The following is a 71,017-nucleotide window of genomic DNA, read 5'->3' as shown; positions in this document are numbered from 1 at the left end:
GTCCATACAGGGAACAGCTATTTTCTTTTAGCATTTTCTTACACAACTGGAACAAAATTAAATTGAATTCAGCTCAGTTCCTTTTATATAGATACTGTAACAAAATGGGGTGGATTTTGCACTGATTTAAATTCATCAGTTTGTCCAAGACATAAATCCCTGAAACCAACATGCAGACTTTGCTATTATGGCTATTAAAAAGAAGCCCATGGTGGCTCTGTACTCGCACTTTTGGGCCAGGGTAGGGACCAGCCTAACTTGGTACAGCTAACTTCTACACAAATTTTAGGTGTTCACATGGCCATTCTCTCATTTAAACAGCCTGAAAACCCTGGATAAGACAAGCTAGGCTTACCTGCCACATGGGACCGATACAAAATATTACCTTTGAGCCTCAATTCTCAGGCAAAATCTCCACTTCTGCTGTGTAATTCTATCTGCCTATTCCCTGGACTTTTTCAGCCAGGCCTGACTAAAAGGGGATCAGCTGACAAGAGGAATAAAATATTACCACAGACTGTGAGAGAACATTTGGTGATATGCACAACCATTATGTGCATTTACACACCCAGTGACATTCAGACTCAAGACACTCCCAACAGTCTGCTGATCACAACCCAGAGCTCTCTAGTCACTAAGAGAGGCTTTTCCAACATTTGTCCCCATGGCAACTTGTAAGATTCAGCCAAAAATCACTAAACTTGAAAAACAAACCATGAATGAAGCCTGTGGCTTTGTGGGTGCAGAGCCCTCACCTCCCAGCTGGTTCTAGGTGCCTGGCTCTGTGTCTGTCACATTGTAGAGATGGGAAAGTGTCATCTCACTAAACAAAGCACCTTTAAGTCAAATTTCAAGTTTTGCCCCTTGAAATGCTGCTGAACTGCTGCTCACGTGAGGGCATTCCAGGAACACCTCCCATTGGGCTCCAAAAAACAACTCCCAGACCATGGCTTGAAGTTCCATGGAAACGGCACTGCTGTCTTCTCTAGTTCTGAACCCAAATCCAGTGCTCTTCTCTGTGTGAGAGGGGAATAGACCCACTTAGGTTCACGTGCCTTTAGGGACAGGGGTATCCAGAAAGATCTCAGTGCTGTGAGGAACAGCAGTTCCTCCCTTGAGCACTCACAGTTGTTTACACTACAAATGTTACCACCCTTCCTCATCCCCTCCAGCTTGTCTTGTTCCCAATACACATCCTGCCCAGTTTGAGAACCAACATGATGAAATTCCACAGCTCCAGTCTTAAAGTGCTTTTTCTTCTATACTAAACTGTGTTGAAGAAACCAAAGAATTTTGTCCCTCAACTTTTCAGAGTCACATTTGATATCAATAAAATCCAACATTCCTATTTATGGAGTATCCTTCTAAGCACCAAATGTTTTAAGCACCTTACAGTTCCAGGCTGAAAACCCTTCTTAGCTTAAACGTAGTAAATAACTTGCCTATAAAGTCAAATACTCCATTTTAAATATTAGCAGCTGGTACGACCAGCATATGTTGACTTTATTATGGATTATTCTCATGTGACACAAATAGCAAGAATTGAAGAGTTTAAAAGTAAAAGCTCCAAATTAATCTTTAAATGCTTTAACCAAATATCAAGGCTTTTTCTGCAAAAGTCTAAATAAAATCTTTAGCTGTGCTTAGAAGCTCATGAAAATGTATTCAAAATGTACTCTCTGGATATCTTACCATGGCAGATTGGAAGCTGCTAAAACAAATACAAGATCATCAGATCTGGCCAAGCCATCCATCTGCACCAGTAATTCTGTTTTCATCCGCCGACTTCCTTCATGTTCACCACTACCAAGATTCAGAGAAATATTATTTGCTCAGTGCATTAATCATCTTTATTTATACACTGTCATTCACAGCAACTGAATCCTTGTCACAATTTTGCCCCATTTCAAAACATGATTAAGCTCCATTAGCTAACATCTAAGCATTAAAATCAAGCCTTCTAATGGTTACTTATATGGACCCTTTTCAGAGCATTAAAATGAGGAGAATTCACTGAATCCAAAGAAAATATTTATTTTTATTTTTTTCTTCATGTTAATCTCCATGCAAGACCAAGATTCACTGCAAAATACCTAGGGCTCCAATTGATTGACTGACTGATATATAGCAGGGAACTCTTAGTTGCCATTAAATAAGTGGTGCATCTACCTCTTCAGGGTAGCATTTTTCTGTGAGTGAATGTGAAGTGGTCACAAGAAGATAAACTACTACTAAGTGCAACATTTTGCAAAATGTTCTACCAAAAGGAAAAAGAAAAACATGCCATACTGATATGAATTTAGAAATGGGGCAGAGACCACACAGAAAGAATCCTTCTTCAAAAAAACGAGAACTTAAGCAAAGTGCTAATAATGCTGGCCCTGATACAGGTAATATGCTTTGCAGAAAACCAGCTGGAACTCTTGGTTCCAGATGTGAAGCTCTTGGAAACTCCTGGATCAAGCCCAGGGAAAACATCAGGACCTTAGATGGTAATGGCTGCAGTTCAGGTTTAATGACTTATTTCTGCAAAGGCATTCAAACATCAATGCCAAGTCAGTATTAAATAAGTACATGTAAAAATAAGTAGAACATCTAGGATAAAAGTCCTTATTAGAATATATGACCCAGTGATGTTAATGAGAGCTTTTAAAATGTACATATGAAGGACAAATTTGGCTCACAATTTGAAACTATTAAGTGAGAAACTACAAGTAGCATCTTTACAATAGGGAATATTCTATTTACAAATAGTAAGCATAGAATATAGACGTACAATATAATATAAATAAAGTGATCATGTAATTCACTGTACATAAAATCCCCTGTAATGGGTTCCTAATCATTGTAAAGTATTTTTATATTTCTCCAGGATCTTTCCCATCCCTAACCTTTTTAATGTGTTGTTGGCTGGAAACTGTCTACATCTTGGATTCAAGTAACAACATCCTCCTGCTCCCGCAACGGGAGGTGCTGACAATGCCACCAAAATCTGCCACTAATGAAAATGCCATTCCACTGTGTACACTCCCTACTATTCTGCTACGCCTGTGTTCAAAGTGTCACAAAATAAGCTGCTTCTTACTCGCCTCTAACAATTCACCTGCTGTTTCCCTCACCACTGCCCTTTATGCCCACTTCAAATCCCTTTATGGTACAGCACAACTGGTTACAAAACCCTGCACCTCCCTCCTTCCTGCTGTCCCTGTAGCCCCTTGCAAATCCTCACACAACTGGTCTAGCTTCTCTGCTGTGACTGACACAACCACTACACCTCTCTCCTTTAATCCCCAAAGTGGCCCCACCAGTTACCCAGGAGCAGTGCCTCTTTGACTCATAACTGACTCCAGCTCATCCAAGAAAATTGTGGAAGGAGCGTGGTACCGGGCGAGCTCGAACAACACCTGTCAGAAAGAAGAGTAAATGCAAAAGAGAAACTAACACAAAGAAGGCACTAAAGTGAACTGGCATGGAAGATACATTAACAGCACCCACACCCCAAGGGATATCTGCTGGGAAAAAGCTCTGGGTAGGCTGGGGGTCCCTGAATCCTCTCAAAATCTGAGAGGTTTGTAAAGGAGATAAAAAGAACACAGCCTTGTAATCCTGTCTTTATGTGTAAATCTTTCTGTCTAAATCCTATCAGAGTGCCCTGAGAATAATGGGATAGAAGAAAATGATCCATCAGAGGATTCTCTTGTTACTGAGATTAAACATGTGCCTTTTGTTGTTGCTCCATTTGTACTTTTTTTAAAAATAAGGATTTGAGGAAAAAAAAATTGGAAGTCAGCTGAAGCATAATGAAAGAAAATGCACTAATTCTTTTGATAAGAATCAAGCACTCCTTTTTTTTTCCTGATCAAAACAATCATAAATTGCTTGAACAATCGTGATTTAAAAAAACCAAACTATTAAGTTGAAACAAAAAAAAGTGGATCTGCTTTTTGTATTACAAATTTTTATCTAATTTTCTGTAAACATGGAGAGGTGTGTGTTAGGAATAAGAAAACACTCTCAATTCTTCTTCAGTAAAGTGTTTTTTTGAGGTTTTAAATAAGTATCACTAACAGTATATATTAGTCCAGCATTTTTAAATATGAACACTTTAAAAAATCAAATTTCAAAAGACATATTATTTTCATCACTTTGAGCATGAAACACAGGGTTTAAATTATTTGCCCAGAGTAACAAGTAGACTATGATCAGTATACAATTTTACTCAAAATATAATACATAAAATATACAAAATCACAGAAACATCCTGTAGAACTGTGAAAAACAGGATGGGAGGATATGCCTCCAAATGGCCACAAATCCCATATATACTTCCCCCTCACCAGCCTCATGTGATTTTAGGATATAAAGTCACACAATACTTTTCTCAGAGGTCTCCTGATCCACAGTCTTACTTGACTTTTTGATTCTTCCGTAAGTTTAATTAAGGTAAAATGCCACAAAATCAATATCAATGCATGTGCTGCACCATGTTCACAAAAGCCTTCTGGATGATGGTGGCAGAAACCAGATTGTCCCTACATACTCCTACCACAAAAGAAAATTCCAGGAAACTACTGAAACAGATGTCAAGAGAATCAGAGATAGAGAAAGGGAATGTCAGAAGAAAAAGATACCATTCTAAAGGTCAAAGGAGGCAGGATGAGTAAATGTGCTGCAGCCATTGCCTACATTTCAAGACAGAGTAATAATGCCATCTGCACAGAACAGTTTGTTATGGCTGTTTCCAAGAGCTCTGCATTTACCTGAAGTGCAGCCCAAGAGATGAGGGTAAGGTAGGTTAAGGGTTTGTGGATTTCCACTGAGATGGTTGATGCTATGGAGAGATTCAGATGGGCAAGGATGCTACACCTGAACCCCTGAATTTTTTTGTACCATGCTGAGCCATGCACACTCCTCACTAGTTTATACACAAAAATGCTCATTTGCCAGCAAACTACCTTCCTTGAAACAGCATTACATCTGCATTTGACTGGAAGATCTTCATGACAAGGGAGTTCTTTGCCCATTTCGTGCCATGAAGAACTTGAGAATCTAAACTGTATTTTGTAGGGTGCCTAGGAGCCAGTCCCTGCAAAATGGATGTGAAGTGCTCTGAAGAGGTCACTAAGCACACACTAGTTTGGAACTCTGATTGTCTGACTCCTAATCAGGCAGCCAAAAATCTTTGCTGCCTTCAGAACATCTGCCCCATCTCACTTTACAGAACTGAAGGCCCACAGCAAGAATCCATTATGAGACTTCTGCAGAAGAGATAATATTCCTGCTTTCAGAACTAGGTATAAACAAAGTCTTTGTTTTATCTAAATCAGGAAATAGTATGAGTATCAGAGGAACACTTGTTTCCAGTTCTGTGCTGAACCCCAGTTCTTCAAGGAGGAACATGATGTTTGTTAAAATATAATGAATGAGAGATAATTCTTACCCGGACAAGTTTTTCCGAATCACCCCTCCACTTGCTGACAATGGTGGATGCTGATATGTTGAAAAAGGTTGTATTGCATTCTGTAGCAACAGCCTTAGCAAGCAAAGTTTTTCCAGTACCTACAAAAAACAGTGTTTGAGAAATTTACTCTCCAAAGGAATAAAATGCAAATGTTTTAATAAATCCTCCTCATCCTACTACCAGTCAGCTAAAAACAGTAAAAAGACTCAGAGATTGGTTTGGGTTGAAAAGGACCTTTAAATGCCATTGAGTCCAACACCCCGCAATGACCAGAGACACCTTCCACTATCCCAGGTTGCTCCAAGCCCCAATGTCCAACCTGGCCTTGGACACTGCCAGGGATCCAGGGACAGCCACAGCTGCTCTGGGCACCCTGTGCCAGGCCCTGCCCACCCTCCCAGCCAGCAATTCCCAATTCCCAATATCCCATCCACCCCTGCCCTCTGCCAGTGGAAGCCATTGCCCGTGTCCTGTCCCTGCATGCCTTGTCCCCAGTCCCTGTCCAGCTCTCCTGGAGCCCCTTCAGGCCCTGCCAGGGGCTCTGAGCTCTCCCTGGAGCCTTCTCTTGTGCAGCTGAGCACCCCCAGCTCTGCCAGGCTGGCTCCAGAGCAGAGGGGCTACAGCCCTCTGAATATTTTGTCTCCCTTTCAGGATTGTTTGGAGAAACTCAGGTAACACAGAACTGCAAATCCTGAAGTAGTGCACGCAGAAATGGTCAGATGCCTTCTGTGCAGGAACATCTAAACATTTCACAGAACAAATGGAGTTCATTGCAGAGACAGGCTTAGCAACCTGGCTCAGGTGGTTCTTGTGCCCTCTGCCCCCTTCCACCCACATCCTTGTGTCAAAGAAGGGCAGAGGGAGCAGGGAAGCTGCATCAACAAGGAAAACTTCCAGCTGGAAGACGGCAAAGCTTCTATCCCATTGCCAAAACAACCCTTAGAAACAGAATAAAGGAAGGGTATTTTTCACTGTGGAAGTAAGTCTAAGCAGATTTATTGACATATCATAGGATCATGCCAAATTTGATTAAAATGGTCCAAGATGAGTAAAACCAGAGACCTGAGTTTTTGTTCTCCTGAATTGTTAGTTTAAGTACTGTCTCTGCAAGATTCAGGTATAAAATAACAAAGGCTCATAAGAAAGGCAAAGTTTGAGTGTCAAAGATGGACATAATCATCCAACATTCTCTTCCTTTAATTTATGTACAGAACATGTTCTTTTTTAACCGTCTGATCTAATTAACATTGATGATTTATCCACGGGACAAAACAAAAGGCATTGACAAACACAAAGATGTGGTAAAAAGCTCTCCATACCTGGTGGTCCATACAGCAATAATCCTTTCCAAGGGGACAGAATGCCAGTAAACAGCTCTGGATACTGTAGAAGCAGAAAAGCAATTCAGGGATTAAAAATGTATAATCTAAAACTAACTGCAAGGGATTGTAGTCCTTACCTTCACTGCTCCTGGCACATTCAAGAAATGTTAAGAAATTTTAAGAGAGGGATAAAACCATACCAAAACAGTGTGACATGTAAGACACGAGTACTGAGAAAAATACAGTAATTATTATTTGAAATCTGATTTCAGTGTTCTGTTTTTTGGGTTTTTTTGGTTTTTTTTTCCAAGTACAATTGATGTCACATTCTCTTCTGTAAGTAATTTTTCATGGAATTAATATAGTCTAAATCCAGCACTTCTTACAATGCCAAAGGTGCCAAAGAATTGGACCTAACTTTTACAATTTTAATACTGAAAAGCAATTTTTCTATAGAAGAATGCATTTTCCATTTCAGATGGAACAGGAACAGTTTTGGTATGAAACAGGAACACCAACAATTCTAACACAAATAGCCTACAAAACCACAGAAATAAGGAGAACTCTAAAACACCACTGTAATTGCAAGGAAACAAGCTAATAAGCCCAACCTTGGTTTTCTCAAAACTATTTGGCACTTACTTTTATGGGGTAAACAACTGCTTCCTTGACTAGCCTTTTAGCTGCATCCAATCCTATAATGTCATCCCACTTCACGTTTGGCTTATGGAGATAAATGTCCTGCAACACAGATCACATCTTGTTAGTAAAACTCCTTCTTCAGTGGGATAATGACCTCTGGCAAAGTAAAAGGATCAACTCAGTGATAAAATAATAGTGCTGTATTATTTAACTCTAGGTGCCAGGGACCTCCTAGGAGGGAAGCACACTCAGCAATCACTTCCCCTCCAGGCCTCAGTTTCCCTAATGTGTTCCCAACAAATGTAGATGCTGAGCAGATATTCCTCAGATCTGTTTTCTGTTAGTTTGATTTAGGAACCAAACAACCTATCAAGAGCTATTGTGATATGAAGGTTCACCAACCCTAATATTTTGTCTCTATTGCTGCAAGTATTGGATGTTTAATAAAAGAAGTAAAAGCAATCATAGTGACACAGTGGCTCAAGTTTGCACCCATCAGTGGACTTCAGCAATACAAATTACATCTGAACCTTTGAGCTGAAACACCTTTTGACATTCATTTTTCCGTGAATTTTTCTTCCCTCTTTTTAAAATGTGTTTATTTTGTAGTCATGAGTTCCACAGTTCACTCATGTGCAATGTGAAAATACTTTGGGTTTTTTTAAAACTTGATGCTCAGTAACTTTATGGCTGCACCTGTTACTTACGTTATTACCTATTATAATGTTAATAACTATTACTTACATTATTACTCATGTTGTAACAGTAAAAAATTTTTATTTACTCCATGCTATGGAAGATTTTATATGCTGCAAGAGAAGCTGTGAGAAACTCTGCAACAGGAAGAAATTTCTCCCCTAAGCATCTATCAAAAGGTAGACGGTAATTAGTCTATGCCCTGAAACACTCACTAGATTAATTTCATTTAATTCATCAAACTTTCAAATCTTCTACGAATCTTTCCATTTGCCTTCATAATATTTTTTGGCTTTGTGTTCCAGGGGCTAATTGTTCTGCAAAAAATATATCCTCAGTACAAATACTCAAGATGAATTCTGCTCTCCAACAAAAATAGTCCGCACAGACTGAAGAAAAATTATGTGGTTGTATCCAAGGGGAAAAGTTGATTTAATACAATTAGAAAAAATTTATTTATATAGAGTAGATTAAACTTTCCCTTTCTATTAACAGTGAATTAAGATGAATTAGATTTCTGCTATTAAGTAGAGACTTCCATAACTGTTTCCAAATTAAATTAGATTGTGATATGAAATAGATATAACATGCTATTTATTTTTATTGATTTATACATTGTTGATTACCATAGCAACTAGGAACATACCATGATGGAGCACAATTCAAAAAGCACACCATAACAAAGGGAAAGAAATTTTTTTATTGTTTTTTTTTGTAAATGTAGCGGCAAGAACAATATTATTTTAAGGTCTACCATAACTAAAAGACCAGACAGGAATTGAAAGAAATGAGTATTTTCTTAATTTAAGGTTGCAAATTTCCTAAGGTATTTCTTAAGTTCTACCAAAACATCAAATGCAAAACTTGCGGACCAAGAATTTGGGCCATACACAGGCATAAAAATCAGTCTGCAAAAGTATTCCAGGCTTTTTAGAAAGATAATTATAAGGTTTACTCAAGCTGATACTACTCATGATGTTTATATGCAGAAAATTACAACACTACTGAACACTGTGGAGTTACGAATCCTTTGGATGAGTGACTCAGGACAAGAGAGACACCGAGGGGCTGGAGCGTGTCCAGGGAAGGGAACGGAGCTGGGGAAGGGGCTGGAGCCCCAGGAGAGGCTGAGGGAGCTGGGAAAGGGGCTGAGCCTGGAGAAAAGGAGGATCAGGGGGGACCTTGTGGCTCTGCACAACTCCCTGACAGGAGGGGACAGCTGGGAGGGGATTTGGGATCTTATCCCAGGGACCAGGGACAGGAGGAGAGGGAACGGCCTCAGGCTGGGCCAGGGGAGGCTTAGGAGCAATTCCTTCATGGAAAGGTTTATCAAACCTTGGCATAGGCTGCCTAGGACAGGGCTGGAATCTTTATCTCTGGAGTTTAAAAGCCATGTTGATGTGGCATTTGGGGACATGGGTTAGTGGTGGCCTTGGCAGTGCTGGGAAATAACTTGACCTGATGGCCTTAGACGGCTTTTCCAATCTAAATTATCCTCTGGTTCTAAACCATGTAGGAATACCAGGGTTTAATAATAATTTTAATAGATGCTATCTAGTAGCTACATTCAGAATTCAGATATTGCTGCTAGTGGCACCCTATCAACACTGATTACAGCCCTACGCCTGGAATGGAAACTTCACTTGAAGGGTGGAATCAAGGTTTCTCCCACCATATGATCACATAGTTTGTTTTAGCTATTATATTTAAATCTCTCTTTCCAGTGAAGTATTGTACTTTTTTTTTTGTACCAAAGAGGAAAGACATGACAGTCTGCACAGCATGATTAAATTACCTGCTCCCCATTAGAAAGGAAGGATCTTAATAATTTCCTCCAACTGTGCATCAGAAAGAAACATCATTACATGTAAAAAAATTATCTGTTGGCGAACTATGTGGAGAGAAAAATAACTTGCACATTCAAGAATAAGTACCATCAGTGACGGCAAAAAGAAACAAACAGCATTCCTAGATAACAAAGATAACCAACATCTCTCTACAGCCAACATGGAGATGTGCTCTTACTTTGCTTACAACCATTGCAAGTTCCCTCATCTCACCAGTCATGCCAATACAAGCACTAAGAGGTTTCAATAATCGTTCCTAAAAGAGAAAAACATATGTTCTTGTCAGACTGCAAGTACTTTTAGACAAATTATTAAGTATTTTCTAAAAAACTGATACACAGTAGTAACATCCAGTTTTAAAGCCGCAGGAATATGTGTAGTAACAAATATTTTGAAGTAAATAATATTTGTAGTAAGTCATCTTTTCCTCTGACAGAATCTAACCCAAATCAACCTTAAAATGAGCAGCTTTCTTATTGTACTTATAGTCCTAAATATGCCCTACATAGAATAAGAGGAATGAAAAATGTAACTGTAGGTCACTGTTTTGTCACATTCTCTTTTGGAAAAGCTTCTTCAGTGTAGCAAGTTGCCAGGCAGACAAGCACCATGAGAGCTCTGGCTTGTGTCTGGAGCGTCTACAGAAAATTTATCTCAACCATCAAAATTCTGATGTTTTCTCATCTGAGGCAAGTGCTAGAGACACACTGAACTGAAAGGAACCACTATTTAACTCCCAGAAGTTCAGCAGGTGTCTGCAATTTTTTTTGTTCACCATAAGGTCTCATTTTTATTTGTTGCCTGTTTGCATGTTCAGAATAAACAACTGCCATCAAATTATGACTATCAAGTATGACTGTCTCTTCAAGGAGGAAATACACCTCTTAGAAATCCAAGGCCTTTTTTAGCACTTGGGAAAAAAAAACAAAAAAACAGGGTTGTTGCAGTATTTTATTTTGTTCCTGGTTGTGCAAAACTCAGGTTCATATTGATTGGATAGAAATATGAACAGAAACACTTACTGATGGATCTGGATCATAATTAAGGCTGTTCAAGGGAATTCCACCTGGTGACACTCTGACAGCATCCTGAATCATCTTGTGAAAGTCAATTATTTGGCCCTAAAGGAGGAAAAAATATTGCTGTAGGTTCTACCACGGTGGTAGCATTACTCTTAAAAATACACAGGACCAAATTTTGCTTACAATTACAGCAGTGTGTTTCCTTACTGCATATGCAGCCTAATTATGGCAAAAACTGACCCCAAAAACTGTGGTAGCAATGGGGACAGAACACACAACTCAGTCAATTCAATAATAATTGCAGAGCCTTTCATTATCTCATTTAGGAATCCAAAATTTATCTTCTATCATAATTATTTACCACTGGGTTTAAAAAAAAAAATTCTTCTCTGCATATGTTTGAAATAGTATTTAATCAAAAAGTGCCTCCTATGCAAAGAATTATAAAACTTTTTTATACTAAATTATAAAACTGACTCTTCAGCTGACTATACAGAAACATTTTATATAAAAATAGACAAAAAAACCCTGCCATTTGATATTTTTGAAAACCTCTGTTTTTTTCTCCACATACATACTTCTCTGATGAACCATATACTAGGTTTCCACCAACCTTTCTTAGGTGAGAGCTGTCTCCTCCAGTTTTGCTGATTCCTGAGATGCTCAAGCCAAAATCAGATTGATCCAGAGTATCTCCACCATCATTATTCTAAAGAAAAATGTCTTTTAAAAAACAAATGTGTTGCCAAGTAAATGGACTGAAGATATTACACTATAGGTATCATTCTGTCTCCTCACATGGGCCCAGTTGAAGCTTCAAGAGAAATAACCATCATTTAAACACCACTACTCATTTTTAATTAAACTTCACTTGACTGGAGACAGTAGTGAAATCCATGGCTCTGGAGCTCGGCAGTGAAGTTACTTCATGTACCGTGCAGAAAACTGCATTGTACATAAAGAAGCACTTCTTACTAACAGTGGAAATGACAGGCCAAGTAAAAGGCACAGCATGTCAACTCAGAAATGAGGAGATATTTTAAGATTATGTTTTCACTTCACAGCAGTTTCTGTTGTAAAATCCAAAAGGCAATGTTTTGGGGTATTTTAGGGGCAGCAACAGGCCAAAGAAGAGTTCCTCTTGATGCAGAAATATAGCCAGGCCCTTAAAAAAGGGCTGTAATAGACACAGAGCTTGCCCAGCAACCTGCTGTTCCTGCTCCACTCTCTGTAAAGGGATGATAATCAAGTAGATTGCCCAGCAATCTCACCAAAATGAGACTCTAAAACCTGAACATTAGAGAGCCAAATTATTCCCCCAGTCTCAAACAACTTATGCACTGTGAAGATGCTTACAACTTTCTTCTTTATTTGTTTGTTTTGCTTTCTGGAACTAAAGGATGAATTGGTATTGGCATTGATATTATTGGTATTAATAGAAAACCTCTGCTTTCAGTATTGGTTGGATTCTATGCCTCCCTTTCCTCTAATTTTTGCCTGTGACTGCCTCCAAACTCATGGCCAGAAATTCTCTTGAAGTCTTGTACCTATAATCCTTATAAGCAGTGAAACCCATTAGTTGCACAATTACTAATTGTGTACTTCACATCCTCTTGCTGCCTACAGACTCCCCAGACAAAATCACATTAATTTCAACTGTAGTGCTGCCAAGACAAAACACATTTAAACCTGTCTAGGGCTCTCCTTGGTGGAGGATTTAGGTTTTGCTGTACTCCCAGGTGAAGGTTTTGACACTGGTCGTTGCACTGTCTGTTGTTTGACCCTTGGTACATTCTGAGAAGAAGTTGCTGTCCTAGAATTAAGAAAAATAATGCAAGACTTCCATGACTTGTTTTTTTTTTTTTTTCTCAAAATGCCAAAGATTAAAATCCAAAGCTCTCAAATTAAGCATTTTTATGCTAACTTTGCTCCCATTGAAGTTATGGTGTTAATTTCAACCACAGCAGAGTTCAATGCATACATTTTTCAAACACGTCACCCCACTTTATCCACACTGCCAAAGCTCTGTAAATTGTGTGCCTCCCTATCTGGGAAATAAGTCTCTAGTTTCCTCTAACACATACAGAAAAAATGTACCACACAGTCAGGAGCATGGCTCTAGGCTTTGGTACTCCTCTGGTATCACAACATTATCTTAACCATTCTGCATATTTGCTTTTACTAGGAGAATTTTCTGCCCAGAAAAACACCCCACACATATCTCTCACCTTCTTGCTCTTCCTCCACTTCTCAGCTGTTGTTTATTTTCTGCTGTGGCAAAATTAATATTAAAATGGAAAATAATTAAGGATATAAAAGAGGGCAATTTGCACCTTCTCTTCCTTTTAAAACACATGTTTAAGCAACAATAATGACCTTGGAAATAATAATGCATAAACAGGAACAGCCTGAGTATAAGCACTGCAAACTTACAAAACTTATGGAAAACAAACTGGTATTGGAGAGAGCAGTTTTGATTCAAAGCTTTTAACATTTTACCTCATTCAGTCTTTGGTTTCTCTGCTTACAGTTTAAAACCAGTATCATGTGCACAGTAAAATGGACACTGCCAGAAATTAGATTAATTACAATAATTTAATTTACCACAGAGAAAGCTTATTTAATGCTAATAATTTTTTTCATTGCTGAATTGGGAAATATGAATTCGCCTTACTCCTCTGAGGAGGAATCAAGTTCAACATAAGGAGACAGAATAAATGTCACACTGCAACAGTGGTTATCAAACTATGTTATCCTTTGCATTAATATAATTTGAAACAATTTCTGTCAAAGGAGAGTGTTTTTTCCACAAGATGTCAAGCTTGCAAAGCCTAGATGTGAACTCATAAAGCCAAGTGTTTTTATGCTACCAACATGTCCCTGCTTGCTCCAAAATGTGTCTCCTTTCAGTGCTCTCTGGAAAATGCTCTCACACTCATCATTCTCACACATTTGCATAAAATAATCCTTCCCAAAGAGCTCTTGCCCTGAAGGAGCTTGGGAACACAGTGTGTTTAGGGGCAGAAGAGCCCATGGAGCAATCTGTAATTTTGTGGGTGTATCTATAACACTTCCAACTGGAATTCAGCATGGAAATGACCAGCTTGTTACTGTAGGACTTGCCAAGAGTGCTGCCAAGAATTCAGCAGGAAGCAGGAATCACACCAAGGATTTTGTTTAGATATCCAAGTCTGGCCATGGGCACAATTTAGGGCATGGTGCAAACTATGTACAGTGCAGGAGAAGAGGCTGCTTATGCTTTAGGGGGAAAGGATGATGCCCCCCTGCCAGCATGGTCACAAATCAGAGCTTAGGAAATAGCAGACTACTCCATGCCCAAGAAGCTTTACTGACAAAAAAATTCATCATGAGAATTTTTAAGTGTCCAAGAGTGGCCTTTTGGGAATTCTTTTTCACTTGGGTTCAGTCTTGACTATGGCTCAGTTTGACTATGATGTGAGAAGGTGCTTTGTATTACATTTTCATTCTTGACTCATAACAAATCCTTTTTGTTTTGTCCTGCGGGCTGCTCTTCCTCTTTGCATTAACACCAATCCATAGGTTCCAGATGTACACGTCTTTTTTAAGAAAATAATCGCTAAACCCTTTAAGCTGGAAAGCACCTCTAAAACCATCCAGTCCAATCATTCCCTGACCCTTACAGTGGCCACCACTGACCCGTGAGTGCCACACCTATGTGTTTTGAACACTTCCAGGGATGTTGCTCCACCACTTCCTTGAGCAGCCTGTGCCAGGGTTTGACAACGATTTCCATGAAGAAATTGTTCCTAATGTCGAATCCAAACCTATATCCTTCAAGCTCTTAATCACTTATTCTCATACAATTTTTCTTGAGGCTTCTCCAAGTTACATTTTGTGTTCAAGTGCAAAACCATTCAGGCTCTCAAGGTCATAACAGGTCCATAATAATAAGTCTCATATTCTGATTTGCCTTATTCTCTACTGTTCATTTACTGTTCTCTCCCCATGAGAAGAGAGTGGATAAACACATCTTTGCTTATAAGCTGCAATGCCATAATGCTTTGTGCTTAGTTGATATTTTCCAGTACCAAAGCAGCTTTCAAATGACAGAAAAAGTTCCTTTTTATAAAGAAAGAAGGACAAGCAGAAGGGCTCAAAGCCGCATCTCTCAATTTTGGTCCTTGTGTGCTAAAACTAATTGTAAGGGTTGGAACATTAAATGCTGACATACATGACAAGGGCTGTGAGCATAGCAGGAAAATACACATTTTAGACTTTGGAAACAAAAGCTTTCTTTTTGGAACAGAGCCACATACCAGTGTCCAGAACCCTTTTGGTAATTTTAGGATACTTCTGAAATTTTACAAAATAGTAGCTTTCATATTCCATCAAAATTGTCTCAAGATCAATGTTGTCACAAACTTCAAAGCCTCGTAAACCTAATTTCGTCTCTTGTTCCAAAGCATTTGCAGCATCAACATATCTGGTAATTTAAAAACAAAGCAAACAAAGATCAAAAAACTGAGAGTCATTATCTTACTCCGATTTCTGAGAGAAGAAGCAAACAATGGCACTAGTAAGCATATAGTATCTTTAACCTGTGCACAAACCTATTTTTATAGAAGTATAAACTTTATTTTAATAAGCTTAAGTATTTTAAAATTATATAGTGTTTTTTTGTTTCAGAAACTGAAACAATTTGGCAAAGCAAACTGCGAGGATATCTCATACTAGTTTACCACTTACATCAGCCCAAGGCCCACACTGTCTATTCAGCCAATACAGGACAGAAAGATGCAGTACAGCAGATCAGATACACACAACTCCACAAGAGTAGAGCACTATTATATAAAAAACATACCCTTCCTCGATTAAATAATGCAAAATTAGAATGAGGAGATTTTTCCGACGAGCTTCCTTTCGCATCTCCTCCTGTGAATTAAGACAGAACTCTAGATCAAATGTAATATTCTCTTTATTGCTGTAAACAGCATCTAAATGTAGCCTCTGGAAACAAACAAATTAACACAACAGCATGTAAGAACTGTAAAACAACTCGCTGTTAATAAACACAAGGAAAGTGGTTTTCAATCTAATTTTTCTTACATGTTATCAGGGCTACTGGATGGGTAGAAACTTTTTTCTAGAGAAGAGAAAATTACTTTAGGGTTGAACATATAACTTACTTTCCTTACTATGGTTATAGCTTGTTCAGACTGCTGTGAATTTCAGGGCAGGACTCTTGCAAACCTCAATGCTTCAGGGCCTGTGCAAAGAAACTTTGAGCTCCATCCTGTTTTTGTCCTTCCCTTGCAACCAGAAACCTGTTCTCTGAGTCCTTGGAGAAGGGGAGCTGGTGAACAGGTCTGGGATCTGCATGACTCTACTACAAAGACCAGCTGCAACACTTGCTGACACCTCCCATTTCATAGGCCTTAACATATAAACAAATGAAACACAGACAGTGGAAGAATTAGTGAATTGGGATAACAAAAAACTTGCACTATTTTAACATAGGACTGACCAAACTCAGGATTCAACACGAAGGAATTTCAATATGGAGTCAGTCCCATGGACGTCTTGGCACAGACTAAAGAACCCAAGGTCATTCACAAATGGTTCAGCAATAAAAACAAGGCAGCAAAAAACATCCCTCATTCAGTGAAGCTTCATTTGAGAGAGTATCAGATGCAATATCAAGTAGACCAAAAGTGGCAGTGGAAACAGAATCATGCAAGATGATGGAATAAACCCTTACTCTGATGAAACATGCCATATATGCTCAGTGCCTGCAGAAAATTGAGATTTTCAGGTCCTAACAGAAGTTGCTACAATTAAAATCTCTAGAAATCAGCACATGGCCTTTGGTCTGCCTCACTGGGTCTTGTAACTGTGACCACAGGGAAAGTAGGTATGGCCAAACGCGCATTTAGGCAAATTGATGACTTCTCTTTCAGCTGGGAGGTATTGGGAGTTGGACTCGATGATCCTCATGGGTCCCCTCCACCTTGAGGTATTCTGTCTTTCCTTTGATTCTGTGATTACTTGTGAGGACCCAATGTGAACATGAAGAAGTAGCACTTCATGGATGGGGAAAGAGCAGCAATTGCTGTTGCTTGCACAGTACACACACACCCCGGGTCACACTGCACACAGTAAAGCTACACAGGCTCCTGCTTCCACCCCCAGTTTACCTCCCTTCTAATCCCAACCAAGCAGCATCTGCATCCACCCCCAAGAAAAAGCCCAGCCCATGAGTGCTGCCTGGTGACAAACACAGATTTCTGTCCTCTTCATGCTGCAAACAGAGCCCCACCATCTGTATCAAGGCTTTGGGCTGCTCTCTGCCTGTGCCTGGTGCACAAAGATGCCAAGGAACTACTGACCAAGGCTGATGTTTTTAAACTGCAGAAGATGTGCAAAAGAAATGTACATAGATAAAGACCATTTCTCTATTCTTTCCTGTCTCTTGGAAGAGAGAGCAATTATAGCAAACTGCTGATAGCAGAGAATAATTTATTCCAAAAATCAAAGGTGATTTTTGGGTGTAGCAAAATCAATTTACCTCTTTATGCACCATTCCCTTGCTTGGTTAGACCTCCCCCTGCTCTTACACAGTGCTGGGTATCACAGGGCGTTCCACTGCTAATTTCAACACTTGGGATAGCACCATGAGCTGTTTCATTTTAAAATAAAATCTGCCAGCCTGTAAAAAGTACTGGGTAGAACTGGAAAAAGTATCCCAGTCCAGCAGGTGTTTCCTGGACTTTTACTTCAGTCGTGGGGCCATCTAGTGTCAAGACTAAGGAAGAGCTGGGGTTTGCCCTTAACGTTTCCTGCAGAGTCAAAGTGTACTGACATTTCACACATTGCAAAAAAGATTCATAGAATGTTCATTCTGATCTACTAGAATAAAGGCTAAAACTGGCTGGGGAAAAGGGAAGAAATCATAACCCCTTTCTACCTTTACTACCCTTGATACCTTCCTGAGAGTGTGTTTCCAAAAGGAAGTTACAATTCCACTTCAGTGGTGGTACAAATATAATTTTTCTGAACCATTTTGGGGAGAAAAAAGTGTAAATGTTTTGTAGATAGGTAACTCTTGAATGAAGCGGGCTGGGTCCTGGGAGGTGCTGCAACAAGAAATGAAACAATTCTGAGAATTGCAAGGAGAGAATACACATACTCTGAGATTGAAAGGGTCTGTTCCTTCTTAATCTTTTGATATGCTGGTACTTGGAAAACAGATTTTGAATTGTTGTCCTTTTACCATTTCTCCTGGATGACCAGAATCTTCCATCGGGAAGGTGCAAGAAGGCAGCTGGACTCATCACTTGCTGAGATTCCCACCTGTACATGCTTTGAAATGCAACTGCTCCTGAAGGTTTATGATGAGAAATATTAAGTGTTGTGTTTGCTAACATATGAAAGGGCAAGGTTACACATACTTCTGAGTATTTAAAACACAGTATGCAAACAGAGTGGCTGCCACAGAAGACAAACACATCCAGTGTTTCATGTAATAAACATGGATTTTCTGATAAGAGAGGAATTGCCTCTGCCTGATGGACTGACAGGGTTCATGATCCATGCTTGGAACTTTCTTTGAAAAGAGTTTGTGCTCTGGCATGTCATCTGCTGCTGTTCATCCCCTTTTATTACTTCTGCTATCCCTAAAGCATTTTCAGGTCTAGTGTAAAAAGTGATACAGTGAATGGCAGCATCTCAAATAACTTAAGAACAGACTTGCTTTGGGCGTAGGGTAACATTGTGTCTACATGTGATCCACCTACTTCATCCTTGACATAGAAACATTCTTCTGGCTGCGCTGACCAAACAAAAGGACAAATTAATCTTTACATAGCAAAAGAACCCCATCTAAAAATGAGAAGAGAGTTTAGACTGAGAGGTCAATTCTGTCTTTAACCTTTATTAAGAAGAATGCAAACAGCAATGGCTGGTTTTGAGAAGGCAGACATGTGTCCAAAGAAAATTAAGCTGTTAATGTCAGTTGATCAACTGACAGTGACTTGTATTAGGCTGGACCTGAATAACAAAACTGAGATATCTCTTGTAGCCCAGTTCTGTGAGTTTTCTATGAAACAAAGAAAATTCAAGCATCTTTAAATCTGCAACTGTTACAAGTCACAAATCTGGAGAACCAGAGGCACATGGATCATTGCCTGACCAGTCCCACCAATCCCTTTCCTGCATTTCACTATTATTTTAGCACAATATTTTTTCACCATTATTTTAGCACATGCTCTTTCCACGAGGCAGATGAGCCTCTCTCTGTGTCAGTGGCACCAGAAGCTTTATCTGTTTCCTTAAGAGTTCTCTGCCCACCCTGGTCTGCTGTCCTGAGCTCCAGTTTGTCCTCTAGGGACAGACCCACTGCACTTATGTCCACAAAAAAACCTGCCTGCCACAATCCAGGCAGATGCTAACAATGCCCAGGGCTTCTGCTCTGCTTAGAGAGGAAATGGCAAATCTTACATAGCAAGAAAAATTGAGGAGTACTTACTAGTGCAAAGTTACTTAAAATTCAGTTTAGCTTTATAGTGATCTAGCCTTCCTGTTTAATTAGTATTTAGAATTGTATGTTGTTTATAGCCACTGGTATTTTAATAGATGTTTAAATGTTTAAAGCTTAATAAGCTTCTGTTCTTAAAAGAACAGAAAAACATATGTAATTAAATTTTCAATTACTATAGGGGATTTTGGGGTCCATGAAATTAATAAAACCTTAAGGCACTTACATGTGATCTTGTTTTAAGAACTAAATAGTTGAGCAGTTAACTAATTAGCTTCAACACTTACAGAGTTATTTTCTTTATTTCTACCCTAACAAAAGATTGGCACATATTCTTTTTGTTTTTCATTTTAAATTAAACTCTAATAGTTGTGCATCTTTAGATGCAATTGTTTGTTTAGTAATTTCCACACCTTTCACTAAAATGCATTTACATTCTTAATCAACCAAGTCTCTTGAGTAATTTCCTGAAATTAATGGACCTACTAAAAGATTAATTTAACTCAGTAACGTTTCATTATCATTTGACCCTATATATTCTGCATGAATACGTTTGTTGGGATGAAAAATAAAGAGCTACAAGAGTAAGTCATCATCTGGAGATCTTGGGAATAAAAACTATTCTGCTTTAGTGTATGCACTCTAAGGACATCCAACAGGGGCAGTCAGGATGTGTTCACAAAGATCTGTGATTAGGAATTCAGACAAGAGGCAGCCAGGTGGCTGTGCAATCATGTGCAATCACACAGGGAAAGCACTAACCCTAACACACATACAGAGCCCCTTCCCTCTTTGTCTCTGGGATCCCAGGATGCTGACAAGTATGGAGTTCCTCAAAATCAAGCTGGTACCTTGGGCCAGGACAGAGAGGCTTGATGGGCTCACCTAGTTTCCCTCCTCCCTCCACCACCCTGTATTCCCACAGCTTTTCATTCGCCATAGCCCTTTGGATATTTGCACCCTTGGCTTTCAGAAGGCTGAATGTTCAGCTCTTGTCTGGCTTGCGGACTGTACTTTTTTGAGAAGCACAAGCAGAGAATGAAACTGGTGAGTTTTAAACAATGTATAATTTGGCTGCTATTGAACAGAATTTCCCAGGACAAAGAAAGGGCACTTTGCCCTCTTCTCTCTTCCAAATTATACAATGCTGCTGCAAACAATAGAGTTGCCAAAGTTTTTCAAGGATTACAATAAGCTTTCATAATTAAAGACATGCAGCAAGCTCACCATAGAACTTATGACTAGGAACAAGAAGCAAAAAATCCTCTTGGCAGCTTCAGGTGGTTCTTAAAGTCACTAATCAAAAAAAGAGGCTCCAAACGTCTGCTCCTCTGTGAAACACAAATGACTCCCTCATCTCTACACCCAAAATATAGACTGTTATCTTCAGATCCATCGTGCCAAAAGCCTATGGACAATCCAGTTTACCAAAAGCACATCAAACCAAATCCTGTGGCACAGCAGGGAAGAGCTCTTGAGCTCCAGTTCCCATGCCCGCTAGGGTTTCTGCATTTACTATCCAGCACCATGCCTGGGACAAAGGCCATGCAAATCCCCACTGGTGAGGTTAAAAACCCTTTTTCTCCTTTTTTCCTGCATGCTGATGCTATTTCAATACCACACCTTCAGGCTCCATTCTCAGTGGCTGAGATGTGAATTCACTTTAGGGCTCCGAAAGAGACTGTGCTAGAGGATCCCATTCCTAGGTAAATATATCTGTCCTATTAGAGCTTCCTGAAGAGACGAAACTGAGGGGCAGGCATCAGTCTCTTCCCTCTGGTGACCAGTGATAGGATCCAAGGGAATGGCATGGAACTGGGTCAGGGGAATTTTAGGCTGGGTATCAGGAAAAGGTTCTTCCCCCAGAGGGTGGTCAGGCACTCAACAAGCTCCCCACTGAGTGGTCCAAGGCTGCCAGAGCTCCATTTGACAATGCTCTCAAGAACATGGTGTGAGTGTTGGGGCTGTGCTGTGCAAGGACAGGAGTGTAAGAACATGATGATCCTTGTGGGTACCTTCAAGCCCAGAACATTCTATGATTCTACAAGAGGCTGATGTAACACCTAAAGCTCAGTCTCAGGATCCCCCTCCCAGGACACCTCTTTTGTGAAGAATCCTGTCCTTTTCACTCTCAAGTGGGAAGAGGGATTGGTGTATGCATGCACAGCACCCAACAGCCTTATGGGAAAGGCTTTCAGCATCCCTGCAGCCTCTCTCCCTCTGGTGTAATTTAACCAGCAGATGGAACCAAAAGAACAGCATATGAAATTCAGCAAAATCTTGCTGTTTCTGGACTTTTTAGAGCAAGAACCATAGAATCATTGAATCACAGGACATTTTGGGTTGGAAGTGACCTTAAGACCATCCAGCTTCCAAGCCCTGCCATGGGCAGGGGCACCTTGCACCATCCCAGGTTGCTCCACACCCCCTCCAACCCGACCTGGCACACTACCAAGGATGGGGCAGCACAGCCATGACTTTTTGGAACAAGAGGGAGTGAAGGAAGGAATACGGATTGTCTCCTCTGGCCGTACCTACGGCTCGAGAAGCATTTAGAGAGTTGCTGTGGAAATCCGCGCCCGCCCCCGTCCCTCATGGCCAAGACCGTCCCCGCCGCCATGACACCACCTACCCGCGCATGCGCAGAGCGCCCGCCCCCCACCGTTAACGTGGCAACCACGACGCGCAAACGCGACGCGCAGCCACCCGCCCCGCCTCTTCTCACCGCTTCCCTCGCCTGGTGGGTGGTTCTCAGCGTCTGGCGGGTGAACTCCATGGTGGCAAGGGATGCCGTCGGGAATGTTACCGGGAATGCCGCCGCGAATAAGGCACCGAGCGCCTGGACCCGCACCTCGCCGACCCCCGAGGGGGACAGGCGCGCCCCGCCCCCCAGCGCAGCCAATCGGAATGTCGGAATTGAAAGATTGACTGAAAACCTGTCCAATCACGAGTAGAGAACCGTGGGCGGAAGGCGGCGCTGGCCAATGGGCGCCGGGCTCACCTGGGTGGGGCGGGGTGGGGGCAGTTGGGTGGGGGACTGGGACTGAGGGGATGGAGCGGTCCGGCCTCGAAGTAATCCAAAACGTCCCAAACCGACCCAAAATATGCCAGACCAAGACAAACTAACCCCAAACAAGCCAAACCAACCCAAAATATGCCAGTCCAAGCCAAACCAACCCCAAACAAGCCAAACCACGCCAATATCCAACCAAACCCCACCCCAAGCAAGCCAAATGAAGGCAAAGCAACCACTTTCAAAGATGCCCAGCTCACCCACACAGCTGAGGTGTGCCTGAGAAGCAGCGGAGCGCAGTTTGCCTGTCATATCAAGGATGTGCCGCTGGGCATTAAAATGGAGGCACTGTGAGGGAGCACAGGGCTGTGGGAAGCGCTCTCTTAGGAGCACAGTTCGGCTGTCGGGTTGCTGCAGCCTCCTGGGGTTCAGGGTGGGAATTATTGGAGAGGTGAAATGTGCCTGTTGGATGTGGTCCAGCTTCAGTCCAGCTGGAGGAGAACCTATGACTGGGCAAGACAAAACTTAAAGCTCCGTCTTAGGATGTCTACCAAAACTCCTCTTTCGTGAGGAATCCTGTGCTTTTCTTCCACAGTGGGAAGAGGAATTGAAGGACACATGCACAGCACCTGGTAGCTTGGTGGGAAGGGCTGTTATTATCCCTATTCCCAAATCCAGCAGCCGCTCAGTTCTTGGGCTGGGTAATGACCGGGTTCTCACATCATGCAACACAACCTGATCTAATGGAAGGTGCCCCTAACCACAGCAGGGAGATGGAATTGGATGAATTTTAACGTCCTTTACAACCCAAAACATTCTGGGATCCTATACCTCACTTGCTTAGTATCTCATCCTTAAAAACATGATTTTTTCCAGACATCCAGATCTTCCAAAAATAGTATAACTGTCAGTATCTCATTATGGCTTTGTCCTTTTGGTGTCACTCTGTTCCCACTCTGGAATGTTTCCCCAGCCCTTTACCAAAACTTTCCCAATCTGGTACACACCAACACAGGCTTCAGTGTGTGTTCACAGCTCAGGTAGTTGTGCTGCAAATGTAATAACATTCATTCTGTCAAGGATGCAATTTAATACACATTTTTTTGTGTCGCATAAAATATGGAGCTTTTTCCAAGTGGATCAAATTGTTTAACTAACTCAGGTCCCCTTCTACTAGAACATGTCCCTAATTTTGTGGCTTTAATATGGTAGTAGAGTGAGTAATGAATTTGTTTTTCCATTATCATTAGCTTCTTTTTTTATGGCTCTGAAAGAGAAATTCCTGTAATTGAAGCTAGAATTCAAGCCATCCCAAGTTCATCACTGTTGGGAGAACAGCCTGGGTTCAGGGCTGTGCTTGAATGGAGAGTTTTCCACCATTACTGTTAAAGGGATCATGCTACCTTAATATGTGGTTTCCTATAGTTTTGATGGTTAAAGAGACTCTTCAAATCCTTTTGAACAAAAATTGAAGGTAATTTTCACAAAAACTGTCCACAGAGGCAAAAGCTCACCCACTGTCAGGGAGGTTGTGTTAAAGACTGTGAAATCTAGGCCTATATCAATAGACATAATTTAATAAAAATAATAATGATCAAGTAAGTAACATCATAGCAAAATTTAAATATTTTGCTATTGGTCTTATTACCAAAACATAGGTGTATCATCATGGTATGTTAGTATGGGCAGGCAAAATTATTATCAAAACTGAATATATATACAAATACATTAGGTTTCTAATTTGCATTTTTCTAAATTTTTATGTATCTATGATCAATGTAGTGATATATAACTATATTCATCATGTGCCTTTGTTGTGTTTTTCCCAACCTGGAAATGACACTTGAGATAATTTTAGTAAGGAGGTAATATAAAACAGGATCTTTAATGAAGGCCTTCAGGAGCAGTTATGGAAAGATGCTCACAAAAGCCACCCCCACCCCAGGGGTGAGTACATTTTACAAGTTTTAGGAAATTAGATAATTGATAAAAAGCACCAATTAGGAGGACAAGTGGTGATGCAATTCAGCCCCAGGTCAAGCCCCTTCTCTGGAGCCCCCCTTCAGCACCAGTTGTACTTTGTCCATGAGAATCTATCTCCAAGAGTTGTTCTCAGCCTTGGTTCCCAGGAAGAACCAAGATAGGATAGGGGTCTTGTACCCTCTGGGGCTTGGAGCTCAGGAATTTGTTTTGTCTTTCTGCTTAGGGAAAGACCGTGGAAAAGAACTGGGAAAAGTAGTCACTAATACAATAGACTACAGAGCTACAAATATGTGTATGAAGAATACAGAGAATACATAAAAGAAAAAAAAGGCAAAACTCAACTGGCATCAATTTGACAGAAGATTATGGCCCATCCAAACTCTGTTTGGTCAAACAGCTGCATAGTAAATGCAGATACAATGCAGGCACATTAATTATTTCTTTCCAATAAGCAGAATCAGAGAAACACAGGATAGTTTGGGTTGGAAAGGACCTTAAAGATCATCCATTTCTTATGCCCTCCCTCAGACAGGCACACCTTCCACTGGACCAGGTTGCTCCCAAGCCCCATCCAAGCCAAGTATCCAGCTTAGAGTACTTTGTCTCATAGCCAGAGCCCACTTTTTTTTTTTTTTTTTTTTTTTTTTTTTTTGTCAGCAGCATGATTAAGGGTGTCTTTCAGCCTCTGTGCTTTGACAGCTCTAGACCTCACACAAGAAGGTTGTCGGCACTGCCCACCACTTAAATAATTTTGCCATTCATTTATAATGTTACCATAAAAAGTGCACGACTGTGGGATGTGAGAGATGATGGCGAAGCTTAATGCTGACCTCATAAAATTCTTTCCTTTAAACACAACACACACAAATCTACTTTCCTCTCAAGTAACCCCATCCCTGCCTGCAGTTCACACTCTGTAGTCTATTAGCAGCTGGTAAAGCAGCACAGGAGGGATTTGATGAAGTATAATGCTGATAAGAGCAGTTGTTGCAATCCTGCGAGCAGCTGTAGAGTGGGGTAGTTTTTTTGTTGTTGTCGTTTTGGGCTTTGTTTGTTTTTAAACTGCAGCGTTTGTGGAAGGCTGGGAGGGTTTATTTGGATGTTCAGATGCCTTTCAGCTGTGAGAACAGGCAGTGCTTGTATGGACATACTGTGCATAGCACTAGATGCTATGCAGGTGTTTTTTGGGTTTTTTTTACAGGTGTTTTTTTCCCTAACAAGCCTCAATTTAGAAGGCAGGTTGCTTAGCACCTATAGGCTCATTCCTTACCCTAATTAGAGCCTACTGAGGAAGACAACAACCCTAGCAAGTAGTTGAGTTATTTTCTGGGAGGTAAGAGTATGCACTGGCTGCCTTAGGGAAGGTCTCCTCCTCCTCCAATGGCTGATGCTGAGTCGAGTTTTAACACTAACACTGAAAATTTGGAAAATGCTCAAGGGAAGAGCCTGGGGAATGGTTCAGGAAATACAGCAGCAGGCTTAGGAAGAAGAAAGAGGAGAGGAAGAAAGAGGTACCAGAGATGGAGGTCCAAGAAGAAGTTTTCGGTCCCAGAAGAATCTCTGACATTTGAGGTAGGTTTTGTAGAAGTTTGATGCAAAGAGAGATACTGGAAATGTTGAAATTGAGCAAAGATTACTTTGTAGCTGTGGAGTGTAAGCCTATAGTTGATGTGTCTCTGAGCAGCTGTGATAAAACAGTGGGATTTTGAAGAACTAGAGCAACAGGGGAGATGAATTCCAGTTACTGGAAAAAACAGAAGAGGGAGATTTGAAAGACATTTTTGTGTGGAGATAATGGAATGGCAGAGAAAATAAGAAAATGACTCATGCCTTAATAAAAAAAATGAGGCGGACCAAAAGTCCTCTTTTTTTTTTTTTTTTTTTTTTTTGTTATCTTATGCATGTGAGGTGTATGAAATTAGTGTTTGCTTTTATCCCCTCAAATACAGGGGATAAGATGAATGGAAAGGTTGAAAGATGTGGTTATAAAGTGAGAGGTGAGTGTACACTAGAAAAGAACAGCCTGGCTCTGATCTGAGCTTGAGCACTGATGTCCTTCCTGGTGTGTTTGAAGGAAGAAACACTTGAAGGTTTGTTAAAAGAACAAAAGAAGGCTTTGGTCTGGTCATGCTTTAATGATCTAAGAGAGTCTAACCTGCAGCTTGCCCCTTTGGTCTGGTATTGAATTGGAGGGGAAAACAAGCATTTTATGCAGTTAAGAGTTGAACTCGTGCAGTGGTGTGGCAGATGGCATGTTTTTTTAGCCTGTTGGCTACTGGTTTTGACTAACACAAGGGGTTTGAAATTAATGAAGTCTTTATGTTTAAATCTTCAGGGTAAGGGGTATCATAAGACCAAACACAAAAGCTGTTAGTGCAGAGGACTAGGTATCTGTGCACATTTAAGGGTTTATCTTGGAAGAAATAGTAAATAAAAAGGAAAGCATGTCTCAGAAAGCTGTTGCAAAATTACAACTAATTATGTTAATTGTTGAGTTCCTTGGTGCCTAGGTCTTGTAGCAGCATTAAGTGCCCATACCTGGTGTGTATGGCAGGGATCAGTATCCTCTAGAAAAACTCAGCTATTTGTTCCTAAAACTGCTTGTCAGCAATTACCCTACTTGCAGAGCCTGCTGCTGATATTGCCAGTTCCTTGGCCCAACAAGCTACTGTTGTTGTTGCTGCTCAGGATGTGCTGATCGTGCAAAACTAGCCGCCTTTTGGTTAATATGAGCAAATATGCTTTGCATTTCAGGCCTCTTTTCCAGTGTCTCTTCATCTTCTTGTTTGGGTTGTGTTGGCTGCTCGCCTGTTTGTTGGCTGAGTCTTTGCTATTTTTTTTATTGCAATAAATCAGTTGTTTCGTTTTACAGCCAAGTTGCCGATGAAACTGAATATTGTGAGTAGGTAATTGTTGTGACTAGGTAATGATCTCTGGCTGCTTTTGAAAACAATATTCTCAGCTGCACCTTGATGTTTATTTTTCTGTAAATGTCCCAACATCTCCCTTGCTGCAGGAAACCCATTATCCAGTTTTTGAAGCTTATTACTGGTGACATTTTCCCTTCATTTTTTATTAATAAAATGTGCTGCATCATCATAACACAAATTATGAGTGCTCTTGATTGAGTGGATAAACTGGGCTGTAAAATCACAAGCTTTCTATTTAATCCACTTCAACTGTAGACTGGAATGTGTTTTATTTATTTTATTCTCTGATTTGCTGGTTTGGTTGGTTTTTCTTTTTACATTTTTGCTTGTTTGGTTTTTAATAGAACAATTCAGTTAAAGAGCAGAGTGTTAATCCTGGAACGGAGGAAGCATGGCAGGTGTGTCCAGTTCTGGGTTCCTCAGTACAGCAAAGACAAGAAGCTAATACAGAACATACAAGGATGATGAGGGGTCTGGAGCATCTCCTGTCACGAGAGACTGAAAGACCTGTGAGTGTTTAGCCTAGAGGAGACTGAGAGGGGAATCTCATTAATGGCGATAAACATCTCAAAGGTGCTCAGAGAATGGTGGTAGACTCCTTCCAGTGGTGACCAAATGAGGAGCAATGGCCACAACTGAAATACAGGAAGTTTCACTTCATCATGAGGAAGAACTTCTTAGTATTTAAGGTGGCACAACTCTGGTGGAAGGGGGTCCAGAAAGGTCCGGGAGTCTTCCTCTGTGGGACGTTCCAAACGCACCTGGAGCTCCTGTGTGACCTACTCTGTGTGACCCTGCCTTGTTAGGGGTTTGGTCTGGGTGATTTCCACAGATTATCTTTGTTTTTGTGATTCTTTGATCCTCCCCGGGATCATTTCTAGGGCCATTTTAATTCTTCACACCCCGGAGCTGCTCTCACAGTTCCCATTCTGTGCCACTCCGGCCCCGTTTCCCCTCGGCATTCCCGGTGTGTCTGTGCCACTCCGGCCCCGTTTCCCCTCGGCATTCCCGGTGTGTCTGTGCCACTCCGGCCCCGTTTCCCCTCGGCATTCCCGGTGTGTCTGTGCCACTCCGGCCCCGTTTCCCCTCGGCATTCCCGGTGTGTCTGTGCCACTCCGGCCCCGTTTCCCCTCGGCATTCCCGGTGTGTCTGTGCCACTCCGGCCCCGTTTCCCCTCGGCATTCCCGGTGTGTCTGTGCCACTCCGGCCCCGTTTCCCCTCGGCATTCCCGGTGTGTCTGTGCCACTCCGGCCCCGTTTCCCCTCGGCACTCCCGGTGTGTCTGTGCCACTCCGGCCCCGTTTCCCCTCGGCACTCCCGGTGTGTCTGTGCCACTCCGGCCCCGTTTCCCCTCGGCATTCCCGGTGTGTCTGTGCCACTCCGGCCCCGTTTCCCCTCGGCATTCCCGGTGTGTCTGTGCCACTCCGGCCCCGTTTCCCCTCGGCATTCCCGGTGTGTCTGTGCCACTCCGGCCCCGTTTCCCCTCGGCATTCCCGGTGTGTCTGTGCCACTCCGGCCCCGTTTCCCCTCGGCATTCCCGGTGTGTCTGTGCCACTCCGGCCCCGTTTCCCCTCGGCATTCCCGGTGTGTCTGTGCCACTCCGGCCCCGTTTCCCCTCGGCATTCCCGGTGTGTCTGTGCCACTCCGGCCCCGTTTCCCCTCGGCATTCCCGGTGTGTCTGTGCCACTCCGGCCCCGTTTCCCCTCAGGATTCCCGGTGTGTCTGTGCCACTCCGGCCCCGTTTCCCCTCGGCATTCCCGGTGTGTCTGTGCCATTCCAGCCCGTTTCCCCTCAGATCCCCGCTCCCTCCCTGCCGCCCTTCCCGCCGGCCCGCCCTCCCCGTCACGTGCCGGGAGCGCGCTCCGGGTGCACGATGATGGTGGCGGCGGCGCCCGGCGGCGGCGCGTAGAAAATGGCGGATTTCGAGGAGCTGCGGGTGAGGAGGAAAGAGGGAGAGAAGTGGCGGCGGGGGCAAAAATACCGGTGCTGGGGGGCCCGCTTCATCCCCGGGATGAGAGGGAGGCAGGGAAAGAGCGGGCCCGCCCCGACTTCCCGGGTGTCGGCGGGGTTTGCCTGGGGAGACCCTCCCTGTCAGTGCCCGGGTCTCCATTCCCGCCGCGCGGGTTGTGGTGCTGCTGCCGCCGAGGAGGTTCTTCCTGCTCCTCCCGACATTTTAAGAGCCATGTCGGCGCTGCCGAGCGGCCCCAGGGCTCCGACGGCTCTTGCTGGGCCTCGCGCTCCGTGCAGCTGAAGGGAAGGCGGCGAATAGCCACCAGGCTGTTTAAAAATGCTGATAGTTGTGGAATCTCTAGAAATCCGTGGACCGGGAAGGCTTGTGCCTGCCCAGCGTTAAACCCAGTGCCGCTTTTCAGATCTGTTTTTATCTTCGGTTTATTATCTTTCGTATTGTGGTGTTGGACTCTGTAGCAGATTTGTCGGAGTGGGTGTGTGCGTGCGTGTTCTTTCATTTTGTTGAGGTGTGTACACAAAGAGCTGACTGCATAGTTGGTGCTTTTCCTCCTATTTCCTGAACAATCCGCTGGTATCTTTGTGTTAAGAGGAGGAGGAGGAGGTTGTCCTTCAGCAAGCTCCTACACCTGCAGACGGGGAATTCTTCGTGGGAATTCCGCGTGCAGGCCGCTTCCCCCCCCCCCCCCATCCTGGACTTTGTTACTAGAGGGATAAAAGCTGGCTGAATAGGAGTCACCATGAGTTGGGCTTTAGTGGAAATAAAGAGCTGGTGATGGCGTGACCCGCAGTGGGAAATGTGCTGCAGTCGCCGGAGTGTTTCCCTTGCTGGGGCTTCCTCCAGCACTAACACTTGCAGTCTAGCTGAGGAGCTTGCTTATAAAAATATAGTGGAAAGAACTGAGTTTCTTTGTCTGATGACAGCAGTGCTCTGTCTCAGTTTTAGGTTTAGGAATTGTTGGCTTTTTTTTTTTTTTTTTTTTTTTTTTTTTAAAGTGAGCCTTGTGTTGTTGGGGTTTTTTTTTCCCCCTTTAAATGTTTGTATTTACACGTTTTTTTGTCCTCGCCCATTCCCAGTTCTGATTCCAAGGTGTCTCAAACGGTTTGGCTGAAGCCCCAGTGTAAACTTTGTGCCAGTGATGACTCTTCTTTTATCTCCTCCATTCTTGGGGTGGAGTTGTGATCTTTCTCTCCCAAAGCACTGTAATTGCTTATCTAGATATCCCTAAGTATTGATAGTCTTCCTCAGGGCATTAGGTTCCTTAATACCTTTGAAATTGACAAGAAACTGAGGTGCACAGATAGATGTAATGCAGGAAGTATGAAGGGAAAAGAGAGCTGTGTTTCAGGCCAACTGCAGGGCTGCCTTTTCATCACTCAAGAGGTGCCATTAGTTAAAAAAAAAGTCTGAAGACATCTCTTGGTTTTCTCATTCATCTTATTTGTAAACTGCAGTGCCTGTGGGATGAATCTGTTAGCCTGGAGTTTCCTAAGTGTTCACTATCCATCTGATAATAATTCGTGGCCTGTTGTGGGAAAGCTCTGGGTAATTTTTGGAAGAGAATGTAGTGGTGTGCCTTGTGTCTGCAAGGCCATGGCTGAATTATACCTTTCTTCTTTTTGAATTTGAGGATGCATTTAAATGTGCCTGCTTGAATACCAGGCACTTGGTTTTGAGGCTTAATATTTTTCAGACAACCAAATTTTCCTGCTTTTGACCAAAGATGATAGAGATTCCCCCACCCCCAGTAGATTTTGTGAATTGACCTTTAGGTGTGATCTGAAATGGCTGCTTTATAGATTAACCTGCTGAATGTTTTTGTGGCAGTATTGTTTGCTGCTCTCTTGATTGCAGTTTCCTGTAGTATGTCATCTCTACCTGCTTTATAAAAGGCCACTTGGGCCATTTTGAGAGTGGAATTTATTCTAGTAATTTGTTAAGGACTGACTAAAGGCAGGAGGTCAGAGTTTTCTCTTAAATGCTGTTTCTTGAGGGAAGCAAACAGGAGTGGTTTTTTGTGGTTTTTTTCCCCCCTTTTCTGGGCAAAGGAACATTTTAATATTTGTTAGGACTATCTCTGGCATCCTCTGGACCTTCACAGTGAAAGTTCTGTGGAACTGGGACCCAGGGGTTATAACTGTGAGGCTGTAGTGAAAGAAACCAGACTAAGGAACCTGCTGTTACCTCAGGCCTTCTAGAAATCTTAAGTTTGGTAAAGGTATGGATGTGGCTGTAACCACATTTGCTACTTTTCAAGATTTTGGTGAAAATGTCTGGTCTAAGGCTTACCCTTCCAGACCGTGGGATTAAGCTTTTATTGACTAGTAGTGTTTATTGATTTCTGTAGAAAACTGGTTTCTGGAATATCAGAGGATGGCTGAGAAGATGTGGAGAGCACAACTCTGTGGAGTCTTTTTGTGAGTTATAGTTAGTTTTGAGATACCATTTCCAGAGCTGCTGTTCACAGATGTGTTTTTGAACCTGGCTCATACCTTCATCCATAATCCCCTCTCCAGAGCAGTCCAGTAAATGTTGAAGGAATTACTTAGGCACAGGCGGATGTGGAACAGAATCATCAGTCTGGTGTGGAGGCCAGAGATGACAAGTAGACACATTTTTGAACAGAATTGGCCCAGGAGTGGGGAACTACAGCTCCTTCTGAGAGCCATCTGTGAGAAATCGATTCCGGCTCCCAACAGATTCTGAACTCACCAAGACTTGGCTTGAAGTTTGTTGAATCTCAACAAAATAATGTAGCTAAGAGGATCAGTTACATATTGTTATTTAGGATTCTTGGGTCCTCTGTGTTAATGCTGGTGTCCTGACTCTAAAATGGGAACAAATAATGTGGAGTGCACGCAGTCTTTGAAACAGATCTCTAGTTCAGGTGACAGCATCAGTCTCATAGTTAGTGTTTAATCATGTTTTGAAGTAATTTGTTAGTGTCATCTTTATGGGGCAAAGAAGAAGGCTTTTTATAGGCAAATGGCTGTGTGCCAAAACTAGTCTGTGACACTTGTGATCAGTTTCATAGCTGTTGTGGAAAAGAATTGATTTGGTTGAGAAGAGATGGAAGGGTCCTAATACGTCCTTTCTGGCAGAAGAGATTGCACAAAATTTCCTGGAAAATCATATTTTTAAATGCTGGAAGTAGGTCCCACGTTTACTTTTTACTCTTGCACATCCAGTACTGAAGTCACACAGTTGAAATGGGAAGAGAAATGTTGTTTGTGTACCATATTAAAATACAGAAGCTGAAGTGACATTCTTTTATATATTGGCTGTCTTGTTCATAGCAGACTTGGTGTCTTTCCACTTCTCTTGCTATATTTTTCCAGTCTGGAAGAACAGTGTAAGTGGCCATCTCACATTTACCAGGTAAAGCAGTGCTTAGTCCTAAATGGCTAACAAGAAAATGCTGAGTTGTTTGCATGTGTTCTTTTCAAGTTCATTGCCAAACACTGTTTTATTTTATCTGTGTTAATATAATTTTATTGTATATGCAGACCAGTTTATGTTTTTGATGTAGAGATCAAATTCCATGATCTGGGTTAATGTTAAGATGGTGGACAGAATAGATACTGAGAATTTGCTGTTGGTGCTGTAATGATACTTAGGCTGCAGTTAAGTTGAGTGTATTAAATAACATAAATGCTGATAAATACTCCTAATAACCTATGATAATGTGCTGTAACCTTGTATCTGCATGAAATTCCTGTGTTCTCCATAGGTTCATAGTCACTATTCTAGATCATTGAGGTTTGTGGAGACACCTTAAAAGTTTGTTGTATGTAAAATCATTAACAGTTAAGTGATTGTGCTGAGATACAGTGATAGGGAGAGGAAGGAGATAATGTGGTTTAGGATACTCTAGAAAAGAGGCTGCAATGAAATAGCCAAGCTTTGTTTTGAATATCTAAAGTATTTGTGTTTGTTTAATTTAGGATTTTTTTTTCTCTTACTAAGTGCATGCAACTTTGGAGCTAATTCCTGATTTAGAAGCCAGGCTAGAGTCTGTGCAGAGGAAAATCTGCATAATACTTGGGATCTGGTGGTTATGTTTTGCATTGGCTGTGGTTTTCTTTAGAGCTGCTCTTGCTGTCCTGTGCTACTGACACAGATTTCAATAATGGCATCTTCATTTTTTCCTGAGACTTGTATTTCTTTATCTATGGTTATATCAGTTTGGGAAAACATTTTTACTCAACAGAGAGGTTTACAAAACATCCCAAGACACAGGTTGTTTTTCCTTACCATCATTACCCATTTCTAGCTTGCTGCAGGTTAGCATGGACACAAATCTGCTGCAAAAGCTGTCACAAATCTACTGCTTTTTACTATAATATACTGCTGAAAAATACTAAATATACTGCTGAATGTCCATGAAAGGGCTTATAGTCAAGAGTGAGGATTTGTGGAACCTGTCCTTGGTGTTTGTCCCTTCTGTACAGAGCATTCAGACACTTAGGAGATTATCTGGAAGCCAGTGAGGCTGAAGCAGAGCTCTTAGGGGCAAGCTGACCAGTACATCTGAGTAGGCTGGATTGCTTCTGCAGTACAAGTATCCACTTGAGCTGTACTTGGTCTGAAAGCCACAGTTGTTCCTGCTCATTGTAGACATATATCAAGAAATAAACAGGCATTTTCAGTTATCTTGCACTGAGATATACATATATATAAAGAGAGAGATGTGGAGTGACTATTAATATTGCAGGGTAGTGTGGAGGATCACACAGCTCTTGTTTGGAGAGATGTTTGAGCCCTTGCTTTGCATTGAAACACGCCTGTCCCTTAATTTCAGTGGCATGTCATCGTTTCCTGGGCTCCTTAACATCATCCTCCCTGGGAGATTAATGCCATTCCATGTACACCTACAGCTTAATGCTTTAGAACAGTGTTGCTGATGAATCATGGTTGATAAAGTTTAACTGTAAGAAACAAAAAACCTGTGAAACTTCTTATAACCTTCAAGTATGAATTTCAGGGGGTAAAATATTTCTGAAATATAAAAATGTTTGAATTATCCAGTCTGCTTTCCTTCCTTCTAGTTCTGTCGCGCTACTTTGTGTTCATGGAGTAACGTTAAAACTAAAATGGATTTGGTTTTGTGTTTAAAAAGCTTTTTTTATTGTGCTGTACAGCTGTAAAGAATTTCTCTTAAGAGAAAATGGCATCTACATTACACAGCTTGAATGTCGAATCTTAATTGAGTGATGTGAAAAGCGTATTAATAACAAGGCTGCAGTCTTCTGCAATATGCTGGAAAACCAAAAGAAAATAACTTGATAAGGGTTTGTTGGAGGCAGTGTCTGCCTTGCACCATGATTATAAATGTTCTCAGACATATGTCCCCATAAGTTTTTCAGTTATAATGAATGTCCACTCTATATTTGTAAATGGAGTAGGAAGATAAGTACAGAATCATAGATTTGGTTTGGATGGGATCTTAAAGCTTCACCCCCACAGGCAGGGATACCTTCCACTATCCCAGGCTGCTCCAAGCCCCATCCAGCCTGGCCTTGGACACTGCCAGGGATCCAGGGACAGCCACAGCTGCTCTGGGCACCCTGTGCCAGGGCCTGCCCACCCTCCCAGCCAGCAATTCCTAATTCCCAATATCCCATCCATCCCTGCCCTCTGCCAGTGGAAGCCATTGCCCGTGTCCTGTCCCTGCATGCCTTGTCCCCAGTCCCTGTCCAGCTCTCCTGGAGCCCCTTCAGGCACTGGCAGGTGTGTTTTCATATACATGCAGGTTGTTGCCTTAAAGTGGAATCAGCTTTAGAGTGAAAATGTAAAAGCTGTTTATAAGATACTCCTGTAAACCTCGCTTTTTGCAAGTCTTCTTTCTAAAGCCTGTGTAAGATTTTTACATTGATGGACTGAACTATGTGTATATTTCATACTCACAAGCATTTTTTTTAATGTGGGTGTTAATTTAAACATAGTATTGAATCCAGGCTATGTCTTCTAATGGCATCCATCTTGTAACAAAGTGCTAGTTTGTGAATTTTTTTTTTTTTTTTGTATGAAATGTTAGCTCTGTCCAGGCGTGACTGACTGCACATTTCACCTTGATTAACTTGCAGGAATGCACAGAAGGCAGCAGGCAGGGTAATAGACAGTATTTTGCAATACATGCTGTTTCCATAATCTCAGTGTAAAGGATTATTGTACTCATTTGCATTGTGATTAAGGAATCCAGCATCATGCTTACTGCCTGCATCTGAAATAAAGGAGCTGGTATTGCTATCAAGCTAATGCAGCTATCTACTGAGGCAGGCAACGTGAAATTTTCTGTATATTAATGAATACCAGTATTATGTTCTAACACAGTTTCTCTTTTATGTCCTAACTATAAAGCTGTTAGAGCAAACTATTTTTTATGAATGTTGGAACACTTCATTTTCGTCTCTCTGAGAGCAAGGAAAAGTAGAACGGGAATGCCAGGTGGAGACTAACATCCTCCATCTTGTATTGTTTCGTTGTTGAGGGAAGTTGCTGGGATGACATTAAGGTGACATCTGCTCTTGGCCTCTTCAGAAGTTTGGGTGAGCCACTCAGTGCCTCATAAGTCTTTTTGCTGGCTGCTGTGTCCATGGTGTGTTTATAGACAGGGTGTTGGTATTTCTGCATAATGTTTTAGGTGGTCATTTTGATTTGCATAAATAATGTGGCTCTTGAAAATGCAGGCGCTGGCTACTTACTCTTCTTGTGTTTCAGTGGCACAAGAAATAGCCTTTGGCATGGACTTGGGACAGCGTGTGCCCAGGTGAACAGGGTGCCCATGGTGTCCCAGGCAGGGTGTGACACAGCCCCAGGGCAGTGCCCGTCCCCTGGGCTGGCACTGCTGGGACACCTCCAGTGCTGGGGACAGCTCTGGGACCCTCAGGACAAGAGAGACAGCGAGGGGCTGGAGCGTGTCCAGGGAAGGGAACGGAGCTGGGGAAGGGGCTGGAGCCCCAGGAGAGGCTGAGGGATGTGAGTAGGGTTGGGCTCTGGTCTAAGGTAACAGAGGGATGGGACAAGATGAAATGGCCTTAAGTTGTTTCGGGAGAGGTCTAGATTTGATACTGGCAAAAATTTCTTGACCTGTAGTGTTGTCCAGCCCTGCAAAAGTTGCCCAGGGCAGTAGTGGGTTCCCCATCCTTGGAGGGATTTAAAAGCTGTGTGGATGTGGCATTTGGGGACATAGCTTAGTGGTACCCTTGGCAGTGCTGGAGCAATGGTTTGACTTCATGATCTTGGAGGTCTTTTCTAAGCTAAATGATTCTGTGATTTTAAGTTCAGTTTTCTTCTGACACAATTTGCTGGTCTTAACTGCCAAAACAATTTTCACAGTATTGAAGAGATAATAGAGAACAAGCCAGGGACATAGGGAGGATTTTGACTTTGTTTGGTGACTGACTCAGTGTTTGGGCAAAACCTGTGTTAAAACTTGAGCTGAGATTGAGTCTGTGTTAGAACACAAATGTTAACTCTGTGTTGTAAGGACTTCGAAGATAAAGTCAAAACACTGTGTTTTGAGTTGTGTCCCTTCTGAAATCAGTGCCCAAAGCTTTAATAAAAGTCCAGATGCACTTCTGGACTGTTCTAAAAAATGTGTATGATCCGAGATGTCTGCTATTTCCTGCCTTCTGTTAGCACCTTCATCTCCAGTCTTTGAGTCTGGAGTTGTCATGGTGCAGCAGCACAGATTGAAGGCAGGTGTTCTTTCACCTTTAAAAACTTTTGCCTCCTTGCTATGGTGAAAGAGTCCCCCAGAAATAGGAAGCAAGTTGGTTAGAAGTATTCTGGACAACTTTATACTTTCAACTGAAATGAAAGTATAAATTGCTCACAAAAATGTGAGGTGATGCATCTGTGCAAAGTTAATTGTTAGTAGTAGCAGGGCACAAGATTGTGAAAACATAAGTTAGAAAATAAAAATGCCTACTACACAAAAAGAAGCATACAGCAGGATTCCGAGTATTTTAACTTTGTAGTTCAATCCTCAGTCTTCCAAAACTAATCCTGATAACCAAGTAAATAGTATTGTTTGTTCTGAAGATATATTTGTGACTCTTGATACCAGAATGTGATCTGAAAAGGAGAGGGGGTTCTTTGTGTCAGTTGAAGAATCAGTTATGTTGTTTGTATATGCTGCTGTATCCCACAGTATACAATAGGTAATATCGTTTTTTAAGAACTGTCTGCCTTGCTGTGCATATCTTTCAGGAATGGCTATCTCTGACTATGCATGCCTTTAAGAGTGTCCAAAATAAAGGGAGTTTCACAATAAACTACTCAGAAATCAAGAAATAAAATAAGGAAGTGCTTAAAATGTGTTGGAAGACAGGTGATAATACTGATGCACTTGATTTTTTTGGTTTGGTATTTTCCACAAAGCGAGACAGATGCTTTGTGGTACAGCTTGTGCTGTGAATTTCAGATATTTGTTGTTACTATTGTTCGAGTTTGGAAACAAATCTTTCATGGGCAAACTCAACCTGCATCCTGGACGCTTTGTTTCTTCATTTTAAACTAACTGTACTTTCATGTTCTGTGAAGGTGTGGGCAGTACCCATAACTGAGTAACAAGTTGTCAAATTAGGTGATGAAAGATGCCGCACCATGCTCCTTGAAAAGGCCTCCTTGGGGTGCTGTTGGCTCACCTGTGCTTTTTCTCTCCTTCCTTTCTAGAATATGGTATCAAGTTTTCGTGTTTCTGAACTGCAAGTGTTGCTGGGGTTTGCTGGACGTAATAAAAGCGGGCGCAAACATGACCTTCTGATGAGGGCACTGCACTTACTGAAGAGCGGCTGCAGCCCAGCAGTTCAGATCAAAATCCGGGAACTCTATAGGCGTCGCTATCCAAGGACGATTGAGGGGCTGTCGGAATTATCGGCTATAAAACCTGCGGCGTTCAACTTGGAAAGCAGTTCCTCTCCAGTCGAGCCTGACTTGGCTGTCGCGGGCATTCACCCACTCCCTGCGACTTCAGTCACACCTCAGTCTCCATCCTCACCCGTCAGCTCCGTGCTTCTCCAAGACACTAAGCCTCACTTTGAGATGCAGCAGCCATCCCCTCCGATTCCACCTGTTCATCCTGATGTTCAGCTGAAAAGCTTGCCTTTTTATGATGTGCTCGACGTGCTCATTAAACCCACCAGTCTAGGTAAGTGTTTACTATCTCTGCAGCCTGCCTAAATTCATCAAATAAGCTTTGCTTCTGGCAATACTGAGCCCAGACTTCGGTGGTTTTTTGCAGCTGGGACAAGTGGAAACTCCTTTCCTTTTACATCTTTGCCTTTTCCTTTTCTTTACCATTTTCCCCAAAAGTGCAAAACCACACTTCAGAAAACAGTTTTCTGTTATAAATGTAATAGAATTTGTGACTTCTGTCTTTTGAATGTTAAAAGGAAGAGCAGAGTAAATCAGTTGGATGGTAGCTATGATGATATCCAACTGCCTGACCAAAAGTTAGAGAAAATAACTTTTTCTCTAATTCCTCTTTAAACACTGACAAGCTTACAGCATTGAGTGTTTTTCCTAGAGCCCTCTGTTCTGGTGTTTGACAATCCTCTTTGTAACAAAATATTTCCTAGTAGCTAGTCTGAGCCTCCAGGTTGTGGCTGAAGGATTTGGACTTGGAGTTTCTGCCCAGTGCAAATGAGGAACAATTTTGTCAGGAGTAGTAGAAAAATTATTTCAGGGTCAGTAATTTATGAGCTGCAGCAGGGTAAAGAGAGAACAAGTTCATTGCTTTGCCATTTCACCCTTCACTCCCAACAGTTCTGCAGGTTCTGAGATCTAGAAGTGGAATAGATACTTTATGCTGTGATGTTCAGTGTTGTGCTCAGAGTAGTGAAGTTTCTCAGCCTGCAAGTTTTTGCAGTACTATATGTTATAATATGGAGTGGACACTGTCTTCCTGAAAATCAGGTTTATCTTCCCCAAGTGCATCAGTCTTCAGTGTTTTTAATTATTTGGAACTATATTTTCTGTCTTGAAATTCAGTCTGGCTTACCTTACATGGCAAAAATGTTCCCTAACTACTTACTAATATGTTTATAAAATAGTCTGCATCCTCTTAAACAATTTAGTTTCCTAACTGATCGTAAAATCTATTAGGGTGTGACTCATACCTCAGTGAGGGATATGTTGATCACCTGCTATCCCCCAGTACCTAAAGCAGAAAACTTTACCAGCAAACAGTAATTACAGTGCCTATTATCACTTCTGTTTGTGCATAGTGACACTCACCTTTTCTGTGCATTTGAGAGTTAAGTATTTAAACATCAGCAAAGTCAAAGAGCTAGAGGTATAGTGCACCTCACTGCTTCATGCTTGAGAAGGGGTGAGAGTGGTATTCCTTTGCACTAATACGAGAGTACAGGTGTAAGTTTGGGGTTTAGTTTTAACCCACAGAGAATTAAAGAGCAAGATACTTCCACTGTCTATTTTACGTGTGCTCAAGTATTATTCTTAAATATCAAATGTGCTCTGTAGTGTGTGTGTATACATGCATGTTGTAGCTATTTGGAATTACTTGAGGAACTCTGTGTTTACTCCAGCTGGGTTCCATTTCATGTTTGCCTCCTTTTCTTGTGGTTTTTTTTTTTTCTGGGTATAGAAACAATCTCCCCTGAACATCACAGGATACAAGATAATCCAACTCTCCCAAATTTGTCAGGTTTAGTTGTGCTATTTTTGCATTTGTCCTCCCTGCTGCTTATTTTAAATTTCACGTGTCTAATCTACCTGTACTTCAGGTCAGAATTTTTAACTTCTCTTAAGTTTCAAAGAAAGTAGGAAAGTGACATGTGCCTACTGTAAACTTTAAATACTAAAATATTGCCAATTCTTATCACTGACAGATAAGTTGGATTCTGATGAGAATATTTTATTTATTTATTTATTTGTATGTTTGTTTATTTGTCGGATGCCACTAAAGGTAACTCCGGATATGAAATCTAGCTGGCTTCTCTGGCTTGAGGGTTTGTGCTCCTTTCATTCCTCCCCAAAGATTTAGTTTAGTTAGTTATGTGTAGCTGTTCATGAATTTTCCAGCTGTCCATTTTCTGCTGCACATGTTCTTCCTATAGTGCATTACAGTAGTTATTGGCGTCTCAGTGGTATTCCTTTTGTCAGGTGTCCAAATAAATATTTTGTTGTGTATTTGTTCGAACTTTCCTCCTTTGGGAGAAAGGATTGTAACACAGTTTGCCAAGCTGGTTTAATACTGAAGTGTAATGTGATATTAAACCATCTGAATGCAGTTTAATGAAAGATTTGTTCCATTGCTTTTTTTTTTTTTTTTTTTGTAAACAGTTAAATGCAGTTCAACCACCATTTGAGTATATTCATATGCCTTGTTCCAGGCATAAACTGCAGATCCTGTTTTAATCAACAGCTTTGATCACCATGGTTCAACCTCTTTTGTGTCTTTTTTTTCTTCTTCTAGTACAGAGCAGTATTCAGAGGTTCCAGGAGAAGTTTTTTATCTTTGCTTTAACACCTCAGCAGGTCAGAGAAATCTGTATTTCCAGGTAAGAAGTAAGAGTGTGTTATAGTGTAGGTAAACTTTTACAAAATTTCAGGAGAAAGTGTGAGGTTTTGGTTCACCATATGCATCACTTACTCTTCAGATGCAGATTGATAATCCTCACTAAAGTTACTCTTGAGTTTATATCTGTTCTGTTTCCTTCAGGAGCAACTATGCACAGAATTTGTGTGCATTTTGTGGAAATTGTACCCTGTTAAAAAATTAGCAATTACTCAGTTACAAATAATTGTCACTGTTTAGAGAGACAGGAAGTTTCCCTACATTCCTCTTGGTTGTAGGGATGGAAGCCTGCTTTTCTGTTTTTTTCCCAGGGTTGATGTTGTAAACTGTGAGAGTTCACAGATGCTTTTTCATCCCTGGCAGCATCCTACTTCATTGTTCTGTGAAGTTTTGATGGATACTGATCCCAAAGTCCCATGTAACTTGGCAGTAGTTAAACAAAAATGTCAATTGTAAGGTGTTCATAGCTCAGTAAAACAAAAATAAGAGCGAAGTTTGGTGCTGCTGGGGCAGGTGTATCAGTTGTTTCTCTGCATGGATGCAATATGAGTCCTGCTAAGAGTGTACTTCTCTTTTTCTTTGTCACAGGGACTTCTTGCCTGGAGGCAGGAGAGATTACACAGTCCAAGTTCAGCTAAGGTACATTTTGTGTGGTGTTCTCTGAAAACTGAATTGGCTGATGGATGTTTGTGGGGACACTTGAAAATGATGCTTTCTTTTTCCATGGATACAGGCTATGCCTAGCAGAGACAAGCTGCCCTCAAGAGGATAATTATCCTAATAGTTTGTGCATTAAAGTAAATGGGAAGCTGTTCCCGTTGCCAGTAAGTATGTATGTATGCATTTGTGGCTTCTTGGTGACTTGTGGAGTGTGTATGTGTTTTTCTGTAGTGTTAGCTTGCAAAAACACTCAAGCTGTTTATTATCACTCAGGTTTCTCTAATGGTAGACATGGAGTTTGTACATTTGCTGTGTGAGATAGCCATTACTGCTGTTAATCATACTACAGCCACATCTTACAGCATGGACTTAAGCCTCCTATAGCAAATCTTGTATTTTACTGTCAACATAACTAAATCAGAAACAATCTAGTGTCTTCATGGAGAATCTTCCTCCCAGCTGCTCATTTGAGGAGTTGATTTGAGGGTGGTGGCCCTTGCTTTTTGGGCTGCCTGTGTTTGTGATAGGCTTGAGTTCCTTCTTGTTCTATGGCATCAGTCTCTTGTGTGCCATTTGTGCACTGCTCTGCATGTGTCTGGTTAGGGCACAATTTGTTGTGGGGATGAAGAACAGGCACCTTTTAGGGTTCCCAGCATGAGCTTGAGGAGAGAAGACAAAGGACTCTGCACGATTCAATGTGTTTCAAGCAAAAGCTGTATATTATACTTCTAAACATTGTTTATATTTACTACTTATCTTGGATTACACAGTCACCCATTATTTAATTGGTAGCTCCACTTTGTCCATGAGGCAAGCACACTTTTTCTTAACCTAATTTGTTGATACTGTAAGCATCATTTTAGTCAGGTTGTCATCCCAGTGTTTGTCAGCAACTTTCTGCTTCTTTCTTCTTCAGCTTTTTTATCCACAGGGAGGACCTCATTCAGAAAGTTAGGCTGGTTCATTTAGATGTCCATTTTCCTGTAAATACGATCCTACACGTGCTGATACTGTAACAGAACACTGTTGGCAGTCACACTTCAGGGATGTCTGATGCTACAAAAAATAGTACATAGTCACAGGGTCATCTGGAGGCTTGGATATAGACAGGGGGAAAAGCTGTCATTCTCAAAATATCTCTGGAATGGGTTTTTTTCTTCCAGTAGAACAGAGAAACTGTTGCACAACCCATTCAGAAATACTTTTTGAGGCTATAAAGGGTGGAAAAATTCATGCCCCCTTAGAACAGAGGGTTTTTTCTGTAGTGGGTTTGGAGAGAGGAGGTGTGAAACCTTTTTCAGAATGTTTTTAACCACCTTGGTGTGTCAGATATATTGTACCCTTCTTCCTCCCATGTGCAATTGTGAGTGTTTTTTTTCTCTTTTTTTTGCCTCAGCTTATATGTGACTCCTTAAGCTCTCTTTCTCCTACTTAGGTCTTCAGGTTATAAAAGGGTTTCTTTCTGGTGTTTTCTGGTCAGTGCTTTCTGCTAATGCTGGTTACATTCTGTAACTTTGAGGGGTTTCTCTTCTGCAGATTGTCTTTCAGCAACCAACAAAAAAGAGTTTGGTCTCATGTTATCTTACAGACATCAGTGTCAGTTGATTCTCAGTCTTGTTAATACAGGTTCCACCCTGCTGTGCTCTCCATTTTGTGCATAATGTGTCACAATTGTAGCAGAAACTACTGCTAATCTTGGATTATTACTTTGCTTTAGACCTAAATCCGCTAGGTTCTTCCTGCACATAAGATGATTTTTTAAATCTCTTCAGCTGAACCTTAGGTGGGAGAGTGAATAAAACACTATTGTCTTGGCAACTTGCCTTCGCCTCCTCATTCACTATGAGCTGAATGACAAATAGTCTGATTGCTTCTGTGGACTTTTTTTGTTGATTTGGTCTCTCTCTGCATCATCTGGCACTTCTTTCTGTTGCAGGAAGCGTAAGATACCTTCTTTGCCTCAAAGACCCCTCTAGTCCATTGCAGTATTGTTAGGTAATTAACCAGTCATGCCAGCTTCTACTGCCCACTTGCACAGTTCATAAGTGAACTTCTGTCTTTGCCTGGTAGGGCAGTTCCTGCCTCTGCAGAGGTCTGTAAATTTTTCTTGGTCATCTCCTTGCCTGCAATCCTTACCAGAAGCTTCAGAGAAATGCTGCCTGTGTGCCAGTACTGCACTGGGTTGTGCTTTATGCTAACACTATATTTCCTTGTATCCTGCATCCTTGTCACTGGGAAAAGTCAAATAAATAAGCAGTTATGCTTTCTCTTGATGAATTTCCTTGCTGTAGCAGATGATGCATGCCTTAAGTAGTGTGCTTCTTTGAAGAACCATGGCCCAAATAATAAGAACCATCAAGGCCCAAATAATATTGGTAGTTTCTTGCCACTGGAATTGGAACTGCCTAAACACTGCCAGGCCACGCTGGTTGGTAGAACAGCAGAATGCTCCTCGAAGGATAGGAAGGGAAGGTTCTATATTGTTTTAGGACTGTGAGACTTCTCAAGAATATGTTCTGTGGAAGAAAACACTAAAAGCTTCCCTGAAATGAAGCATGTACACTGACTGCAGAGTGTCTCTCTGGAAAAAAAAAACAACCAGGAAATGTAAGAGAAGTTGGATTCACTGTCATGTGAAATAATTCTGTCTTTAAAATGTGAAAGCGTCACCAGTTCCCATATGTCTGCTGCCTCTGTGTTCTGGGATAAAGCCCTCATGGCATACTGGACTAGTGAGTGAAAGAGGCTGTTCATTTATTTAGTCATTTATATGTGTATATATTTACACATTTTTATTATTACTGTTTTTATTTCCAGACTTACCATCTTTCAAAGTAACTCCTTTTTCAAGCACTAGGTTGTGAATGTGTGTGTATTTGGTTAAAGAAAAATGTGTATTTTTCATTGTTTAAAGCAGTGCTGTCTGGAAATGCATCAGTAAGTCTGTGAAGATGCTGAGCTGCATCTCTGCGTACAGGATGAGTTTGAGCTGAGTGACTGGAGGCTGGCTGTGAGCTCAGAGCAGGGATTCTCAGGATAGCTGTGGCAGACTGGTTTGTTTTCATTGTGACAGATGGAGGGCTAGAGGAATAAACTGCTGGTTTATTGAGTGACAAGGGCATTGGTACTGGATGATCTTTAAGGTCACTTCCAACCCAAACCACTCTGGTTCTGTGATCTCTTAAATACAGCTGGTACTCCATGTGCAGTCCTTCTTCAGGGGCCTTGGCCAAGGACAGGTGACACCTGCTCCTAATGAAGCCAGGTGTAGTTGATGCAAGGCAAAGTCGTCACTGTCACTGAGGAAATGCAGAGCTTTTGGAACAAGGTGTAATTGATTCTTAATCAGTGAAGTGTTTTCAGTGTGTGAAACACTGAGTTAAATCTTTATTACTTGATCTGTTTGTCACTAAGGCTATGACCTTGTGATGTTTCACTCTGTTCTAGTAGGGCATGGTGGAAAAGAGGACGAAGCATCCACATGACCTTTTACTCTTCCAGTGAACTTAACAAGACCCAAACTGTGTTCTCTTTCACCTTTACAGCACTTTTGTAAAGCCCTTTTAAAACAACAAATGCCTTATAACAGTGTTTGACTTACAGTCATCTACTGTGAAAGTCTGATATTTCTCAGAATAAAATGCTGGCTTTGCTCTTCAGCCTAGAGAGCCTCTAAGTTTGCCTGCTTCTCATAGATCTGTTTAAAACTAACAAGTATGTGTCAGCAGTTTCAGAGTACAGTGGGGAGACTGGGTAACACATCCATTGTCCTTTTTTCCACAGGGATATGCTCCGCTACCAAAAAATGGAATTGAACAGAAGCGACCTGAGCGTCCCTTGAATATCACATCTCTAGTTAGGCTGTCATCAGCAGTGCCAAACCAGATTTCCATTTCTTGGGCTTCTGAAATTGGAAAGGTAACCTGCATGTTCTGTAGAATGTCAGAAGTCATCTAAATAACCTGTTTGAGCATTCCTGCTCCCCTGCTGCCTGATGTGACTGGCAAGTGTTTTGTGTTAGATGGCTGAAATTATTATCAGTGCCAGGAAAGAAAGTTTGCTCTTGAACTGTGGTAGCTTTCATGTGAGATTCACATACAGATGGAACGATTTTTCTTAGGGGATTCACATTAGGAAGTGCTTTTAGAGTTTGCCTGAAATGCGTGTCAGAAATAAACTATTTTTGTGATGTGAATAGTAAATCTCCCTGTAGCTTTATTAAGGAAAGAAAAGGAGAGTGCAGGGAATTTTTTACTTAATTCTGGGTTTAAATAACTGTTGCAGCACTTTTCCAGCTGTTGTCTAGTCAGGAACTATTTATTTCTTATCTGTGACTGGTTGTGTAAATTCTGGATGCAGTTATCAAAGTAATTTTCTTGACAAGGTTTTATTAAAAATCAAATTCTGTGGACTAAAAATGCTGCTTATTTCAAAGAGACTCCAGTATTAGCTTTTATATAAAAAATTTAAAAATTTTGATTGAAAGGTAATGTTCAAAAAATAAATGAAGGGCAGTCATAACATCAAAGGATAATTTTCTAGAACAGGGATGGAGAGAAAGATCTGAGCCATTGCTTCCCAGTCAAAGCACAGAATCTTAAAATGGCTCCAGTCCTGTGTGTGGTCTTGGCCTCTCATGCTGATTCCTGCTAGCTTTCCTCCCTGTATTGCCAAAATATACTCTGGTGGAAGCAGATGACTCGGAATGCTTGGACATCCTCCCCTTGCCCTGAGAGGTGAGGCGAGTTCTGTGGTGTAGTGCTGGTGCCAGAATTCTCTGCTTCTCATCCTCAAAGTGAGAGCCTGGAGAACAGCATGGGTTGTCACATAAGAGCTTGTTGGTATGGATTGGGCTGATACTGGAGGGCTGCTGAGCCAAGGGGGCATAAACCCCTCAGTGCTGGGCAGACATGAGCCTGTAGAATCCCCTCTGTAAGGCAACAGGTGGCCATTCTTTAAGGAAAGAAACAAAAGTCTGTGTTTCTTAGTGGTTTCATGTGCAATTAGAAAGCTTTATCTGCTGCTCTGGGTAGGAGCTGTTTTTCCTATAGGTGGTAAAGGAATAGCAGGGCTACTAGTAGGGAGTTGTTTGAAGCTCCTGTGCAGTAGCCAGGCAGTGCAGGAGCCATAGGAAGGTGGCTGGCAGGCAGTAGAAATAAGAAGTCAGGGGTTGTTCCTGTTACATGGATGAAACCATTATTATCCTGCAGCATTGGGGCTTGCAGACTTTTCTTTAGTGACCTAGAAGAGGGAGTGAACACTGAACAAAAGAAGCTGACAAGTGCTGTGAGTTAGGGAGGAGTAGAAAATGCTGGGGAACAGGGCCAGGCTCAGCAGAATGGACATGGTGTAACAAGGCTGGGCTTAGAAGTACAGAACATGCTAAAAGAAAAGGTATAAAGAAACTGGGGCAGCTCTGTACTATCTGAAGCTGTTGTTTGTACCACGAAGACAATGTCTCTTTTGTCAAGTGGCTCTTTGAGCTCCCCACTGACAGTGGAAAAAAAGGGAAGATAAAGGAGACAGTGTGAGAAATTATTTAAAAACTACATGTATGAAATGTCACATATGATCTTTCCAGGAGAAGAGCCTGGATTGTCTCTTGGTTGTAGAATTACCTTTTAGTTCAGTCATAACTGGAGTAGGATAATTAGACATGATTGACAAGAGAATTCTGGCAGAATATTGGACCTCCACAGAATTGAAGTTGTCTATCAATGGTTTTCATAATGATTAAGCAAAAAGTCTCATTTTTGTTATTATTGTAGGCTGCAAGTAGTGTAAATAGTCACCTATTCTCATAGTGGGAGGACTGTATGAAATGAATATTTAATCTTTAATCCTTCTTTTTGTAGAACTACTCCATGTCTGTGTATCTGGTTCGCCAGCTCACCTCAGCTATGCTTTTGCAGAGGTTAAAAATGAAAGGTATCAGAAACCCTGATCATTCCAGAGCACTAAGTAAGTAATTAACTTGCCTGTCTGTCTGTTTGGAGGGTAGTTAGTGGCTCTTTAAAACTAAAATGGGTAATGCAGAAGAGATTTGCTGTATTTTGGGAATAAGGTCCATATACAGGGTTTTAACAGGTTCTCTTGGCTGTTGGTGAGGCATCACACTCTTTTTCAATCAGGGTTTTTAGGGAGCAAACCCAGAGATCCCATCTAAAATGTGATTATGGGAATGCCACGAGCACTCCTGAATGTGCTGAGCTGTGAAGTACAGATGTCCTGAGTTCTCTTCACTTGTACCTCACTCCTAATGGTTTCTTTGTCTCTTGACATGTTGGGTTGAGTTTGCTTTATTGTGGTAGTTACTGCATCTGCAGTCAGACAACATCAGATAATGGGATGCAGTTTGCCAGTTGCTTATAAGTAGTGAAAATATTTGCAAATAAGTTTCCTAGATTAATTTTTTTAGATAGCTGAAAGAAAAGTGCATGTACTGCTGAATCAAGGTTGGCATTTGAAATAATGACCCCTATGTATAACTTACTTATTTATTTTAATAGTTAAAGAAAAACTAACTGCAGATCCTGATAGTGAGATTGCCACAACCAGTCTGCGGGTCTCTCTGATGTGTCCTGTAAGTATGGCTGCAAGTTTCCAGATAACAGATTCATATTTTCATGTTTAGTGCAGAATTGGGCTGCTTTTTGAAGGCCTTGCTTTGGAAACCTCACTGGTTTTATATTTTATCAACAAGCCAAGATAAAATTATGGGGAGAAGGGTGCATCAACAAGCAGTAATCCAGCTGTGGTTTAGGAATGTGAATGCCTCAGCTGTGATGCACTGAGTCAAGCTGCTGCTTGTGTACAGTGAGGCCTGTAGAAGGATTAATCTGTGATATTGACATGCTGAGGCTAATCAGGCAGGCTGACAGAATAATTAAAGGATGGAGTGATAATTAAAACTTCTTATCTCCTAATCTTGGTGGCTTTGCCTGTACTGCAGATACAGTAGCAAACAAAAAACAGGTAATCACCTTATAACAAGGTAATGCTGCCTTGGGGGTTCTCTTCCCAGGTAGAAATTGGTCATTCTGAGTATAACAAGTACCTGGAGCTCAGGAAAACACCTGAAATATTGGATTAAAAGAAAACTATGGAAGTGGGTACTTCAGTAGATGGTTTAATAAAAATGAAGTCCTGTAAAGAACATTGTTGCAGGTCCATTAGAAGTGTTCTCATTGTGGGGAATGAAGCCTCGGACCAGGGCTTCATTTTTCCTTTAGGAGCACTGTGTGGGTGCTGTGATGGAGTGGATTTACTTGAAGCACCCTTAGCCCCAGGCACTTCTGGAGCAAGCAGGAAGACTTGTTTCACCAAATGTCCCTGGATTCATTGTAAGCCATTCAGTCCTATTTCTCTGTCCTCTCTGTCTGTTCTGACACCCTTTAAATGCATCTCCTGCAGCTGGGAAAAATGAGACTGACAATCCCATGCCGTGCTGTGACTTGCACACACCTGCAATGTTTTGATGCTGCTCTTTATCTTCAAATGAATGAAAAGAAGCCTACCTGGATCTGCCCTGTCTGTGACAAAAAGGCAGCTTATGAGAGCCTAATACTAGATGGGTAAGAGACTGGTTTTGCAGATTACTTGGAATTTTTCATTATATAGTTAGTAGCTACTTTGTGACTTGAGGTTCAGCCATTTCATACTATTTTTGTCAAAATACTTCAGACTGGAGGAGGAACCATTGGACTCCATTAGTTTCTCTTCCCATAATGAGCTGTGCAGGTTTATCTCCTAACTGCACCATCAAACTCTTGAGTCTCAGTGTATTTCCTCTGGAGAATTATAAATGCAGTATCTAAGGATAGATCTTCCTTTTGCATGTCTCTGTGGAAGGCGTTAACTTGAAAATGTAACTTCTAACTTGTAATAATTGTCTGACTTGGTTCAGGGGATTATGGTTTCGTGCTTCAGTATGAAATTCTGTGCATTGCAGTAGTGTCAGCGTGAACTATGGCTAGGTTGGGATAATTGTATTTCCTCATACCTGCCAAGGCTGTAATTACAGGCTTTCAGGTAAAGAGGAATTGGGGGAGGGAAGACACAGTGGGTAGAAGGTGATCATAATTATCTTCTCTGTGTCTCCTTTTCACTGAGAATCAAAATGTCACTTAGCATCAAAAGTGAAACTTTATTTTTTCAGCCTCTTTATGGAAATCCTTAATGAATGTTCTGATGTGGATGAGATCAAATTCCAGGAAGATGGCTCCTGGTGCCCCATGAGGCCAAAGAAGGAAGCTGTGAAAGTGTCCAGTCCACAGTGCACCAAAATAGAAAGTATGTAAATTTGGGTACTGGTAGCAAAGCAGCACAAGTCTTGGAGACTTAGTTGAAGCTTGGATAATGCATGTGGATGTTGGTGTTTGTTTTGTGGAGGAATTGCTGCTTCTAAGCTTCATGTAATTTAAACTAGAAAAGAAAAGGTCTCTAAGAGTACGTTTTTGGTCTTTGTTCTTTACAATAGCAGTTAAGAAAATTAAAGGTTGCTTTTGTTTTACATCCTTAAAATGGTAAGTGAAGAGAAAAATCTGTTCTTCAATAGTCTCAGTGTGACAGAGAAGGATCATAAAGCAGGTACTGGGGCATAACATTCTTTGTAATGGCCAGGATGGTGATCTATTATACAGGATCTGAGTTCCTGGTTCTCTTGCAGATAGAAACTGCTGACGTCACCAGCTTTTAGAGAACAATGATGTTTTATTTTCTTCTTCAGGTTCCAGTGTTGTTAGCAAGCCATGCTCCGTGACAGTGGCCAGTGAGGTAAACAAGAAGAAGGTTGATGTTATCGACTTGACTGTGGAAAGCTCTTCTGATGAAGAAGAAGATCCTCCAGCCAAAATGAAGTGCATGTTTATGTCTGAAATACACGGAAGCCCAACCAAAGGGTTTGTCAATTTTAAAGTTAGTTGTTATTCTGTAATGTCTCAGCTAAACTGATTGGGAGAAAAATGTACTTGGAAACCAGCTCTACACTTGCAGAGGAGAATGTCTAGGCCTCTCCTGTAGAAGGTTGTACTGATACAGTGACTTTGTACAGGCAAAACACTATTAAATAGATTTACACCTCACAAAATACTTGCGCTGACTGTTGCTGTGTTTGCAGGGACATTTCTCCATAGAAAGGGAAGCTGACTAAGCTAGTGGGCAGTGTTCTCCTGAGAAAGTAGATTATGCCAAGAGGAGGAACTTTATGCATTCTTGCTGAGTTAGTGTCATCTTAAAAGCTTTTCTCTTACTGTCTGCTGTATCCTCTATCTAATCTGCTCTGGTGCCCAGGGAAACAAGACTGTGTTGTATGTTTCATCCATGCTGTCAGTCTTGGAAGGGAGCCACTTCGCTGTTTTGAATCAAGATGAGCTTTTCCTCCATCTCTGTTAGATTCTGGAATGTCTTGGATGCTGTTGTTGGCTGTGGTCATCAATCAGTCCTGCACCTCGATTAGCAGAGTCCATGACTTCCCAAATCCTCTGGCAGCTCCTCCATCTTTGTAGTCATGCCTGACTTCAGCACCAGGCTTGACCAGCTTCTCTGCTGCTGTTCCACCTTCTGTCTGTCCTGGTCTGTGCGCTTCAACTTGGGCGCTGCTTGTGGCTCCCATAATATTCTGGCTCTTGGCCCGTGGGGCACCCCAGACCTCCAGGAGTGAGGGCCACTGGTCAGGCTGACCAGCACACACTGCTCCATGCTCAGCTTTCAGTAATGGCTCATCAGTTAGTGTTGCTGCCTGTATGAGGTGTGTGTCTGTCTCTCTGTGTAGTGGATTGTACTAAAATAATAATAATAATAATAAACCCCTTCTGTTTTGAAGGTTCCCCTTCTGTTTCAGAAGTAATGAGCAGGTGTGGTGAGTCTCTAGTCCACAGGAATGTCTTTGTGGTCCTTGGTGAGCAAGTAGTTGGTCATCTTCAACCACTTTCAGCACAGTGATACTGCAATGCTGTTGCTTTTTTGTGAGGATTGTGGAGGAGTCCTTCTGCAAGAGCCTCTTCCTTACGTTTACAAGAAAGTGTAGCTACAAATACATCTCTTAATGAAGTTTCAGAAGGCACCAAGATTTCCTTCCATGCTCCTATGTTTGAGATGGCTACCTGCAGCTGTAATTGTAGGAGGACTGATTCCTCTCTATCATCCATGTATTTTCCTTGTTTTTTGGATATGGATATGGTATATTTTCATTCTTCAAATCCAGATCAAAGCCAGGCTTTTGGAGTACAGTTTATCTCCTTTAATCAGTGTTGTCTGAATGCTAGTTTTGGGAAAACTGGGGTGTCTTCTTAGAGGCAGCAACAATGTAGGCTGAAGTATGAGAGGTGCCTGAGAAGAGAGGGTTTGAAATCCAAAATTCTGACATCAGAAATAGGTAAACAGGTAGGAGTGTGGGAAGGAAGATGAATGGATAACACTGACTGGAGGGAGCAGTGCAGAACATCTGGGAGCAGAATTCTGTGTGTTTCTACCTTACTTGGAGTTCATGAACTGTTTTATGCACATGGCTGGTGCCTGAACACCTGTGGTGGTGTTTGTAACAATGCTGCCAGGAGGTCAGGCAGCATGAGGGGAAGCAGAAGGATTGTAGTATGCTCCTCTAGAGCTGAACTGGAGGCTATGAGTAAAGACAGGCTTATATTTAATTCCCACCTGTCTAACCTGTGTCATCCTATAGGGCAGGATAATGGTCAGTTGTGTCCTTGGTGTAACAGGTGGTTACTGAGCAGCAGTTCCGTGGAGAAATCAAATGGACCTCTCTCCTCCTGGCTCTGGTCACCTGCACATCCCTCTGGGGGTGCTTACAGACACCCCTTTCTGTCTTTGACTGTTGCCAATGACTCCAGCACTGTACTTTGTTTTAATGCCAACTTGCTCTTATGTCACAGCTGCTGTTGAGAGCCAAGATACGGTCATGTTTTTATGAAGACTGTTATGAAAGAGGAAATTAGAGTGGAGTACTGTGTAGTGAGTAGCCACGCTGTAGCTGTGTTGTCGCATGGTGACTTGTGAATGAGAGTGCACAGCAGTGCATGGTTTCCCTTTGTGCAACTAACAGCCAGGTTGTTTGTAATTTCCCATGCTGTTTGAAACAGGGTTCTCATGTATCAGCCATCTACTGCCAGTGTGCCCAGCGTGACGACGGTCGATGCTGCTGCTATTCCTCCTTCATTAACAGACTACCCAGTACCATTCCATCACCCACCAATATCCAGTATTTCATCAGACTTGCCAGGTAGGTGCTAGGTGTTTTTTTTTGTGTGTGTTTTGACAGCAGTATTAATTTATGGGGTGGGTAGAAATTAAAATAATTTATTAACTCTTTGTGTTTTGTTTTTTTTTTTTTTTAATGGAACAAGTCTATGCAGTATGGTACTGATGTTATGTCTAGACAAGCCTAGTACAGGCTGTCTGCCCATTTTCAGATTGCATTTCTCAGCAGTGATGTGACAAACACTGCTTTTGGGGCACAAACTGGCACTTGAGCACGGCAGCCAGAAACTGCTCTTGTCATGCTCAGCCAGACTTTGTGTAAACATCCTGTAGTTACGTGTTGTAGATGCTGAGGGAGAGTAGTTGCTTGTTTTAGTTACTAGAGGTGTGAGGGTGCTGACTCATCCCAGCCCTCAGTGTAGTTACTCTGCTAGCTGATTGTAGTGGTGCTCTGTCTAGACTGTATGAAAAAGGTTAAGGTGAGCTACAATCTGTGAGCTGACCTCTATTGACTTTCTTTACCTAGACAAACCCTAAATGCCTATGATGTATTCTTCAACACTGCTGCTAAATATCAGACAAAAGGTGGGGATACTGATTGTTTTCTATCCTGGCTCCTTGAAAAGAACACTGTGTATAGGGACTCTGGGGGTTCTCTTGGCCGGCTGTAACAAACCCAGAGCCCAGGAAGTGGTGACTTGTGGTGACAGGTGTCACTTTGGCCTCCTGTATTTACCCTTTCCCTGCTCCATTGCCTGTCTCCATTCCTCCCCTGCAACATCTCTGGGTTTTTTCCTCTTCTTTCAGCACCAGTTTGGCAATGAGATGGGTATCATTCCCCTTGTTTCTCTGTCCATTTTGGCTCCTTTACTGCTCCCTCCCTCCACTTCTCCCTTGTTAAGAAATCAGTTGTCTTCCCAAATTGGATAGCAGAATAAGCTGAGAGAACAGAAGTCTAGAACTGTTTTCCAGCTCCTACCAACTGAAGTTCCAGAGCTTGCATAGACAAAAGAAGCTGTCAGTTCTGTAAATGCAGCTGACCTTTAAAAGCTCCTTCAAAATTTTTCTCTAATGGAGAAAAAGAGGAGAGATGTCATGGGCCAGAAGAGATTTGGAGGTGAGGTGAGAGGGAGGGAGTCTCTCATTTTTCTGTTGACATAGCAAACACAAGGCCAATATTTAGGAAAAAAAAAAGTGGTAATTTCTCATTGGTTTTGCAATTCTAAACATCTTGCCCTAAATGCTTACACGCTAATGGTGTTTAAGATGGACACTAGTTGTCACTGCTCTTGGAGGCTATACATTGAACTACTTGTAGTTTCCTCTTCTTCGTTCCTTTTATTTGTCTAGACACAAAACGGGGATGATATTAGAAATGTTTCCTTATTGGCTGCCCGTGGGTGGAGGAAGAGACCTGCTGCTTGTTTTTGGACTTGTGCATGTTGTGACTTTACTTCATTCCAGCATCTTTAATGTGATGACACTCTTCATGTCCCAGTTTGGCCAAGTCAGGTACAATATGCAGTGAAACTTGCATTAATGAACCAACAGCTCCAAATGGCAACCTCCATCTAAGCAACCACATTGAACCACCCTGCAGTATTCAGTGAATAATACATCATTATGTCATCCTCATTGTTAAAAAGAGCCACGTGTACTAGATAACTCGTTTTGCTGCTGCCTGAAGTAGTTGTTGAGAGTGGTGTCACAGTGGTATATTCCATTTAGAAACTCTGTATGAATTGCAAAATCAGTTCTACAGCCACAAAAAAAAGTATCCTTAAATTTGTTGTGTGTGAATAAAAGGGAGACTTGTCTGTCTTGTCTATTTATCATCCTTCTCTTCTTCCTAGGTCTGGATTTTCTTTCACTAATCCCAGTTGATTCACAGGTATGTTTCTGATCTGTCGTGGGTTTAATTTCCAAGTCTGATTTTTGTGACCTTGTGCTCCCGTAATTATCAGGGTACCACCATCCAAAACTGTGTGTGCAGTTCACTTGCTTAGACCTAACCACAGACTAGGAAAACCTAGTGAAGATGCCCTGAAGAGGATTCAGTTTAGCCTTTCTAAAGCTCATTGTTTACTGATAGCTTTCCTTTTTAAAATAAATATGTGCTCAGCACTAACTTGAATATACTCAGAGTATGTTTAAGGCCCTGGTGTAGTCTGCACAGAGCAGGTTGGACAGGGCTTGGAGCACCCTGGGATAGTGGAAGGAAGGTGCCCCTGCCCATGGCAGGACGTAGGACAAGATGAGGTTTAAGATCCCTTCCAACCCAAACCATTCTGGAGAACAAAAAGGGGGAGGTTGAGGGCTGAGGCTAGTGGCTGCCATCCTCACTTGGTCACAGATTTGTGGAACTCTGGTTCTGTATGCACCGAGGTCCCGCTAGGAACACATCTGGTGCTTGTTGTTTGGGGAGGATATATCTTCAGATCATCCATTTCCCTCGTGCAGTTAAGTCTCCTCACTCTTCATTGTTTGTTTCAAGCAGTACTGTCCTCCTATGTTTTTGGATAGTCTCACCTCAACCTTAACAAGCAGCACACCTGGCAGCATCATCACCTCCACCAGCCACCAGGAGAGCAGCACACACGTTAGCTCCTCGGGCCGGGCCGAGGCCGGCGTCATCACCAGCAGCGGTGGCAGCGGCAGCGCGCCCGACATCATCTCCCTGGACTGACCCTCGGGGCAGCACGGGACCCCGCAGGCATTGCACACAGCTGCTGCTGCTGCTGCTCCTCCTTCTTACCCCCCTCCCCTCCCCACCCTTCCTGGAATTCCAGCACCTCGGAGCTCACGCTGATATTTATTGAAAGGATTTGCTTCCTGGGAAGAGTGGGGTGAATTTGTTTGATGGTAGGAAGAGAAGCGAGATGATGATTTTTTTTGGTTGGGTGGTTTGTTTGTTTTTACTTTTGTTTGTTTTTTTGGTTTTTATTTTTTCACTTTTTCCCTGCTCATTGAATAGCTGGTGTAAGAAAAGGCCCTCTTGAGAATACATGTTGAAGCTTTTGGTTTGTTCTGGGGATACTGACTCTGTTGTGTGGATTCCATAAGTGATTTCTAATTTTGTTGTAAAACACAGCAATAATGTAAAAACAAATGAGGTTGTTATTAATAAAGAAAAGCACTTACTCTAGGACAGCAGTTAGGATAAAGGTGCAGAAGTGTCAGAATTAGTTAATTTTTAATATTTTCACTGGGGCCTGTAATAAACTTCATTAAGAGAATGAAGCTTTGAAATAGCCATGACATGTGTTCTATGTCTTGTTCCCCACTTTCCCCTTATCTGGGGACATACAGAAAGCCTCTATAAATGGAGTTGTTGGGGGTTTTTTCCTATTTTCATGTTTTTTGCTAATGCAACAAGAGCCTAAGCTGTGACCTCTTCCTCTTTTTGTGTTTTTTGAGCTAGGAAGGGGACAGACTATCTATGCAAACCCTGCATCACACAATCTCTGTGCTGCCATGTTATGATTGGGACACCTCACCACCACCAAAAACTCCCAGTGTGCAGTTGTGTACATCTACTTCCTGTGGCAGCTGTAGGGAGAAACAGGAATGACTTTCTCCAGTGCAGGAGAATTTTCTAGGATTCTCTCATGGTTTCTGTCTCTTCAGCAGCTGCTGTATTCCATGTGGCGTGTGAGTGAGGCTTGGCTTTTTAGGAGATAGGAGCCATAGCTGCACAGTGTTGCCACCTAATTTTGAATTGTGTGTTTAGGGCTTAATGATGCTTTGCCCTGCATTTCCTGGCCTCCTGATTGTTGCTTTTCTACTTCAAAGGGAACAACTTTGCCCTGTTTTATTCCTCTGATGACCGTGCTGCTTTGTTTGTGTGTATGCGGTGTCTTGCCCACACACACCTGGGGATAACCTCAGCAGTACTGTATGTGGAAGAGGTTACAGACTAGGAAAACCAAGTAATTTCTATATAGCTGGAATAATGGTATTGTCTATGTATGCTGAAGTAACAGCTTTTCCAAGCATTGTGTTTCTGTTAAGTAACTGTATTTGAGATTATTCCTTCCCTAATGACCAGATCTTACTTTTTTGCTAATTTTATGTTCCTTTTTTTTTTTTTACCTCTTTAGTTGGATGTCTGGTGCTTTTTGCCTTCCAGTACTGTTACAGTATTTGAACCAAGTACATGGATGAGAAATATTGAAACAGGATGTTTTGTAACTTTTGTCTGCCCTGTACCCCTACCTTTAATGCTGCATTACTGTTCCTTATTGCCTTTTTTGTATGATTTTTCACAGCAGTCTTGAGTTCACATGTTGGTCTTAATAGTGCACCCAATCTTTCTTCTCTTTTTTTCTTGTCTGTTTAATATTTTTTGTACGTGTTAAGCATCAGTTGTTAGCATGATTTATTTCCAATAAAACCATGCTTTTCATGAAAGTTTTTCCTGATGGCCTGCAGCAGATCAGTGCTTTCTGCATCACCATTGCACGTCGACTTGACTTATAAGTAGAATGTGGAAAGAGGTTCCAAGAGTTAATTCTGAATAAAAGATTTAAAACTGGTCTCTGCTGTAGATGCTGTCTGTGCGCTTAATGTCAAACGCAAGCGTGGCTGAGGGGGTGAGGACATCTCACAGTGTACATCAGAAAAGTGAAGTAAGGACAAGTGTCCTTAGGATATGCTCTAAACCACTGAGGATGTAGTAAAATACAGCTGCAATTTTGTAAATTACTGTACCCCATGCAGCAGGCAGTAATTGGGGCTGCGGTAAGATTGTGCTCTTCAGCTTTTGTGGGCAGGGCCTGCATTTATCTTCAAACCTTCCAGAGCCACAACAACAGTGCACGCTGAGGACATTAGACCTTGGATTGTCACAGGCCACAGTGTGAGTGCTTTTCCTGCAGTGCCAGTAAGTACAAGGCTTGTGTAACCCCTGAGTCCTTTAACTCTGCTGAGGATGAGGGGTCAGAGCAGTGCAGTGCCCCCTTTCATCCTCCTGCTTCCACAAGAGAATAAGGAATTTGTTGGGATGGGTGGGGAGTGGGACAAGGGCTGCAGCTGAGGTGTGGCCTGCACCACTCAACTCCTGCTCAGTCAAACTGGCCAGTGTAACAGGATGTGGCTTTGGTTTATTTTCCTTCCAACAAATCCCAAAATATACCAGAATGTCTATCCAAGAACTTCTAACGAGAAAAATCTTGGAGAAAAGGTTGGGTAACTTCTTGCCTCTTTCTCTCCACTGCGAGTTTATGGTTGCTGCTTTGGGTGGACTGTATCAAATACACCTTTCAGCCAGCTTCAGAAGGATGGTAAAGCTGATGAGGTTAACATGCAGAAGTCCCCCGTCACTGCACAGATAACAGCATGCTGTGAAAGCCTTGCTGCACAGACTGCTCCTTTTCCCCTCATCAGTTCATTTGCTGTGATTTTTTTTCCCGCAGTTTCTGGAAGTGAGCTGCAAAAGTTCTAGTGACAGAAAGGCTCTACGTTCTTCAAGGCTCTAAGTCTGAGCTGGCTTCTGATTTTTTTTTTTTATACTTGCCATCAGATAAAGCTGTCAGAGAGCCATGGAGGCTGCAGGACACCACCACACCTGCTCCAGGATATTGTGCACCTGTCCAGCAGCAGGAACAGGCATTTCCTGAATTGGAAAAGGGTGTGACACTGCCCCGGGGCAGTGCCCGTCCCCTGTGCTGGCACTGCTGGGACACCTCCAGTGCTGGGGACAGCTCTGGGACCCTCAGGACAAGAGAGACAGCGAGGGGCTGGAGCGTGTCCAGGGAAGGGAACGGAGCTGGGGAAGGGGCTGGAGCCCCAGGAGAGGCTGAGGGAGCTGGGAAAGGGGCTGAGCCTGGAGAAAAGGAGGATCAGGGGGGACCTTGTGGCTCTGCACAACTCCCTGACAGGAGGGGACAGCTGGGGGGAATTTGGGATCTTATCCCAGGGACCAGGGACAGGATGTCCTGGTTCTAGCCAGGACAGGGTTCCTTTTCACAATAGCTGGGAGGGGCAGGGCCAGGAGCTGGGGGTTATTCTGTACCACCTCACATTGCCCGTGGTGGGAGGAAGGGAGCCTGTCAATGAGGTGAAAGTGTGTTGCAGTGGGTTGTGCTCCACAGTGCCCACTTCACATGTGAATCTCTTTATACACTTTTATCAGTACTGTTTCTTTTACTGATTTTTTTTCTATCACTGCTATTTCCAGCAAATTGTTCTTATCACGACCCCTGATCTTTACCTTTTGTGCCTCCAGTTCTTCTCCCCCCGCCCCCAGCCACCACCAGTGGTGGGGATGGTGTGAGGGGAAGAAGGTGATTAGTGAATACCGTTCCTAAACTACTAACTACACAAGAGCAAAGGGCTTCAAGCTGTGACAGTGGAATTTGAGACTGGAAATTATGGAACTCACCAAGCTGCTCTCCACCATTTATCATCACTCCTGGCTCAGCAGGGAGGTCCCTGAGGACTGGAGGTGCCAATGTGACCCTATCCCAAGAAGGGCTGGAAGGAGGATCTGGGGAACTCCAGGCCTGTCAGCCTGAACTGGGTGCCTGGTGAGGTGATGGAACAGATCACCTTGAGTGGCATCACAAGGGATCAGAGCCAGCCAGCGTGGATTTCAGTGTCTGCATTGATGAGGGCATTGAGTCCACCATCAGCAAATTTGCAGATGGCACTAAGCTGAGCTTGAGTGTGGATCTGCTGTAAGGTAGGAGGGCTGTGCCAAAGGACCTGGACAGGCTGGATCCAGGGGCTGAACCCAGTGATATGAGGTTTAACAAAACCAAGTGCCAGATCCTGCACTTTGGCCACAACAACCCCTGCAGTGCTACAGGCTGGGGGAGAGTGGGTGGACAGGGGCCAGGCAGAAAGGGACCTGGGGGCACTGATGGACAGCAGGCTGGACATGAGCCAGCAGTGTGCCCTGGTGGGCAAGAAGCCAATGGCTCATGGCCTATATCAAAAACAGTGTGACCAGCAGGAACTCACTCTTGCCCCATACTCAGTGCTGGTTTGGCAGCAGCTCGATTGCTGTGTCCAGTTCTGGGCCCCCCAAATTAGGAAGGACCTGGAGGGGCTGGAGAGTGTCCAGAGAAGGGCAACAAGGCTGGTGAGGGTGTCTGAAACACAAATCCTCTAAGGAGAGGCTGAGGGAGCTGGGAAAGGGGCTCAAGCTGGAGAAAAGGAGGATCGGGGGGACCTTGTGGCTCTGCACAACTCCCTGACAGGAGGGGACAGCCGGGGGGGATTTGGGATCTTATCCCAGGGACCTGGGACAGGAGGAGAGGGAACAGCCTCAGGCTGGGCCAGGGGAGGTTGGACACCAGGAAGAAATTCTTCACAGAAGGTGATTGGGCATTGGCAGGGGTTGCCCAGGGAGGTGGTGTCTCCATCCCCTGAGGTGTTTAAGAATAGATGTGACACTTGGTGCCATGGTCTGGGTGACAAGGTGTTGTTGGGGTCACATGGTGGACTTGATGACCTCAGAGATCTTTTCCAATCTAATTGTTTCTGTGATTCTGAGCAGAATCTTTTGTCATCTCTCTTCCAGAGCACAGAGGATTTCTGTTAGGAAATCAAAAAGCACATTTCTGTCTGAGATAACAAAACTTGATCGTTCAGCAAGAATTCCTGCCAGAGCAATAGTGAAGGGAGGCATTTCCCAGCTTAAAAACAATAGTGGTCTAGGCAAACTGTAAAAAACACCATTAGTCCCAGGTGGATTTTTTAAAAAGTGGGTTTTTGACACAAGCAGGAGTGGTCAAAAACATACAGGCAACAACAACAACCACACAAGTCAAATTAGGATGTAATTTTTATTTTTTTTTTAATTAGGTGATCATATAATCACACTTTGTTAACACTGTGTGTATTCAGTGTGACACTCTAAAAAAATTCCATTTCCTTCCTGGTTTTAAGTGGAAATTGTCAGGAAAAATCCAGGCAGTGCATCACACACCATGAAACAGAAGTGACTGCAACTTACCTAGGAAGTTTTCCAGAGGGGGACCAAACTCTTTGAAGCCTTTGCCTTTACTTGTTTCAGGCACAACTTGCCAGGGATCTCCAGGCAGAATCTGCCAATGATCAAAGATGCACTGGAAAAACCTGGCTGCCAGTGTTTGCTCTCAAATTGGCAGTAAAACCTAATGGGAAGAGAAGAGAAAAAAAAAAAAAAAAAAAAAAAAAAAAAAAAAAAAAAGAGGGATGAGCCAGCTACAGGAAAAAATAGAACTGGCTTATTGTGAGTTTCTGCGTAGACAAAACCCTAGAACGCCCGTAGCTAGGAAACTGCTTCTTTCCAACTAATTCTTTAAAACAGGTAAAAGTGAGGCCAACTCCCACTTGCAGAAAGATGTCATGTGACCAAGTTAATTGGCAATAAAAAGCCAAAATTCAATTCAGATAGACAGAACGAGATACTGAGAAAAAGGTGTTTTGCATGTCACAGGAACTGACCTGGTCATCTTGAGCTCCTGGGGCTTACATAAGCACTCAGAAGTGTTAATTCAGTGCTCAGAAGCAGCCAAGGTGAGAGATGGAGTGCTTGCACCTGTTAGGAAAGGAGCAGGACACAAAACAATATGTTCAATGACAGCCTGTCCTTCATCGTGAACCTGTGCAGTGTGGCTCTATTATTATCAAAGCAATTACTGCAGAGAAGGTTCCAGAAGGGGAACATGAACAAAGCCTTGAACACACTCAACCAGCTCTGGCCCTCCAGTGTGGGAAAGGCAGCAGTGCAGTAGGACAGACACAGAGGGCTTAAAATTAAAGGTGGAAAAAAACCTCCTAAATACTCAAACCTAGCCACACAAGTATTATTAAATAAGTAAATTATTATTTTAAGAAGTTAGATCGCCAGTTTAGACTTTATAAGTTGACCATCTCTTACTTCATCACTGATTACTTAAGCAGGTACCACACTGATGCTTTAAAAGGAGCCACTTCCAAAATAAAACATGGAACTTCTTGCAGTTTTTCCATGTGAGGAGTTCCAAATGTGCCCCGTGAAACCTCCCGATGTCACAGGATACTCCTGAAGTGCATTTTTAAAAAGGGAGGAGTGAAATGGGACATACAAACAAACCACAGTACCAGAAGAGGGGCTCTGTACCACACTGAAAAGCTGGAATTTCAGGGGTAGCATAGGCAAGATCACATTATTTTAAAGGTAGACTAAGGATTGGCAAGGGGGGTGTCCTGTCATGGAAGCTCCTTGGGCTGGCACAATTTTCTCCCTTTAAAGCTTCAAATTTGCACTAAATTTTCTACCCTGCTGCTGGTGGTGACCAATTCTTACCCTCTCCCCACCCCCCCCCCCACCCCCAGGCTTGCTGCAAAGGAGAATCTTTATTTAAAATGATGAAGACCCAACCTGAAAAGGAAAAGTCTGGGTGTGCAGGAGCTGCCACATCTTTCTGGCACCCTCTGCTGGCACCATAGCCTGGAAGAACTGTCTGCCAGGACAAAAAGGAGTAAATTATCTGAACTGGAGATGTTCTGAACTGAAAATATACAGGACAACAGGCTGACAAGCAGTCTGATAAATACTGTGCCTAAAAAACCCCATCAATTTGGCTTTGAAACATCACTACAGCTGCAAAACTCCCTTGCTTTGCCAGGACAGGTCTCAAAAGTCATAGAGGTGGAAAAAAATTTCTCCATTTTGGTCTTTTGTCCTTGCACTCACATCCTTCATCCCTGCTGGCCAAGACATTTTTTAACCATCTGGACTGCTGTATTTGCTGCCCACCACCCAACGTTGTGATCTGGAATTAATTTTTAAAGGAGGCTTTAAATCTTCTGATTTCTTTTAAGATAATTAAGACAAATTGGTATGTGAAAATCTGGGCTTAGAGATAAACAAATACTTTTAGGATGAAATGTATTTTTCAGCTTTTCGTGAAAAAATTTAATTTACTAAGAAAATCCACTTATTCAAAGGCCAAAAGTTAATGTTTCAACAGTTCAAAAAGAGTTTATTTTTTAAAAATCCCAATTATTTCTGCTCTTTCTGGTTATTTTGGCTATCCATTGTTTGTTATCCCAAAGATTTAGTGACAGAAAGAAATGAGAGAAGTTACCTCCAAATAGCAACTTCCCCTGAAGAAAGGCAATTTTAAAGAATACATCAGCACCCAGCAGCATATAAAGACAAAACCCAATCTTTATGTGTGGTACCTCAAAGCATTTTTGTTGTTTGTTTTGTCTTTGCAATACCCTGTTCAAGAGTGCCAAATTACTAATTATAACACAGAAATTTAATCTAAATCCATTGGAGGCAGTTTTGCTCATGTGTGCAGTAGGAGTGCTGTATTTTTGACAGACCTTGATATTGTGGGAATATTTTTTTTTTTGCCCAAGGCAGCTTCACTGTCAGGTGGCCCTTCATAGAGGAGTGCACAGTGGTTTTTTTTTTTTTTTTGGTACAGGGTAGGTGACAACCTGAAGCAAAGCATGTCCAGTAGAGAGCCATCAGCACATCATCCAAGGCCTAGGAATCCAAAATTTACACTGGAATTTAAACTTGTTTCAACAAACATAACAAAAAACATAAAAATAGACTTTTTTGATTTCATGTAGAAGGTCTCACCTGGGGATTTACTTCAATTCAATTCAATTCAATTCAATTCAATTCAATTCAATTCAATTCAATTCAATTCAATTCAATTCAATTCAATTCAATAAGTCATGGCGTCCATTTGAGATTTCCCTATGACTACTAAAATCTTTTAAATCTCAGAGTTATGAGTAAAATACTTATTTAGAACAAGTGATTTGGATACAACTCTATGCTTGAATTACTAAAAACCATCACTCATTGCATTCTGTATTTCCTTGGGCTGGTGGCTTACATTCCAGCCAAAGGTGGGGATTTGAGTTATATCAAGCTTCTGAAAAAAGCCATGAATGTCCTTCTCTGTTGACAACACATTAGAGTGCTAAAAAATCCATGGATCGCCATATTTTATGTTTGTATTTTCCATATAAAGAAGATTAAAAATAAACCCAAATATTTTACTAAATCACTGGCCACTTGTCACAGTTATGTGTTAGGATTTCCCTTCTCCAGTGAAGAGTTAAAGAAGTTTATGCATGGATCCCCTTTTCCTGTGGGATTTAACAAAACTCAAGAAGAACTCGAGTTACAATGGGAACTGGGCAGTTTCCTAAATTCTCTTGTCTTAGCACTCAGTGCTGCTCAGAAAGTGCTGATGTGTTTTCAGGCATTGCTCTTCCAGGGGCTGACTGGAATTCATTCTTTTTGGGTACACTGGAACCTGTGAGAGCCCAGAAATCTCATTTCTGATTACACTGCCACAGCACTTGCATCAGCATTGCACTGACACCTTGAGAAGAGGCAGGGAGGCAGTACTGGTGTCTTCTGCTAGTATGAAATGTGAAATTCTTCTATTTTCTTAGACCAGGTGTCTGCTTTGTGTGCTGCACCACACTCACATCCTATTATCTCCCTGGCAGATTCAGTGCAGTACGTTCCCAGCATTCAGATTTTGGCATTACTGAGACACAAATTTAGCTCTGACCAATTTATAAAAAGGCAGTTAAGGTAAATTTCTATACATTTCAAAAGGACCTAAAGGACTGTTGCCACTCTACAGCTCAAGGGTGAGAAATACCACCACACTGACAATTCCAATGAAGTGGAAAGGATAGGTTACCTTAAGAAGGGGTTTTATTTCTTTATCTATGTCTACCTTGACACCTTGATATCTAGTTCCTCTATCAGTTTGGCTGCCTCTTCCTTCTTGAAATTCATAATGGCATAAAAAAATCTCAAGAAAAATTATGGCAACCAGAGTAAGTAATGTAACAAAGACAGGATTTGTTTACCATTGATCCTAAACACATTGCACAACTGAAAACCCTCTGGTGCCTCTGTTCTGGGCTTTTGTTTGAGAAGCTGGATCATACAGCTTAAGATTCACAAATTACATTAAATGCTTTGTAATTCCCAGGGAAATTGCAGATTCCAGTGGGAAACAGTTCACACACAAATCTTTAGTGACCTGATTAATGCTATTCCAGTTAACTGACCATTCAGATTTGCTGCCTCCTACTTTTCTACCACATTTTTCACACTGTTTCTAATCTCTGTGGAGTATGGACCTACTTTAGAAGAAGGTTGACTATCCTAAGAGTTAACCTGCTAAGCTAAAAAGTCTACACTTACCCTCTTGCAATCAAATCAAGACAAAATAGTGTTTTACCTTAAAGACTGGTTCCAGAACTAGTTGGCTGAATGTCCTCAGCAACTTCTTTCCATCTGGGCGAGTGGCTGATTTGCTGAGTATTCCAATTGCTGGATCAAAATATCTAAAGAAGATGTTTATTTTCATTCATCCAGTTTGAACTCGTGGAGTATCCACTTTTCCTGCAAATTTCAACCTAGTTACTTCTAAAAGAAAGCTTTGAAAAGTTTCACATTTAAGCAGAAATTCAAATGGCAGAAGGTTGATAATTTCAATATAGAATAACTGCCAGAAGTCTGTGGAGGCAAAGGATGGTTTTTGTTAATTTGATTTTTTTAAATATATATATATATATATATATATATTTTTTTTTTTTTTTTTTTTTTTTTTTTTTTTTTTTTTGCAATGAACACTAACTTTAACATGCATTCTTCCAGGCTGGACAGGTTTGGAGCAACCTGGTCTAGTGGGAGGTGTCCCTGCCCTTGGCAAGGGGTTGGAACAGAGGACCTTTAGGGTCCCTTCCAACCCAAACCATTCTGGGATTCTATGATTTTTAGGATTTTACAGGGAAATAAACACTTTAAGCAACTTTGCTATCAAGAATTCTCCTACTCCACCCTGCTACCTCTAACTGTCTTTTGAAGCCTTGATAAAATCACTTAAGTAAGATAAATCCTGGAGGAACCTATAAGCTACATGAGTCAAGGTAGGTCAATTTATTATAAGGCACCAGAGGATAAGAGAACACATTGAACTTTCACACCTGTATAAATCATTCAGTTAACAGCAAGCTGTGTATGCAGCTAATAGCAAATCGAACCCATCGATTTCAACAGTTTCAGGTTCATTAAGTTCACAGAAATACTCACTGGAATCATAAGACTGGGTTTGGTGCATCATCTTGTGTTTGTGCATTAATTTTACCTGTGTAGAACAATGAAATAATTTATGTTCTTAAGTTGTGAGGGTGAATCTTTTCCATCTGCTCGTACAGAGAGAAGAGAAGGCACACACAGAATATCTGCACAACAAGAAAATTCCTTTCTCGGTGTTGCAGATTAGCACTCAGATACTAAAATATTTTTGTTGCAGGACTTCCAGGCTCCCGCCTGTGGGAGCTCAGCTGAGCAGAAGCGCTTGTATGCATGCACCTCTGACATCCTCAGAGTGTCACTGTGGTATCTCAGCATGGATCTCCACTGCTCTCTCTGCTTCCTTTCCACCCCAGACCCTTCTCACCATCTCTTCCACTTCATTTCAAACTCAGCCACGGCTTTGAGGCAAGAGTTTCGTTCCATATGGTGGGGATGTTTATAAGACAGTTTAATCTGAAATTTGAGAAATATATCTCTAAAGCTCCAAGTAGGATCTGGAGGATGATTGCTTTGTGATGAGTGTTAACTGAAATGTTAGAGAACTTTTTCTGACATTTAAAATAGAGGTGGTTCATTCCTGCCTCACTGACGGAACTAGCTTGGCTGAGGGTGGCTGAGATTCATGGAATATAAGAATCAGAGTAAAATCCTAGCTGAGTGACCTTTGTTTCAGTAACACAGTATGCTGCAGTCAATTTTAGCTGTAAAACAAGCCAGTATGGGAGAATTTTACCTGAACAAAGGGAAACAGGGCTAAAAACTGGTGAGAAAGTTGGTCTTGTACCTCTTCGCTGAAAAAAGTAAAGTGTCTGGACCAGTTCTGACAATTCCTCACCTTAGCAACTGGACCACCAGAGAAAACTTCCAGTTGGCTTCACTTTTTTATTTTACAGTTCTCTGCTGCAACACAGAAAATACTTTGTCTTTCTATCCAACTGTGCTAGCCAGCACATTATAATTACTGATAGAAAAACAGAGACTTTTATCTTCAGATCAGAACAGAGCAAACTAAATATCTTCTCAGTCAGGAGTAGCAGAAAGGCCACATTTCTTGTTGTGTAAGTGACAAAAGCAGCAAAGTCAGGCACAGAAAGCAAATTTTATGGATTTAAAGACCCACAGCTCCCCTTCAGCAGTTTGCCCCAGGCAGATGTCTGACATTTGGGGTTTGAGTCTCACTGAGAGAATGCCTTGAGGTTACACATTTTGTCACTAGAGGATGATCTGCTTTGTGAATTCTCTCCTCCCTCCCAGTTGCTTTCAGTCCCCAGTTGTTTGGTCTGAAATAACATCCCTAAAAGAAAGAATGTGGAACAATGAGGGGGGGAAGGGGACTGAAGAATGGCTCTGAACTGCCATAAATGTATGCAATTATTTTGCTTCAAGGCTGGTGCTCTCCAAAACTTTTGGGTTTCGACCACAGCAAAGTTTTCGTATCTTCTTTACCATACTCTAATTGGTCCAGTTTCACCTTCTCCCTACGTGGGAATGATGACAGCGACATTTTCCACAACACTCTGGTCAAGTTCCTCCAGCTCCAGCTGCAGTCCTAGAAAAGAATGGTCCATTTTGTTCATCATCAGTACGGGTTTCATGTTCTGCAATAGCCTGTCACGGAACTGTGTCTTTCTGTACACAAACCCCTTAATTAAACATAAGCATGATTAATACTTGTGTTATATACAGGCAAGACCTTTAATCTACTTGACAGAGTGGTGAGTGGGAAAGTCAAACTGGCACCAAAACTATCATTCTCAGTTGCCTGTACTTTTCTAATGGAAGAAGAGAGATAGGCAGCTCCACTCTCCAGGATTTTACTGAAAGGTTGCCTTTATTTCCCGCACTCCCACATTATTTCCTTCATTCCTACACACATGTATTTACTCTACATTCATCCCACAGGTTGGCTGTGAAGTGCTACAATCTCCTAAGATAGAGGAAAGCCCATGGGCTAAACATGCATGTAAGAATTAATATAATAAAAGTTAAATTGTTAGAGAAACAAGCTCTTTCCATCACTTGTGATTTTTTTTCCTTTAAGGAGAAGAGAGTAAAATCCACTGAGCTCTTTCAAGATGAAGAGCATGTTTACCTGAAAGAGTCAGTCACAACAGGGGCACCATCAGGAACAGCAGGGCTGCTGTACCTTTAGAGAAGAAATTGACATTTCCAGAGAAATCAATTAACTCAATAAGAAAACCCAAACCGTCCCTGAATTGTCTGATGAAGGCCAAGGTGCTCTCTGAGAGTTTACAATTCACAAAAATCGCCCTGTAAGAGAAGAAAATAAAAGTAATAAATTATTAATGTTTCATTTTCTGCCAATTTTGTAAGTTGTATTTGTTGGGCAATTACTGTGCCACCACCGTTATAGTGCCGATACTTCTTAATATACTTCAATATTTCAATCTCTAAAGTTATTAGGATCTGAAATTCTGGTTTTGGTGCCCTTAATTTTTATTCTTATTCAAAACCAACACCCTAACATAATAGTCACAGCATAACATCACTGTGAGACACCTGTAGAGCAATGCTCCAATTCACTTTACAATTGATTCACCTTAACACTTTGCAGTTGCAGACACCAAAGATAGAGAAAATAACAAGGCACAACCCTCCACAGTAAGAAATACACTAAAAATGGAGGATACTACTAAGAAACTCTCCAAAAGTATCTTGCTCCATACTGAGGAGCAGGTGAGGATGGTCAGTGGATACCACCTAAAAGCTCTTCCCAAAATTGCCCACGCTGCACCCTGAGGACTGTGAGCTTTTGTTCTATAGCACACAGCTTGAAGCACATGTCAACTTAAAAAAGATCTGGCGAGAAGCAAGGCTTTCAGCAGAGCCCTCTTCTGTCTTCAGATTTTAAAGAAAAAGACAGGAAGAGAAGATACAAACAGAATTTACGTAGATTCAACTACAATACATCTTTCTTGCTCTTTTTCTGTGTGTCTGTGAATCAGGTTCCTCAAGCTCTGGCTGAAGAAAGCATGCTCTACACATTGAGGAGTCTGACAAGGTTGATTTGTTCTGTTCCGATGTGAAACTCACCCTGAGGAGGGAGGAAAAAATAATGAAAAATCAGCTATTGCTTTCTTCCAAAGTATACAAATATTGATATGAAGTTTTAAAGTTTTACTGTCACTAAATTCACAACCTAAACAGGAAATTAGGTTGGTTCATGCTTCTAAGCTTAGTATTACAAATACCCATTCACATTTTTGGCATGTTTGTGTGAGCACAAAGAGCAGAGGCATAACTTAAAATACAGCCCTGGTTTTGTACCACAAAATGCCAACCACCACAGAAAATGAAGAGACTTGCAGGGACAGAACAGCTCATCCCTTCCAAATGTTCCAGGAGGGTTTGGTGCACACAGCCTGGAGCTGCAGCTCTCACCAGAGCTCCATCCTTCTTCTCTCCTCCCACCTCTGCTCCTGGCTGTGCCAAGCCCTGCTCCCACTCCAGCTCCATCTCCCAGGATCTGAGCCTTCCCAGGTGAGTCTCTCTTCCTGGCTTCCAGCACACCCTGGCTCTCCTCCTTTTGGAGAAAAAAACACCAGCTCTAGAAACTGGTGGTCCAGCTCAGCCAAAAACCTCTTCAAAAAAAACTAATGAGCCAAGTGCAGAATTTTTAGAGCCCCTTTCACAAATTATATTGCTGAAAGAAATAGTTCTTATTTCCATAATTCTTCTATCTCTTGCTAAGAGCATTTCCCCTCTTTCAGCTTGTAAAAAAAAAAGAAAGAAGAAATCTTGACCCCCAGAAGTGGTGGTATTTATCTGTTAAATACATGAGACACCTTAGCAAAGGCAGGTGAGATTTTACAAATCTTGGCTTGTCTCAGTCTGTCGTAAGCACCTTTAATGTGGTTATTCCTGCAAATCCCCTTAATGCAGGAAGTGCTTCACAGGGACAGGGAAAAGGACAGAAGTAGGAGGAAAAAAATGATAGGGAATAACAAACAAGCAAACACAGAAATCCCATGTTACAGCAGTGGTTTGTACTTGTTGATCAAGTGAAGAAAAATACTCAGCAAGAAACACTTAAATAGGTTCCTTGTCTGAGCTGGAGCCACAAATGACTGAAAAAAACAAATTAAACATGCATTTCTATTGCTACAGCAACAAAAGTTTCCAACACAGCTGGTGTGTTAATGAGCACATCTTCCTGCAAGGATATTAATTTAAAATATCAACCAGCCCAGCTCAAAATATAATTAAATGTTAAGAGACAAAACAGGATTTTTTTTGTACATGAACAGATACACTGCAGACATAAATTACTGCATGTTCTCTTACTAACTTTGGATCTTTAGTTCAATTTTTTTTAATTGTATGTTTTCTCAGAAATTGGTTCTCATTAAAATAGCCGAGCTCTGTTTGGAAATGAGAAATATCTAAGCAGCAGCCTGGCCTCTTCACCCCAAAAAGTGTTATTTCTCCACAGCCCTTTTAATTTATAATTTCTTTCCTACTTAAAAATCTGTGGAAAGCAACCAACCAACCCTTCATTCTTTTGCCACCAATGGAAACTTAGTATAAACAAGACAATTTTTAGTGTATGTTTACATTTTTGTCAGTGATCCACCTCATATCAAGGTACCTCATTACTGAATTTGACCCATTTGGTTATTCTTCAGTTTAATAAAAAAACAGTGATCTTCCTCTTCTAGAAAGTTCTACAGTGTTCTGGCACCAAAAATCTCATTCACAGCAACACTTATATACTTATTCTGAACTTTGAACTATTTCTTTCTTCTCTTTCTTTTCACAGATGGCACCACCACTTTTCCACTTTTATAGTTTTCTTGGTTTTTAAGGTGTGCTGTGCTAAAATAATGTAAAATCAAAACTCTCAGCAAGAATTAAGTATAATGCCAGAAGTTGTACACTTTTTTCATAATGCAAATAAATACCTAAATGTTGAGAAATTTACCTACCTGCTCTTTCTTCTTCCTAATTTTACTCTTTCTTAATGGTACAACTGAAATTTGCACCTGACATATATTTAGCTAGCAAAGATAACTGCATTTTGAACTGAAACTTTTTCCATTGTCTTCAAATTTCCACCACATTTGTAGACACAGGCCACACTGTGGTTTCCTTTTGGGACAAAGACCAGACATG

At 41.7% G+C, this 71,017-nt stretch overlaps 2 protein-coding genes and 1 pseudogene across 4 annotated transcripts in view; 1 reads left to right on the top strand and 2 right to left on the bottom strand.

The window, feature by feature from the left end:
• The window catches only part of KATNAL2 (katanin catalytic subunit A1 like 2), a 27,601-nt gene extending 5,320 nt beyond the window's left edge, over window positions 1-22,281 (bottom strand). The window contains exons 1-13 of the mRNA XM_062513259.1: window positions 22,231-22,281; window positions 15,834-15,904; window positions 15,289-15,455; window positions 13,219-13,261; window positions 12,680-12,803; window positions 11,604-11,699; window positions 10,991-11,089; window positions 10,147-10,224; window positions 7,426-7,524; window positions 6,781-6,844; window positions 5,441-5,559; window positions 3,313-3,404; window positions 1,693-1,803 (exon numbers count right to left, since the gene is read on the bottom strand). Of these exons, the coding sequence (XP_062369243.1) occupies window positions 1,693-1,803; window positions 3,313-3,404; window positions 5,441-5,559; window positions 6,781-6,844; window positions 7,426-7,524; window positions 10,147-10,224; window positions 10,991-11,089; window positions 11,604-11,699; window positions 12,680-12,803; window positions 13,219-13,261; window positions 15,289-15,455; window positions 15,834-15,904; window positions 22,231-22,281 (1,214 nt within the window). The remainder of the gene's footprint in view (window positions 1-1,692; window positions 1,804-3,312; window positions 3,405-5,440; window positions 5,560-6,780; window positions 6,845-7,425; window positions 7,525-10,146; window positions 10,225-10,990; window positions 11,090-11,603; window positions 11,700-12,679; window positions 12,804-13,218; window positions 13,262-15,288; window positions 15,456-15,833; window positions 15,905-22,230) is intronic.
• A 7,006-nt stretch (window positions 22,282-29,287) lies between these two features.
• Window positions 29,288-57,353, top strand: PIAS2 (protein inhibitor of activated STAT 2). 3 transcript variants are annotated; one of them, XM_062512743.1, is made up of 14 exons: window positions 29,288-29,366; window positions 38,079-38,553; window positions 40,843-40,927; window positions 41,533-41,583; window positions 41,678-41,768; window positions 45,388-45,522; window positions 47,460-47,565; window positions 48,114-48,187; window positions 49,018-49,178; window positions 49,763-49,896; window positions 50,333-50,504; window positions 52,701-52,840; window positions 54,672-54,709; window positions 55,316-57,353. In XM_062512743.1, the coding sequence occupies exons 1-14, from the start codon at window positions 29,343-29,345 to the stop codon at window positions 55,502-55,504; spliced, it is 1,875 nt and encodes a 624-aa protein (XP_062368727.1). In that variant the 5' UTR covers window positions 29,288-29,342; the 3' UTR covers window positions 55,505-57,353. The 3 variants fall into 3 exon arrangements, with proteins under 3 accessions (XP_062368727.1, XP_062368726.1, XP_062368728.1); XM_062512742.1 differs by having other exon boundaries at window positions 55,313-57,353; XM_062512744.1 differs by lacking the exons at window positions 54,672-54,709; window positions 55,316-57,353 and adding an exon at window positions 53,345-53,731.
• A 9,973-nt stretch (window positions 57,354-67,326) lies between these two features.
• Window positions 67,327-69,297, bottom strand: LOC134057020 (elongation factor 2-like; annotated as a pseudogene).
• Window positions 69,298-71,017: the final 1,720 nt, after the last annotated feature.

Source organism: Cinclus cinclus, chromosome Z (genome assembly GCF_963662255.1).
Source record: "Cinclus cinclus chromosome Z, bCinCin1.1, whole genome shotgun sequence".
NCBI lineage: Eukaryota > Metazoa > Chordata > Aves > Passeriformes > Cinclidae > Cinclus > Cinclus cinclus.
This window is presented reverse-complemented; position numbering and strand designations above follow the sequence as displayed.

What these genes read in the sequence shown, in the direction of transcription:
- PIAS2 (XM_062512742.1), top strand. Translation starts at nt 29,343, where the DNA reads ATGGCGGATTTCGAGGAGCTGCGG. An exon ending in CATTAAACCCACCAGTCTAG is followed by an intron (nt 38,554 to 40,842) that starts GTAAGTGTTTAC and finishes TTCTTCTTCTAG; the next exon opens with TACAGAGCAGTATTCAGAGG. An exon ending in ACAGTGCACCAAAATAGAAA is followed by an intron (nt 49,897 to 50,332) that starts GTATGTAAATTT and finishes TTTCTTCTTCAG; the next exon opens with GTTCCAGTGTTGTTAGCAAG.